The following is a 69695-nucleotide window of genomic DNA, read 5'->3' as shown; positions in this document are numbered from 1 at the left end:
TGCGCGCCTGTCCCTTCTTCACGCGGGCGCGGGGAGGTTTTAGACGACATGACTAACACCAACACCAAGCTAGCTCACGATAAACTAATGTGTCTCGAGCCGTGTGCGCCTCAAGGCGTCTGTCTTTTTTTTTCTAAAAAAAGGTATATTGGCCTGTCTTAACGGTAATGCACTATGGTAATGGTGTGATTGATTCGTCACTCGTCAGGAGTAGAGTTTCTCGCGGCGCAGCAGTTCTTCCATACCAACTTAGCTGCCCTTCCATACCAACTTAGCTGCCCTGTTATGTTTGATTTGGTAAAGGTTGCCCTGATTTGGGAATCGGGACGATCGCCCAATCCAACCTAACTTGGGTGACTAAAGGCACAACGCCACCGCGTTCCACGGCCCCATTCAACACGCACGCAAGGGATTTGAACCTGGTGAGTGGTGACCAAGAGGAAAGGCAATAGTCAACAGAAACGGAAGGTACGGCGTCCAGCCATTTTCTCTGTGGGTGTACGTCCGATGGGGGCAGCCACAGCCACAGCCACAGCCCACAGGGCATCATCAAGTGATCACCCTTCCGGCCGACACTCATCCAACCCGCCGCTGGGCATGTCATTTCCGTTTCATCTCAGAGACAGAGGACAATGAGACATTCAGAGCAACGAACTGCCGTAGCATAGCAGTAACACAATCATCCGCATAACTGTACATGCCACAACAAGCCTTCCAACCATCTTAGACTGAGTCCAACAGCGGGACTGTGCGTTCTTGATTTCTCCCCCAACAGCTCGTGCAAAAGCTGAGGCAAACTGCCTTCCGAGGAAAGAGGAGATGCAAAGATGCACTCCCTCTCTCCTTGAAGGCAAACGGCAAGGGCGCGCGCGAGCAACACATGGCGGCGGCCGGGCGTGGGGCTGGCCGGGCGGAGCAGGAGGAGGAGCAGAAATGGCCACGCATGGTGGCGGCCGGGCGTGGGGCTGGCCATGTGAGATCGGAGGCTCGCGGAGAGGAGGGAGCTCCGGCGCCGCCGCGATGGCCTCCCCCACCGCCGAATGGCTGCCGCCCGCGAATGGCCTCCTCTACCGCCAAATGGCTGTCGCCGGTGGTCTCCCCCCTACTCCTCTGCGGCGGGCGCCTCCGCCTCGGGCCACCGCGAGGAGGCCGGCCCTCACCGCCACCTCCTCGAGCCACCGCGTGGAGGCCGCCCCTCGCCGCCTCCGCCTCGGGCCACCGCGAGGAGGCCATGTGGATCCGGCGCGGAGCAGAGGTGCAGGGAAGGGGCCGCGGTGGCGGAGGAGCAGAGGAGGGAGCGGAGGAGCAAGGGAGGGGCCGCGGTGGCGTCGGGGGCGGAGCGGCGGTGGCGGCGCAGCGTGAGGCGGGTCGGGCGGAGCAGAGGAGCAGGGGGAGGGGAGATGCGTTTGCTTTTGCTCTGTCTCTGTTGGAGACATCCCAATTGCAATGAGAGACAAAGCTCTGTATACGAGAGACAAAGCTGGATTTGCCTCTCCAAATTGCAATGGCTTGTTGGAGTCAGCCTTACCCTTTTTTTTTGCGCACAACCGCAAACACCGCGGAAAAGGTTGGCAAATGCTGGCACACACTCAGCATCAGTGCTCGAAACCCGAAACCTGTCATGTAGCCGATCGAAACCGAATCCAAGGCCGTGTTTGGTTGAGACTACGAAATTTTTTTCAAAAAAAGACGAATGCATGCATGAAATACTAAACGAAGTTTATTTGCGAAACCTTTTCACGGATGGATATAACTTTTCGAGACGAATCTAATGACGGTAATTAATCTATGATTTGCTACAGTGATGCTACAGTACCATCCCTTTAAATCGTGCGGTCAAAGACCTCATTAGATTGGTCTCGCGAATTTACCAGGGGTCATGCATGTGATTTTATAATTAGGATTTATTTAATACTATAAATTAGTGATCAAAATGCAAAAAAAAAATCGCATACACGGCCCAAGGGACACTGCACTGCTGCCACAGTACTGACGGCAACTGCGTGCTCTGTTTCTTCGATGACAAGAATTATCGAGTGAAACCGTGAAACAGTGGCGAGTGGCGTGGTCATGATTCAGTGCCCCCTACCCATGCAGGACAGACATGAAAACATGATGGCGCCTGGCACGCACGGAAATAAATCTGCCTGCTCTGACAATCTCTTTACTCCGTGTCACCCTGCCACTCACCTCTCGCCAGTTCAAAGCATCGAAGGCGAAGCATTGAAGCAATACCCAATGAGGCAATGAGCAAAGAAACTTTTACCATTTACAGTTGGATGCTTATGAAATTCATGGGGTAAGTCTAAACGTGGCCACGAATTTAACCCCCGCAAATTCGCGTGTTCCCTTGTAAACTTTTTCCAAAACAATATACTCCCTACACAATGATCACAAGAACTAATGAAGTAGTAATAGCCCAAAGGTCTGAATGTCTGATGCTAATTGCCACCAGCTGTCCTCTCAAGTGGCTTAAGCACGCCCAACCTAGTTGAACAGCAAAAAAAAATCCGGTTTACGTCCTCCAACAGTCCAACTATTGCAAAAGTTCGATTTTCAACCTTCAACTACGAAACCGGATAATATAGGCCATCCAACTATCAAAACAGGGCAAATTTTGCCCCTGGGGTGGTTTTCATTTTGTGAGAATTAAAAATATTTAATTTTATACTAAAAAATTATAAGTAATTCATTTTAAGTCAAAAAATTATAAAATGGGTATAAAATTTTTTCTAAAAATGTAACATATCTATTGTCACATGACTTGTGAGCTATTCATATCTAATTTTTTTTATTCATAATATTTGGCTACTTGCCGTTATGCCTATTATTTTTAATAACTAAGATTCAAATAGAGCAATAATAGATAGGTTATATTTTTAGAAAAAATTTGGTACTAGTTTCATATTTTTCTGATTTAAAGTGAATTAGTTTTGATTTTTTTAAATATAATTAGATTTATTTAATTTTTTTAGAAAATACAAAATCACATTCAAAACCACCCCAAGGGCCAAATTTGTCCAGTTTTAACTTTTGGATGGTCTAGGTTGAAAATCAGACTTTTGGGATAGTTCGATGGTGGAAATTGGACTTTTTCTTAAAAAAAAAAAAGAAAGGAGGATAGGCTATCTCCGCTCCAGGAACTAGTTAGCAGCCTGTAGGTACAGTACCAGCCTGCCGCAATATCTAATCGAGAAAGCAACCACCAGCACTAAATTTCGAATACGGCGTCGCACCGAGTACCAATCGTGTGATGCCCAGGGGGGAGAATTCTGGTGGCCGGTTTGTCTTTGGTCCCGAAAGCGCGACTAGATCTTACAGAAAGGTCCCTGAGTAACCTACGAATTACAACAAGGAATGGAATGTACTGTGCTCTCATTTTCAATATAAGTGGCGTTCCTTCTTCACAAAAAAAGAAAGCGCGACTAGATAACACCCATGATTTGGCCGGTTTGTGTACGTGAGGGTGAGGCCAGCCACAAAGTCCAACCCCGAAGCCGTGGCGACGAAGATGAGGCCAAAAAGCTCCCTCAGCCTGATACGTCGCGGCACATGAGCGTCCCCGAGCTCACATCACGCATCATCGCCATTCCTGACGAGGGTACGACACATTCGAATACGACCATTGATTATAAGGTGAGCTCGTTTCAAATAAATTTATCATCTGAATTTGAGAATAAATTACTACCTAATAATTTAATTATTGTTAGAAACCATAGAGATGATGAAGATGACGTTGGGGAAGAGTTTGGAGGTGTGGTGGACCAAAAAGGGCAGCCAAGTCGAGTTGGAGGCCCAATCCAAGTCGAGTTCGAGTCTGCTTCGCAGTCTAAGAGCAGCCCGCACCAAAATCAACGTCCAGGCCGCATACGAAGTCCGTTTTGGATGCTCTTTATATGGATAGAAAGATAATTTCAAGGAGTTTCCAATGGCACTAGTTTGAGGCCCAAATTCGCTTGGAGTCGACGGGAATCGTCGAAACAAGTGAACGTCCAGAATCTGTCAAGTTGCTGCAACATCATCTTTTGGACTGTTGGCCCGTGTATCGTGTTGGGGTCCATGATGGACGTGGCTAGGGGGTTATGCACGCCCCAACACTCATATAATCAGCAGCTGACGCCACATTAGGGTTTAGGGTTTTGTTTAGATCTAGTTTTCCATTGAGGAACTGAGATAGATTCATTGTAACCGTGGCGACAAATCCTTTTATAGTGATCCAGGGCCCCCGTTCTTGATCTCCTCCACTGTGTCGATTAGTCCTTTGGAATCAAGTTCTTGAACCCCTACTTTGATTTTCGCTTCATACACATCTACAATTTTAGATTGCGTGTTTATCCTTTCTTGCTTGTGTTCTTCGATTCACTTGCAGGAAAAGCCTTCTTGGCGAGGTCAATTAAGTTGTGCTTGGTTGATAACCAACGGAGCAGTGGTGTAACGGTTGCAGGCTTCAAATTTGTGTTTGATTAGAAGCCGGATCGCCAACGTCACTACTTCACCAATCGAATCTACCCTACCTCTTGGAAGATCGGGCCTAGTCCTACATCAAATGGTATCAGGATTCCAGGTTGTCCGTGAGGTATTATCGTGTTTTCCCCCTTTAGATTCGTTTTTGTTCATCACCCATAGTCCACAAAAAAGCCCTAAAAAATTTGTTTCCACTGTCCTATAACCCTCTTGTGCCTCACAATTTTTTAGTTCAGTTTGCTTTGTTGAATTTTAGTCCCTTGTTGTGTCGTTGTGTTCGTCGTGTCTAGATCTTGTTCATGGTCTTTAGTGTCAACTCTGGTTTTTAGTTTGCTGGTGCATGTGATTGTTGCACACCAGATTTGATTGCTTCAGTTCTTAAAAAAAAGAAAAAGGAAAAGAGGTGCTAAAAAAAAGAAAAGAAAAAGGCGCACCAACAAGAAAAAAACAAAGAAAGAAAAGACAGCAAAGAAAAAAAATCAGAAGTGCTTGCATCCTTTTGTGGTCTTGTGTTGAGTTGTATTGTTGTTTGCTTGAACTAGGTCCAGGACGGCGACATAAACAATCTTGGGACTACTTTTCAGTCTTGCAATTCTGAATTGAATTATTGATATTCCTTGCTACCATATTGTGCCTACCCAAAACTCCACATACATACTTCTGTCAGCACAGGTTCACCTTGCAACTGTTACACCCAAGCTTGATAACTGATTGTTTCGCCTGTTGGCTTTGGTAAGAACACTTGCAAGACGGTGGTAAGCCGCTTGAGATATTGCTTTCCACTTTCACCACTACCTAGTAGTTGCTAGTTGATAGGGATAATATTTTAGTGTTGTCTTTTGCTATCTTCTAACAATGACAGCTTCTTCATATCCACCAACTTATGATGGCATTGGTGATGATGAGTACATGAAGTGGGAAATTGCCATGGATAACATATTTGCTACTCGCTTTATGTGTCCAAGGAGAAAGGTAAAAAATGTATCCAGTGTTTTACGACACTCAATTTTAGTTTGGTGGAATTCTTTAGATTCTTCAGATAAACTTCAAACTTGGAATGATATGAAACTTCTTATGCGAGAAACCTTTGTTAATGCACCTCCTGCTTTAAATTCATATGACGAGGTGCATAATTTAGAGGATCAGTCTATTGTTGTATCTCTTGCACCACCTAACCTTTTGCAGGATTCTGAACAAAAGCAAGAGAACAAGGATGACATGGAAAAAAATGAGGAGCTCACATCCTCATGTGAAAATTCAGAGCCATTACTTCACAATGCACTTATTACTACCGCTGAAATTGAGAGCAAAGGTAATGCTCATGGTGCTGCATTTATGGATGGTGAGGCTTCTTTTGTTGTGCTAAATTTTTACACCAATCATGCTATGACAGAGCAACTATTAGCGGAACCAACTCTTGATTTACCTTTGTCACAAGATGATGTGCTTCATATTGAGTGTGATAAATATGACTTACCTGATTATGAACGTGAGAGCACTGAACCAAATGTTTCTGCTGAATTTACAAATGTGATTCATGTTGCTAGTGATACAGATGAGATAAAATTATTGTCTTCTTTACATACATTGGGTTACATTGAATTTGATGTTTTGTGTAATCTAAGTAATTTAAAGGAGAAACTCTTTATGTGTGCTGATTTGCCATGGTTGTCTAGACATTCATATCATGTTATTGGCAAATATAACAACAAAGGACAATATTTGATACATCGGGTTTATATTTGTGCAAATCTGAATTCTTCTTTTATTGTTCAAGATTGTAATCAACTAAGTGGATCCGATACTATTGATATTCATAAGCCATTTATTCTTATGCTGCCTTTTGTTAGTACTAATCTTTTGCAGGATAGTATTGACAAAGCTCATGTGGATTTAAATCAAGGAGCCTACAAGATCAGTTTCGAGTACAATCGGCGCCGAGGACGGCTTTTCTTTCAAGAAGGGGAGGATGATGAGGGCACGATACCTTCAGATACAACCATTGATTATAAGGTGAGCTCATTCCAAATAAATTTGTCATCTGGATTTGAGAATAAATTACTACCTAATGATTTAATTATTGTTAGAAACCATGGAGATGATGAAGATGACGTTGGAGAGGAGTTTGGATGCGTGGTGGACCAGAAAGGGCAGCCAAGCCGAGTTGGAGACCCAATCCAAGTCTAGTTCGAGTCTGCTTCAGAGTCTAAGAGCAGCCCGCACCAAAATCAACGCCCAGGCCGCATACGGACTCCGTTTTGGATGCTCTTTATATGGATGGAAAGATAATTTCAAGGAGCTTCTAATGGCACTGGTTTGAGGCCCATATTCGTTCGGAGTCGACGGAAATCGTCGAAACAAGTGAACGTCCAAAATCTGTCAAGTTGGTGCAACACCATCTTTTGGGCTGTTGGCCCGTGTATCGTGTTGGGATCCATGATGGACGTGGCTAGGGGGTTATGCACGCCCCAACACTCATATAATCAGCAGCTGCCGCCACATTAGGGTTTAGGGTTTTGTTTAGATCTAGTTTTCCATTGAGGAACTGAGATAGATTCATTGTAACTGTGGCGACAAGTCCTTTTACAGTGATCCAGGGCCTCCGTTCTTGATCTCCTCTACTGTGTCGATTAGTCCTTTGGAATCGAGTTCTCGAACCCCTACTTTGATTTTCGCTTCATACACATCTGCAATTTCAGATTGTGTGATTATCCTTTCTTGTTTGTGTTTTTCGATTCGCTTGCAAGAAAAGTCTTCTTGGCGAGGTCAATTAAGTTGTGCTTGGTTGATAACCAACAGAACGGTGGTGTAACAGTTGCAGACTTCGAATTTGTGTCTGATTAGAAGCCGGATCGCCAACGTCACATACTTCACCAATCAAATTTATGCTGCCTCTCGGAAGATCGGGTCTAGTCCTACATCAATCTCCGTCACGGTCCATCAGCCGGCCATCACCCTGCCTTCCGTAGGACGCAAGCCGTGCCGTGTATTAGCAAGATCCGCAGCTGATCAGCAGTGGTATTACCAGAATGATTACTAGCAAGATCGACGTTCATAGGGTGGAAAAAGATCAAGTCGCTGACCTGACCTGTGGACCAGTGCGGCCCCTGGCAGGCGGGCCCGGCTCCTTTCTGAATCGGGCTCTAGTTGTTTTTTTAAGAAGGCTCGAGTTGTAAAGTGGGAGAGCAGCAGGCAACTGCTATGCCCACGCCCAGTAGATCCCATCGAAACCACTAACTCCTGTTCGGTGCCCAATAATCAACGCTGTTCTTTTTCCTGCCATTTGTTTTTGAAAGATATTCCTGCGAGATGAGCTGTCTCGCCTGTCCCTAAACACTAAAACACGTATCTTAAGCCAGCGCAGGGAATTAGAAGTGTATTGTTGTTGGAGATTTCGGTTTGGAGCCTTGCTGAAAGGTCTACTAATATAAAGCAGTACTGTATGTTTATTTGTGTCAAGGGTATTTCGATGGAAATCTTCTCATCATGATCGCGCTCGTTCCTAGCTCGTGGATCCGAAACCTCCCACGGAAGCAAACTCTCGAGGATTGGAGGCGAGGGCTGCCTGCGTCTCTTTCGGTCTTTCCTGGACGAACCACCACCAGTGGTTTTGTGATGGACAAGTAACAAACTTTCGCTTGCCACTACTCGTTGTCGACACGCGACTCTCAATCTTAGCACATCGGGCCATCATCCGGTCTATGAAAAAAAAAGTTGCGCCAAATCTCCATCTCGACACCCGACAGATGACACGGGCGGCTTCTTTCAGGCTCTTCCTGCCATGGCCATAAAAAATGAATTGATTCTGCGAACATAATATATTATTATTTATTATTACTGTCCCTCCCAGAAACCACCACCTCATTATGCCCGTCCTTTTTCCTGTGTGTCCCCATGGGATTAATTCCGGCATCAACGCCCAGGCTTAGCACGCAACCACGAACCCCAGTTTGGTGACCTGATCATGATTGCAGCCATCGTTACCGCCTTTTTTTTTCTTTGCAAGGCTTAGTTTCAAAATTTCTATCTCCAAGCTTCACTATTCGTCTATCACATCAAATTTTTTATCTCATGCATGTAGCATTAAATATAGATAAATAAAAAAACTAATCGCATAATTTTGATGTATACGACGAGACAAATCTTTTGAGCCTAGTTAGGTCATAGTAGGATAACAATTATCACAAACAAACGAAAAGTGTTATATTATACTTCAGTGTCTATATGATCTTTTTATCAACATTTTACAAATCTAAACACAGCACAATCGGAAAAAGTCTGACGCACTTGCCGAAAGTCCATTAACCTACTGGTGGCTGCGACGGGATGGCATGTGGTGGCCTGCTGTAGTGGTGCCGTGGCCTGCCTGATGCCCTGCCCTGCTCCCCTGGTGCGCTCCGCTCGTTCCTTCTTCCACAAAGCAAAGGGTAGGGAAGGGGAGGAGAAGGGGAGAAAAGGAGAAAGAAAAGAGTAGCAAAGCAAAAGCAAATGCGATACTGACCAGGACCTGGATTAGGCTAGCTAACCGCGGAGGAGGAAAAGCCTCCGATTCCTTCCGTCCTCGCGGAACGGATGGACAGCTCAGGGCTGCGGGCTCCGGCGCCTATTCACATGGCCGGGGAGATGCTGTGAGGACTGAGGAGTTTTGGATGGGTGTTCGTCCTTGTGGCCTGACACACAGCCGGCCGAGAGAGAGCAAGGGGATACAGAAAGGCCCGCCTTTGAAGCTTCGCTCCATGATCTCTGAATCCCCGTCAGGTAGGCTTGTTGCTTGGAACTTGGAAGGTTTAGCTGCTGCTGGGTCTCTGTCTTGGTTTTGCACGTTTTTTTTTGTTAGCTGATTTGTATGAAACTTTTCTTTTTTTGTTGATCCTTGTCAATCTTGGGAGCGCAGGTGGCAGATCGATGATTGTAGCTGGGCCAGTGGTTTTAAATTTGTTGGGGATTTGGTACTTGATCTTTCTTTCTTTCTTTTTTGGAAAGATTAGGTGTGTCACCTAAGCAGTGTTTTGATACGGTTGCATCAAATTCTCTGCGTCTGTATTTGGAAGTTACTTTTTTCCCTCGTTAACTGCTCAATTGAATAGCTGGATTGATTGCTTAGAAATTTATCAAGAGTAAAGACAATAGAAGCTTGGTACCTGGCGTGGCAGGTTTCTCAGGCCAGCTGTTTGTTTCCATTGCATCCATCCCCCTTGCTCTGAATCTTTCATCCTACAAAAGTTCAGCTCTTCGGTTTGGCATCTCCGGATAAATTTGTGCCCTGGCTGATGACTAATTTTCATTTAAGTGCAGTATTCATCCGGTCCAGCTGCTGGTGATATCCCCTCATGAACTGAGCAATCAATACAAGAAACAAAAGGGTCATTTCTGCTACAGAGCGAACAGATAGATCATTAGAAATGGGAAAACGAGGTCACCGGCGGTCTCCATCACAAGACGAGGGCAATGTGGGCTGTGTGTGGGGCCTTATGCGCATGCTTTATTTCCGTCGTGACCCCAAGTTCTTGTTGGATTCCAAGCAATTGGGCGGGAGGTATGCATTCCGGGAGATCAATGGTAAGTTTTCTTCACTAATCACAGTTACTATGACAGTTTTTACTATTAGACTAGGGTTATTATAACAGCATGGGCATAGCTGTTTGAGCTGCAATTCAAGTCTGTATAAAATGTTTAGTAACTTTAACTTCAGATGATACCATTCCATCAGATTCATTTCACCTTCCATGAAAATGCCACAAAATGCTACTACTATTTTTTTGTTTGCTTTTTGGTTATGTTGATTGGGTTGTTTCAGCAGATTTTATTGACACTTATAAGTACAACCTGCACAGCTAGCTGCATGGATCGATTCATGAACTACCAGTAATTGAAAAATTTCTAAAGCTAAATAAGACCAAACATTGCATCTGACTTACGATCTAGAATTAGCCAATGGCGAGTATTAAGATAGTTCAGTAAAGAAAAGAAAACAATGTACAGTATTTTTTTTTCAACTTGGGTGTTGGCAGACAATTATCTGATCATGTGCCATGTATCTGTGCAGAGATGGAGCACTCGACAAAGAGGTCCAGGGATTTTGATGGGATAGAAGATGGTGTAAGTTGCATGAACTAAACATGAAGCTGTTTAAGGAGCAAATCCACCTAGTTATATCTTTAATCATTACCATAATCTAATGAACACAGGGGTTTTAAATTTTAACAGTTTAGACTGTATTTTTTTCAACAAATCAAACACTGAAAGAAATATCTGTAATTCATCAACATTGAGGCAGCTGTGAACCACCAATGTTGAATTAGCTTGATATCTAGGCCAGTTCTTCGATTCAGTGTTATGCTTGAGGGGCTTCATTATCAGAACTAGCTCGATTAATTATATTAAGTGGCCACTATAGTTTCTAATGCGTCGCAGTGCGTAGTTTTCTTCAATGTAGTATCTAAGCATTTTTACTATTTCTTTCTCAGAACATAGAACAATGCACTTTCCAGAAACCAACAGTCAAAAACCTTATGGAGGATGAATTGGGGAAAGTAGAACTACTGAAGAAAATTCCAAATGATGAAGTTCAGAGAAGACTGCCGGACCTGGAAAATGGTCTCTCTTTTGATGAGAAACCAGAGCATATAAATAGATTAACAGATAACTCATATCACCAGACAGGTGTCTCTACAGCTTTTACTCCATCAGTGGATTCTGATGTTTTGAATCATGCTGAAGAATATGATCTTGAATCTATCCTGGCAGATTTCCTAGGTGAAATTTATAGTTGCCACAATGAGTGCCCACACGGTGATTGCAAAAATAAGAATGAACTGTGTCCTTCATTGAAGTCCCTAATCCATAAAAAGGTCAATGACTTGAATAATCTTCCTGGCAATATTGGTCGTGGGCAACCTCAAGAGAGCAATGATGGAAAACTATCTGAACAGAATAATCTTTTTAACACCATGGCAGCTCAATCCAAACAGTTCAAGGATGCATTGGAGATACTGGGTTCAAACAAGGAACTTTTTCTGAAGCTGCTTCAGAAGCCAGATCCACAAATAGTAGACAATATCCAAAAGCACCAAAACAGTAATGTGGCTTCTGGATTAGAGCCCAGTAACATTCCTGGACAGACCAATTTTGGAGAGAGAGAGCATCTGTTGGCTTCAAAAGAGCAGGCCAAAGAGAGAAAATATATGTTCTTCTGGAGGAAGGGTAAATCAAATAGAAGCCAGATGCCTGAGGCAACTATCGGACCTCAGACAGTTAGCAAAATAGTTATTCTAAAGCCAAATCCAGAAAGAGGGATTCATCAAAAAGCCATTACTAGCGCAAGACCTTTACATCAACAACCCTCTACATCTCATGTTCCTGAATGCAGCGGAAGGGATACCTCAAAGTTTTCAATTAGGGAAGTCAAGAAAAGATTCAGAATTGTGACTGGTGAGAGTAGAAGAGAGAGAAAGTTGGCACCTGCAGAGGACCTTGGAAGAGATCCACGTAGGCATAAAGACTCTGTTATTGCAATGAAGAAGGATTTTAGACATGTCTCAGGAGGGAGCTTGACCGACACATCTGCATCAAGTTTTAAGAACGGCATCATACCTTTCAACAGCAGTAAGCAAAAGCACCAAAATGGCAGCAAAAGTGAAATCAATGGCCATACTGTACCACAAGGTGAATCAATCTTCTATGAGCAGGCCAAGAAGCATTTATCAGAGATGCTAAAAGATAATGACCGATCTGTAAACTATCCAGCAGTTCAAGTCTCAAAATCCTTGGAAGGAATACTTTCTCTCCCTCTTTGCAATATGTCAACCCGCCCAAGGGAAAAGGGCTGCCTTGACCTCTCACCTGAAGAGACAGATGTTTGCCTTGCATGCAAGGTTGAAAGAGAAGAATGTACACAAGAGAGCTGCCAATCACAAGACTTGGGAAGCATTGCATGCTGTAATAGTGCGCCAGTTGATGATCAGGTGACAGTTCAGGAAGGATACAGCATGAATGAAGCAAACGAAGGTAATTCAATTGATGCTACGAATGGTGCACGTTCTTTTTCTTATAGTTGAATGTTGCATGTTTATTCTCTGCATACAAGTAACACCAGAATTTTGGACAGGAATTCAAGATGTTTCTGATGAGCTGGACAACATGTACATTGAAGGACTTGAAAATTTGAACCACGGTGAAAATATTTGCAACATGCAGTCTGTTCCAGAAGAACACAGCATAGATGATATACATCAGGTAAGCTCAAATAAATGCATGTTGTCAGTTTATTGTGATTATTATTTTAAATGTATCATGTTTCATCTAAAGGAAATATTAGAAGAAAAAGAACATGCTGAAGTGACCCCAGACTCTCCTGAGAGCATGGTTGAAAAGTTGGAACAGCAAGAGCCAGAAACACCAGAACCAAGAGCATCAACCAAATTAGTCTCAGATGGTTCTTCTGAGCAAAGCGAGGAAACGCAAGAAAAGCCCAGTCCGGTATCTGTTCTTGAGTCATTCTTTGAAGATTTTGGCAGTCCTGACTGCATAAACAAGAAAGAATGTAAGTCAAAACAGTACAACTTAGTCTAACATTATTGATTTCTATTGACGGATACAAAATAAAATGTTCTACATATCTGTATGTTTTTTCTTTGTGGCATACAGGTGAGTTGCATGAAGATCTCCAAAGGACCCTATGTTTCCCAGATGATGAATCAGATGTTAAGGTCCTCTGGGAGGACAAGAATGTCCGATTAGATTACATAAAGTTGGTGCTAGAGCTCTCAGAATTATGCGCTGAACAAAATTTAGAGGTATGGTACCTAGAGGATGAATTAATCAGCCCCTGCTTGTTTGAAGAACTAGAGAATCAAGGTGATCAAACCGATGATCTGAAGCTTCTGTTTGACTGTATCTGTGAAGCTCTAACAGAGATCCAAGAGAGATATTTTAGACTCTCTTCTTGGCTATCTTTTCTAAGAATTGACATACGGACACCTCCAATAGGAGAAAACCTCATCACAGAAGTTGATAAGTATGTCCATGGGTATATCCAATATAGTCTTCCCAGTACTCTAGACCAGATAATTAAGAAGGATTTGGAAGTTCAGACATGGATGAACGTTAGGTCAAAGACTGAAGAGATCATTATGGAAATATGGGAGTTTGTATTGGATGAGTTGATAGATGAGGCTGTTTTTGATTTGTGGATTTGAAGTTCTGATTAGATTGCTTGTCGATGATCCCTTATCATGAGTTCAGTGAGTAGGTAGATACTGAAGTTTTCGTGCTGACAATAACCCATTCTACGTGGCAGAATAACATGGGCTGCTACTAGTATTAAGTGTGTAACTGCAGCAGAAATCTACAGATGCATGAAAGCAAAAGTTTCAGTTCTGCAAATCTCGGGTTTGTGCATTTTGTGTGGATAGCGTTTGGCAAGGCCTGTCAGACTGCCACAGAACTCGGTTATGCCTCTGAAAAGCTAAGTGTATGGCAGTCTGAAAGTGCACTGCAATTTTCCTCTTGTCCATTGAGAGTTTGTGTGCATATGTGTGAGGCTTACACTTTCTGCGGGATCAGATCACGCAAATCGTATATGTTTGTTTTGTGTGTAAATGTGTAAGAGTAATCATACATGATTAATCAAATAACACATTTTCTGTATGCTTAGAGCACTGTTTTCCATTCCTCGTGGATAGACAAGCTGTATTTATAACCATTCACATCTGTAGTAAATGAGCTTCTACTTAAAGTATGCAGGGAAACAGGATCAGCTTTTCTGGGGTATCAGGATATCCGCAGTCCCAGTTCTAAGATAGTTGAAAAGGAAATTAAGCAAATAAGCGCACTGACTGAATCAAATCAAGTGCAGATGAAACATCAGAAGCATCCTTAATAAATACTCCTACTAAGCAAACATTTGGATCTAACAGTTTCAAAGGGTGCCAGAGTCCATAACAGTATAACACCGTACGGCGTATCCTTGTGTCGGCAGACACCACAACTTGGCAAAAAGCGTCGAGAACTCGAGACGTTGGGACAAGCAAGTAGGCACAGTGCGCAGAATCCAGTTCGCACCGTCCTGAGATCGCCATGTGCAGATAGCGAGTCGCTGCGCGATCCCTTATCCCCTCTAAATTCTCCCCGCACCATGCCACACTACTTGATTAAACCCTAATTTACTACACGATCGCCCAGATTGCGTTTAAACCGCCGAAGAAAATATAGCAGCGCCGAAGAAAAGGATGCGTGGTTCCCCGAAATATTTGAGCCCGGTGACCCCAAATGGAATTTTCAGCAGGGGAAATTAGTCACTACGAACCGAAAATCTGAATCCCCTCTTGGACTAATCCGAGGCCACCAGGCACCAGGTCGAAATGCCGAGCGGATTTGAAACTTCCGATGAAGTGGTCAGATGCTGCGATCAGAAGAGCAAGCGCATTGGAGACGTGGGGGGGTGGGGGGCTAGAATGGATCGACTCACCTCTCAGCCTGCGGTCGGTGCGAATAGGCGATGAGCACGAGGAGTTCCTGTTCCTCCCCGCTCAGTTCGCCGCCGACCGCCGAGGTTCAGGGGCGCGCGATATCGAAACGGAGCCAAACGGTGGCAGAGTGGCCGAGGAGGAGTGGGGGGGGGGGGGGGGGGGGGGGGGGGGGGGGGGGGAGGGGGGGAGTCGAGAAATTTTGCAAGGATGGATCCAGCCCGTATGGCCCAACTACTTCTTTTGAATAAAGTATGGCCCAACTATAAATAGGATGAGATTTGTAGAAGGGGCCGTTTTCTTGATCTGGCCCGTCCATGCGACCGCTTTTTTTTTTGTTACAGGAAAATTGAAAAACATGACACTTGAATTTCAAGATTCCACCCTATAATAGTTGTTTTGAAAACTAATTGAAAGTTCGGCACCATTTTTTTCAGTCTTTCTTATTTCTGAGTTCTGACCAAGCCAGTTCAACAAACACTGCGAGCCTCCTTTTTTGTGTTTTTTTCAAGACAACCTGTGGAGTACTTGCAGTGGCGGAGCCTTAGCTTAAACTAAGGGGGCTCATTTTCTTCTTCTTTCTTCTCTCTTCTCTCTTTCCCTTCTTCTCCCTCTATTCTCATTCTTCCTCCTCTTCACTATGCCAAAATTTTCTTGGGGGTGGGGGGAGGGGGGGGGGGCTTGTGGGGGCTCTAATGGACAACATAGGGGTAGGGGGGCTGAAGTCCCCCCTGCCCCCCACGCTGGATCCGCCCCTGAGTACTTGCATTGTTAGGTATCGCGCTGAATAAGACCAAACTGAACTGATTGGCATTCAATTTTAAAAAGATTACATGATTTCGTAGGTATATTATGTTGTTATATACACTTGTATGCTTGCATTTTCTTTTTATTGAAAGGAGACAGGTCTTTAACTCATGCAATGCAACTACAAAACGAGGCATATATACAATACGCTCAATATGATAAGGTTTCTCCAAATCAAGAAGGATTTATGATCGCGCACAGACCTAATTACCAGGAAGGTAATGAAAACGAAAGACACAAAACAAATTGATCACGACAGCATCAAGCAGAATGCATTGCTATGTGAAATGCAATGCTGCAAAAGTGGATTATTGAACGTATCCAAAACATGCAGGATCGGAGTTGTTAACGGGAGATGATTCCATCAGCTGGCATCCAGGAACTCTGCATCAGTGCTTCTGATGGATCAGCATTTGAAACCATGGCAAATTGACAGGACCATGAGTAGGATCACCACGATGACGACGGCGAGGGTGACGGTCAGCCAGATCTTCTTGTTCCGGTACCATCTCCTGGGCGCGCCTAGCTGCCTGGAACCACGACCCTGCAAGAAAGAACCAAACAATTTCCATCATCCCTGTACTTTCAGAGTTGCCTGACATTAATTGAAAACAAAGGTAATTTCTGACACAGGTATATCACTGAATAAAAAGCAAGCTGAATTGATGATGAGACGTGGATGTATCTTTATATGGATATATCTTTCGGTTTTGACAAACGGTATACTGATCACTGGAACCAACTCAAGCTAAACAGAACGCTGCCGGACAAAGACAGAAGTGAGATTTCACGCAAGGAAAGGACTAGATGATCTGCAGTAACTCAACGAGATGCATAAATTGGCAACATCATTCAGGGGATACTATCACCTGCTCAATATTGCCCATAAGGATGCTTGCAGGCTTGCAGCTTCAGAAACTGGACCTTTTCACCTTGGACAGCCTACCATCTCCTTGATTAGCGTTGATCATATATATATATATATATATATATATATATATATATATATATATATATATATATATATATATATAGTAAGGCCAGTGGAATCTGCCGGCTGGCACGCGGTTAGATCGTATTCTGCATCCACAAATAAGAAGCCGTAGAAACCTGCCGCCCTGGGCGGATCAATCAAAACATTGCAGATGACTACATGTTTCTATGTGTGGTACGGTTAAGTTAGCAGCCCAGACATTACAAACACATGAGTACAAATAGACAGAACCACGGTGTGTATGTGCAAGCAGATTACAGAGGGAAAACATAAAAGGCCAGCAGCAGGTCAAAACAAAGAGAACGCTACCCATAGGCGGAGATTAATTAAAAAAACAATAGTGTAGTTTTCTGCTCTTTTGCGTTTAACATTCAGCAAGATAACAAGTGTACTCTTGTGCTGATCTCCGCGAATATCATTGTCTAATCATGAAATTCAGTTCACCGTATTTTCAAAATGCAGAACTCTGATATGCACACGAGTTCAGTTTAACTGATGCATATTTGTTGGCTGCACAAAGCACCATATCTGAAAAATGCAAGATCTTCTCACTGATGGTTCATGGACGATATATTACAATCTTCAGTCAGTCATAGCTACCGGCGATTGTGATCCTTTTTAATATCATGCATGCTACCAAAATCTGCTTATAAGGATGGAAGAGCTAAAAAAATGGACGGGAAAAGCAAAACACGCTCCATAGAGACATCCAGTGTTGGTCAGACATACTCTGCAATCTGCATTCTTGCATGCTAGAGCTTACTTACATTTCCCCTAGGTCAGCAAAACCATCCTACTACATCTACTGTTACGTTCTTTTGCAACTTCACCAACAGTCATCTAAAACCTTTGCTGGGAAGCTTCAGTCTAGACTGAAGAACTCAGGACTTGAGGTTATCACTCAGTTTCCTAATCGACTTGTCGGCGAAAAGAACATCATCGATCCACGAAACAATGTTGAAAGCCAAGCTCTCCAACACCCTCGAGTAGCTCTCCAGGATTGCTTGACCAACATCCTGCAAAAGAACCAGTCCATTTCATCGGATCAGATCCGGAGCATAATTTCAGTGCATGCAAGCATGTGCATTATCTGCTGTAGGAGCAGATGAATAAACAGAGGATGAGAATGCCAATAGGATCTTGTGTGCTTGCCAATGTGACTATGGCAGCCTGGTTTCTATAGTTTACCTTATTGAACTGGATCTTGCTCGTGTCCAGGGTGGTCTGCGACAAGCCGGGGAATTGGTGCTTGAGGCAGAGCAGGAGGCTCTCGGCCCTGCTCGCCAGCGTCACGTTCTTGTCGTCGTCGTCGGCCGCGAGCTCCTTGACCTTGCTCCATGGTAACTTGCCGTGGCTCCCGCTAGCCTTGCGCTGCCACACGTACATGGCAGCCTCCACCCAGTCGGCCATCGCCAGCGCGTCGTGCTCCGACGAGATGTCGAGCGTGTCGAGCAGGAAGCCCGGCGAGAACTTGTCGGCGCCCAGCATGACGCGGTACACCGAGTCCCCCACGCTTGCCCTCCCACTCTGTAAACCATGATCAGCCGAAGATTTCAGCAAGAGATCGAGATAGAGCGATGAAGATTTGTTTGCTGTTCCATTGACCATTGGGATGCCTTGTTTGTACGACCTTTGGGAGGACGGCCATGAAGGACTCGGGCACCTCCATATCGCTGAGGACGCCGCTGTTGATGGCGACGGCGGCCTTGTGGATCTGGTTGGCGCAGTCGCGCTTCTTCTGCAGGTCCTTGCGCGCCTTCTCGGTGAGGCCGGTGTCCGGGACGCATGGCACCGGCAGCCACCACTTGTCCTCGTTCCGGTGAACCGACTTCCTGAACGACGATGACATCGTCGACGACGAGGAGGTGACCGAGCCGAACGACCTCGTCCCGGCGTCAGCGTACCAGAATTCCGCCTTCTGGAAGCTGTCCAGTATGTCCTGCACCACCGCGCATGCTTGAATCGTTTCTGATTGAGACCAAGCAGAATCAATGGAGTAGCAATTGGGATCTGATCTCACAATGAGCATGGCGTCGAGCTTCTCGAGCGCGGGCAGGTTGATGTAAATGTCCGATCTTGGTCTGGTCGCCATGACCTGCACGAATCGATCGACTTTGATCAGGCACGTCGAGATGCGAACAGAGACTCCAAGTTTCTTGGAACTGAATCTTGCAAGCAGAAAGCGCTTGATCCATGGATAAACATGAACCGCAATGCAGTACCTCAACATTGGTTCCATCGGGCAGGGTCTGCGTGGTGGGGTAGAACTCGACGATGTAGTCGCAGACGGAGAGGAGGCAGTCCATCTCCCTCCTCCACATCGCCTTCTTCCCCGCCGGCAGTGGCTCCAACTTGTGGCAGCTCCCGAACACCGTGGCTGAGACAACCAATCGAACGCCATGTTAGTACTGACCGATGAAGATGCCAGAGCACGACGAATTGCTCGGAACTTAATTTGGCTCCACTTCCGTGCGTGCATACCGTAGAGGTTGGTGATGGCGTTTGAGATGGCCACGGCGGTGCAGACGCCCTTGCCGCCGCCGGACATGTCCTCGCCGAGCAGGAGCTTCGAGAACCTCTCCTTCACCAGCTCCATCTCTGCGCATCGCAGCCGAGTTCGCGTTAAACCGATCAATCTGTGCCGAGAATCGGCGTGGCGCCGTGGTCGCACGTACGTACCGTCGTCGGTGGAGCGGCGGTCGAGCACGGCGGCGCGGGGCTTCATGCTGAGCCGGCTGAGCGACGCGGCGGCGGAGGCCGGGGACCGGCCGATCAGCTTGGCCATGGCGGCGGCCGGCTCGAACGGCCCGCTGTGGCCGACGCTGCTGCACTGCTCCGAGAAGGACGCCGTGGACACGTCGGACGCGGTGCGGCTGAGGTTGCCCGCCGCGTCGACGAGGCTCCGCGTCGACGGCGACGAGCAGCACCCACCGCGCTCCCCAGCGGGCCCCGCCTCCGAGCTCTCGTCGGACACCGAGACCGCCGGGCTGCTGTCCCTGTCCATGGCGGTTCTTGGCCGACCCCTCGCCTCGCGCCGCCGCCGTCACACCCCTTCCAGTTCAGTTCAGCACTGCACAAGACAAAGGCAACACGAGACGGCTTTATAAAGGCCTCGCGCAACTGCCGCAATGGGCACGACAGATCCATCGAAACGGGAGACACGCCGGCGCACAAAACCAGAGATAATTCGCAGGTTTAAATTTGAACCGCCCTGTCGTCTTCCAGCAGATTGTATTTTTCAAAACTTTTGTGCTCGATCGAAGGGTTGAAGACAGCGCTGAGGAATTTGGCGAAATGCCCCTGTTGTTTAGAGGGTGTTTTGGAATAGGGACTTAAAAAAAGTCCCAGTGACTTTTTAGTATTTAGAAGTATTAAATAAATGTTAATTATAAAACTAACTGAAGAACCCTGGAGCTAAACTGCGAGATGAATCTAATGAGGTATCTTAATCCATGATTAGCGAATGGTTACTGCAGCATCACTGTAGCAAATTATGAATTAATTAGGCTCATTAGATTCGTCTCGCGAAAAAACACTCAGCTGTCAAAAAAACATTTATAAACAAATTTTATTTAATACTATAAAATAATAATATTTCTTTTAATGTGATAGGGACTTCTGAAAAAAGTTGGGATCCAAACAGGGCCTTAGACCTGAGCTCTGCTGCTTTTGAGACGATCGCGACTCGTGAGGCGACTTCAGAGTTCAGACTAAATCATGGCTGTATCATGGCATGCAGATAAAGATGCAGAGCGATTGGAGGAAAAAAGGACGAGACGGGGAAAACAAAAGGAGGCCTAAAAGATTCAGATGCCTCTGCTTTTGAACCTTCTTTAGACGCAGGGCCAGTTTTCTTTGGGAATTCTGCAGTGGCGCGTGTCATCCTTTCTGACTTTCTCATCATCTCCCAGGTGAAGAATTGCGAAAGCATGGAAAGAAACAAGCACGCCTTTCGTACCGCGAATGCCCGGCTGGAATGCTGCTGCGAGGATGGAAACGAAAGGAAGTGGGGATGAAAGATGGCAAGCAAAAGACTGGCCCTTTCTCACCTTTCCTGACGCCGATTTGATTCCTACGCCAGTGGCGACCTCCTCCTTGCCTCCTTGGCATGCATCGGAGGCTAGCTAGCCAGATCTCTTCAGGGTTGGTTCTGTCTCTCTGCTCCTGCGTCGATCTCCTCTGTTCTCTGAGAGAGACGACGTCCTCTCAGTCTCAGGGAGATGCAGCTTTGTCCTCGAGAAAAAAGCTGCTGCTGATGATGAGGCGATGAGTGGTGTGGGAGGTAAAAGGATGTGTTGTTTCGAATCCGGTTTGGTTTTGTTGTGTTATCCTGGTGGTTTTATTTTTATTTTACTTGTAGCCGGCGTGGAATGGAAGTGTATGTCTAGAAAAATTGCGGCAAGATTGCAGTTGCTTCAGGAACATGCGTGGGGGAGCCAGAGCATACGGGGTAGTATGTTACGGAGAGTCAACCCTGGATGGAGTACGCATTGATCTTTGATCCGAGCAGTTGATTTTGTTTGGGAAAATAATCCATGTCTAATGGGCCCATGACCCACTTGTCAGCCGCACATTACTTGATGCGATTTTCCATTGTACGCATCACATCACTAGTACAGAAGTTTGGTGAAAAATGAGAGATTTGGTAACCGAAAGGAAAAAGGAAGTGAGAGTTTGTTAAAGAAACCGGAGATCCCACTGATTGGGGGACAGGACTGGTGAGCTGACGAGCAATCATGCAGGGCGCGATGAGCTGTGCTAAAAGAGAGGATTAGTTACAAAAATGACGGTGCGACGCAACGCCTGCGCGAATGAACCGTGCGAGGGCAGGATGGTCTGGGTCCTGTCCCACTGTGCCAGTCCCAGCACAGACGGGCTACCCACCGCAGCCTGCGCGGCAGGTCACCGGATGGCCTTGCAATGCAAGTTGCGACCTGAGGCAGGGAGGCCCAGCCGGCCGGGTAGGGTAGGGAGGTGCGGGCCGGCCGGCCGGTCGGCCGTCGCTAGATCATGGGACGCGCGGGTTCATGGGACGCGCGCGCGTGCCTTGCGTTGCAAGCAGCTTTGCGTGCAGGGTGTCCAAGAAGACTGCTAGCTTTGCCTTCGGCTGGAGCTGTGAATCCGTGGTCCGTGCAGTGCAGCCTCGCCGAGCGCACTGACACTAGCCCTTGAAGACATGGGCAATTGAATCCCAACCAATTCAGAGGATAATAAAACGGGAGGTGTTTCTAATCCAAACTTGAACAGAGTTCGGCCACAATATACGATGGGCTTGGTTGGGTTGGCTGGCTCGAGTTTTTTTTCTTTTTCTTTTTAAAAAAACTGGCTGGTGCTTTTGAGGCGACGGAGGCCGCACGGGCGGGCTGGTGCGGGAGGAAGCGCCCGGATCCCCCGCACGTACGCATCGGGATCCCAGCGGCGTGGCCGCGCCTCCGCTCGTGCCACCCTGCCGCTGTGCCGCAAACGCCCATCTGCCGCACCAACGTCAGGGCCTGCCGACCAGGGCGGCGTCGCGCCAGTGGCTAGGGACAAGCCGTGAGCCCCCGGTGGCCGTCACGACGCCTACCGCGCGCGCGCGCTGGGGGTGGGGGGCGGGGGGTTTTTGTGCAGGGCACGTATTCGCCACCATTAGGCTTAGTTTGGAAGTAAATGGCTAATATCCCAGGGAACTAACCCGTCAGGGGGATTATTGTGGTTAGTTGCTTCCCTGGGTGCCGCACCCCACCTCCCCCGTTGTTGTTTAGCAGCATTCCACACGCTCCAACTCCTCGGCCTCCTCTGTTGTTGTTTTGCAGCGTTCAGACACCATTTGCTATATAATATTCTCTAGCATATGCTATCTACTCATATAATTGCAGCACAGACACATTTGCAGCTCACTTTTTTCTAAACAATTCCATGTGTAGGAACATTAGAGAGATTCAAAAAATTAAGAAAAATTCAAGGGATAACAGAGCAACAAGAAAATCATATGGCCTTCAGAATAGTAGGATACACTGCCCAACCAAGATGAATGGATATATGGTCATGTCTATGCACATACGCAGATAGATAATACAAAATAAAATGAGACATGAGCTATTTATTTAACAATTTTCGAACTGGAACAAAATTAAGACAGTAGGAAGAACTCAAGCACTAATATCTGTGATTACAAAGTAACGAGCAACACAATAATAAACTTTCACCAATCTGCATTTGCTCCACTATTGGCACAAAATAACTTCTACCTTCTATGCACCATTTCCAGCAAACCCTCTGCAAAGTAACACAAAGAAAGTTTACTTTAATTACAAAAGCACTGGTGAAGAACTAATGACACCTTCAAACCACCAATATGCATACCAATATTACTTCTCTAAACACAAAATCTAATGGTTATGTATTCAACTAATTAAAACGGCACCAAACATTAAAAGTATGAACCGCTGCTGTTATATCATTCATGCTAAACATGGAGACAAGAACCAATAGAAGCTGCTCTAAACTGCGACTGTATTGTTATCAAAAGAAGAATAAAAATGAGACTGAATTGAATATGTATAAAGAAGCTTTATCACTACAACCGAACTGAATGTGTATAAAGAACCTTTACCATGGAGATAAATGAACAAGTACATATAAATACTAACATGCTCTAAGCTAGCTAGTAACAGATTTCATTTATCATACAACTACCATGGTTTTTACGGCGGTAAGGCGAGGCAAGGCGACTCACCCCCTTCCAGATGCCTAGGCGAGTATGGCGCGCGGCGAGGCGACGCCATACACATACCTTAACCTAGATGGAGTGATAGAAACATATACCTTGTTGCTGCAAGTTTTGGCTATAAAGAAAGCACAAAGCAGAGCAGAGCAGTGCTATGGCTATATAGGAAGGAGAACAGAGCAGTGAAGGAAGAGCAAAGAAGGGGGCAGAACTGGACAAGACATACCTCCGAGGCTCTGAGCTGACGTGAAGGAAAGGAAGGGATGAGGGCACTCGGGCAAGGAGGCGGAGCAGAGGAAGCAAGCAAGCAGCCACGAAATCGATGGAGGGCAGGGCTTCATAGGTCAGAGGCGCCGATCTGCAGGTCTCCAATCGGCGGATGAGCAGAGCGCAAGCTCCAATTGGTGGACCGACAGACTCGAATCGGCGGACGGGCGGAGCGCAGGTGGAGGCCGTGGAGGCGTGGTCGCATGGAGCAGCAGCAGCAAACTCAAATCGGCTGGCCTGCAACACGCCCTCTTCTCTTCCCCCTCCCCTCTCTTTCCTCTTGCGCGCTGCAGGCCTGCAGCGATGGGGCACGCCTGCGCGGGAGTATAGGCGTGATTTCCCGCGCCCTACCTCTCCCTTCCCGCGCGCGCAGATCCCTCACCCTTCCCGCGCGCAAGATGCCTGCTTTTTCCCCTGCGCGCGCTAAGGGGCCTGCTGCGCGCTTGCTTTTTTCCCCGCGCGGACCCGCCTTGGACTTGGGAGGTCGCTTTGGCGTCCACCCGACGCCTTGGCGACGCCTTTCCGCGCAAGGTGACGCCATACGCAGGAACGGCGTGGCGGGCAGGACGCCTCCATTGGGAAGTCACCTGGACGCCTTGGCGTCGCCTAGGCGACGCCGTGAAAACCATGACAATTACGCCAAGCACCCAATCACGGGATCAGAATCACACTCTATATCATACCTTTCACGAAAGAAAAGGATCAGTGATCAATGGATCAAATAAAATAGATACCTAAAAATGACATGTATTGATTGAACAGGCATGCAAATACCATGGTCACCCTTTTGATCTTGTCAACCAAATAAGGCAAAATTTGTTTGGCTTCTCAAAGGATTATGATATGTCAATCATGAACAAGATTGGTCCAAATTGCTACACATGGATCACATCACATCCTACCGTGCATCAGAGTAATATGCACCAGCCCTGAAACTATTTTATTTCTAATCAGTATCTATATAGACTAATATTTAATTAAAAGATTGCACTGGCTAGCTAACTATCACCAGTAGCAGTCCCTATTTTTTCGTGAAATGAGATGAAAAAAGAAGCAAGATTACGAAATGCAGCTTAAGCCAAACCACCACCGATTAGTAATTTAGTGCCTGATTCAATGGATTGAGACAATGCAAACAAACAAAGGTGAACAAGCACTAGCATACTACATGATATCGTCCTTACATGTTCTACTCTGATGAACAAGCACCACCAGCAACATCCATCTTAACAAACAAACAAAGAGAATCATACGAGTAGAGAGCCCACCTTGCGGATCTTGACGACCCGCCGCTGAAGTAATAGAGCCGGATAAGATCCTTAATCAGAGAGACCACCTGCGTCAGATCATCCTCCATCAGTGGCTGCAGCTCCTCTTTCCCATTATCTAAAAAAAGGTATAAGATGAGGAGGAGAAACCTTGAAGGTCAGGGAGATGCGGCGTAGATGGGGACTCACCTGATGCGGCGCGCGGAAGTGGAGGACGAGGAGAGTACGTCGGAGGTGACGTGCGAAGGCAACGCGCCACGGCGGCGGAGGAGGAGGAGAGCGCAGCGGAGGCGACATGTGGCGGCGGTGGCGGCGGAGGAGGAGGAGAGCGCAACGACAAGCAGGGGCGAGACGCAGGGGGAGTCGTGTCGAGACGGGGAACACTGCCCGGTGTCTGGAGGTCGGGCTTGTTTCCGCGTGGAAAATCGATGAAACCGGGCCGGAGGTCCTCGCCAAGATGGCTTCCAAAGGTGTCCGTGGAGTGGGCCGTGGAAATTTTACGCGTGGCCTGCCTCCACGGGGAAAAGGCCGGGAACCCGACGGGGAAATGAGTTTTCAAACGAGCCCTTAATGCGCATCGAAGGGGATGTCTTGGCGATCGAGGAATCGGACGAGTTCAGTCACATCACATGTGCGTGGTGTGATCCTCTCTCTCCTCTTCTTCAAGCGAAACGTGCGCGGTGCTTCACAGGGTTTACGATTATCTTTTACACGAGAGCGTGCTGGTGGAAGCTCCCGTCTGGTATAATTTCGTAAAAGAAAACAAAATATGATATGCATATACATATATACACCGGTACCTTAAATCCTTTATACTAGTTGAAACCATGTTTCGTTATGGCGTAGGTCGTGTTTGAATCAAATACTGGATCATGAGCTTATACTTAGAAAAAACTATACGGTGTTACACGATTGTGCAAAGAATAAAATATTATTGACACAACTTTTCTCACACACACACTGAGCGCGCACATGTGTGGATATCTTGTTAAGGAATATAACCAGAAAATACGTGGTATCCCTCGCAAAAGAAAAAAAAATACGGGATATGATTCTTAAGGAAACATGCGTGGTGCTTCACAGGAGTTACAATAACTTCCACGAGCGTGTTAGAACTACCCTATGTTTATTCTAGCACTCCCTCCGTATCAAATTATTAATCGTTTTTGTTTTCCAGATTCATAAACTTGGTTGCATGCTCATCATTGGACCGTGGAGGTTGGTTTCAGTAGAATATATGTAGCTCCATTTCTCGTCTGCAGCAGATTAGAAGCTCGCTCTTTTTTTCCCCTCTGTGGATATTAAAAGAGTTGACATTTTTTTCTCTCGAAAGTTAAAACAGTTGACATTGTGCATGTCCATTGTCGTTTCTTCAGCAGTCCGCTCTTTTGCAGGTGTTCATGCTTCCAGTGGGCCTCTCTTTCGCTCTTCTCTAGATAGCTGCAATGGAATAATCCTATTAGTGTCTCCCCCCCATTTTAATTTGAGAGAGTTGAGACAGACATACTAGTGTAGTCGAATCAGTTTAATCTCTTTGATTTGATTAGATCCTTCTTGGGCTTTTTGGATTGGGTGCCAAGTGCTTTCGTTTTCCTTTGTTTCTCTTCTTTTTCTCTTTTTTTTTTGAGAGGATCTTTTTCTCTCTTAGAGAGAGGATTTGAATGACTAGCTGCAAGCACAGGTATCTAACACCGTAGGCCGGCCCCTTGAGCATTTTTATGGGCTGGTGCACTAAGCCGGCCTTCATCTTTGTTTGATGGGCGTTCGTACTTTTACTCTGGACAATATGGGCCCTGAAGGATGTTCAGCCCCCACGAGGATCCGTTAATCTCTGCGCATGAATGAATATGCCGTCAGATTTCTATTTGAAGGCCCGCAAGGGCATCGGAGATTTAGGGTTTTAGCATGTCGTAAAACCTTGCACTCATATTGGTAAGCCACGTTTTCGTCGACAACGAGATGCCAGTGGTAACTTCAGGAATCTTTAGATCTGCCGGTGCTCAGTCTTTCAGAGATGCTCATAAGGGTTCATAGGGATGAGTATGCGTGCATGTTGTGAGCGTCTACGTTGTATTATGTAATTCTAAAAAAAAAATCTATTTTGAAATATACTCTGATGGGCGGAGTAAATACAATGGATATTACTTCATAGGCATTTCACCAGTGGAGCAGTCTGTTATAAAGGATGACAAGCAACACGTCCAATCAATATCGAGAGTCCTCCTTGGCATACATAAGCTTCTGATTCTCCGCTAGGCGTGGTAACAGACTGTCGTGGTGTGCAAACACATAGCCAGGTGACGTAGTGCACCCGCCTAAACCCAGAGGGTGAGTACTCGGGGGTAGCTAGGATTAGCCCAATCTAGATGTAAGAACACGATGAACACAGCAGGTTTAGAGTGGTTCGGGCCGCCGGAGCGTAATACCCTACGTCCACTGTGTGTTGTATTGCTTGTGCTCTCCTGGGCCTTTCAGAGTGTCGAGAGAGTCTCCAGCCAGTCCTGAGAGACTAGAGAGACTTGCGTGTGCAGCGAGCGCCTCCCTTTTATATCTCAAGGGAGGCGCGTACATGGCCGTTGAGTCACCGACAGGTGGGCCCAATGATGTTGTATTTAATACGAATGGCCTAGCGCTATTATGGTGCTACGCTTGGGAAAGATCTTATTCCGGGATTTTATTGCTTTGCCCGTGGGAATCTTCCGTCCGGCATAGCCATGCTCTGTCTTGTCGAAACGGCGCCAGTGCGTAGCTTGCGGCGTAGCCTGCCGCGTAGCTGAACAGGCTGTGTAGCTTGCGGCGTAGGCGGTATGATGAAAGGGTGCCGTGCCGTCGTATCCATTTAATGCGGCAGACGGGCTTTGCGCAGATGCGGCGCATGCGGCTGCACTGTGTACCTCGGTAATATGCGTCTACAGTGAGGCCTGACAAAAGCTGCCCTGCGTGCCGCGGCGGCAGAGCACGTCTCAACCACCCGCATTGAATGCGGTGGGTAGGCGAGTCTTCCAGCGGAAGACTCGCGCCCGCCCCTGCGCCTGCGGGACACGTGGCACCCATGGACCCCGCCCCGGCGGTATATGGGTTCTACGCGCGTGGGAGACCCGGACGGACGCGGAGAGGTCCCGGACCCCTATGGGGGGGGGGGGTCCGAGCCCTCGGCTGTTGGCGCGGAGCTTCCCCTCCTCAGGGACACGTGGCGTCACCGGACCCGTCCCAGAGTGGGGAGCGGGTCCGGGGCCGTTGGCCCGGTGAGGTAAGAGCCTGACCCCTGGGGCCCGGCTGCTCCGCCCCTTATTGCGTAGTTATGGATGACCACGCGAGTCCTGCCTTGCTGCAGTAGGAGTGTGTATCCCTACTACAGGGTACCGACAGTGGCCCCCGGGCCCTCCTCGGGAGAGGTGACGAACCCGCAGGTGGGGCCACTACTGTGATATGGTTCTGCATAACTTGAAGCCTCTAGCGTTAGACTCTCCGCGCTGCAGGAGTCTTGTCTAGCTTTGACCATCCATCAGGTTCCCTACTGGCTTATCACGACGCAACGGCTCACTGACTCAAGGCCCCCACACACAGTGGTGCGCCTAGTCACGCGTACGTCGTTCGACACAACTGCCGCCGAGGTAAAAGGAATTCTTTTCCGCCAGCGTGGTTCCTGAAAGGTCTGACCCTGTCAGCGCTCGTACAGGCGTGTCGGCTCGGCTTCCGCCTCGCTCCGCGCGCACGCGACGGTTCGAATCCCGCCTTTTCACACATTTGTTTGTTACCCGCCTCTCCTGACAGGTGGGCCTGGGCCCCCTTGTCATGGACTGGGCGGCTAACACCAGGCATGAGCGTCACTTGGCTTCCAGCGACAGTTCCGGGGCGCGCCAGATGGATCAGGATTCATAAAGGGCCGAACCGCATACCGCGGTTACTTTTCCGCATTCGCCTTCTTCCTTCCAAACCTTTGCGCCTCTTTGCCTTCGAGCCTCCTCACCCCTTGCTCTTCTGCGCAGATTATTCCTCGCCTCCATAGCAAGATGGTGTCCCTCGTTCATCCCCGTCGTTTCCAAACCGAGGCGGAACTGAACATGGTGCGCCGCCAGCTTGGGTGGAGTCCACAGGAGACTGCCTGGGGAATTCGAGCAGGCTCGGTTCCCCTCGGCGATCTGCGCACCGGGGAATTTGTGCTGTTTATTTCGCACATTTCCACCGGCTTGGGGCTGCCGATCTCTTCGTTCTTCCTGCTGCTGCTGGAGGATTTCGGCCTCCAGCTCCAGCATCTCACGCCTCACTGCATCCTCCTGACGTCGATCTTCGTCCACCTATGTGAGATGTTCATGGGGGTGCGGCCCTGCGTCATTCTCTTCCGCCACTTCTTCATCCTGGTGAAGTCCAGGAAGGGCAAGGATGAAGTGGGGGCGTACTACTTCCAGACGAGGAGCGATCTGCGGACGCCCTACATCCCCGGGCTTACTGGCGGGAAGTGGGAGGATTGGCGCAAGGAGTGGGTGATCGCCACCACCGAAGCCAACGAGCGCCTCGTCATGCCGACCGAGGGACCCGCCTCCGACCGCCAGTTCTGGAGGGCCAAGCCGTCCCTGCCTTCGGAGTTTGACCCCGTGCTGAGCAAGATCAGGACGCTGGCGGAGAGCGGCCTCACCTCGCTGCACGTGCTCGGGGATTTCCTGAAGCGCCGGATCGCCCCTCTGAAGCAGCGGCCGCGTCCTGCCTGGAGCTTCACCGGACTCCAAGACTGCAGCAGGACCCACCGTGGAGAGGGCAGCGATCTAACCCAGGAAGGCCTGGAGGTCGTGGTGCGGGCGGTGACGGGGGAGATCTACGTCCCGGAGCACCTGATCCTTCCTCAGGGCGTCGTTCCCCTCTGCGAGGACTTGAGCCTGAGGGCTGCGGTGCTGGCCACTCTGCCGACCCTCGACGATGGTGGGTTAGCAGCGCGCCAAACTGGGGGTGACCCGGACCGTGGGATCCGGATCCCAAGTGCGTCCGAGGAACAGGCCGTGCCGAGCGCCGCAGGGCCTGGCCCTTCTGCCAAGGGCAAGCAGGCCGTGGCTGGTAGCTTCTTCGCGAGCGGTCCCAACTAGGGCCGAAGCAGCTCCGGCGCATCACCGGAGGAGGTGAGCCGGTGCAGGCTGCACCGTAGTGACGGGACCGCAGTTATGGAGCCTGCCACAAAGCATCAGAGGGCCGCTGAGGACGCGGGCCAGGGTAGCTCCTGGGCCCACGGCTCACGCGGGACCCCTGGAGTAGCCGCGCCGCCACCACCACCGCCGGGAGGTGCCTCTCCCTGGCAGCAGTAGTAGCAGCCTCCTCCACCACCGCCACCACCAGGGCAGCAGCAGCAGCCATGAGGTGCTCCTCCGCCGCCGCCACGGCAGCCACCACCACCGCCGGGAGGTGCCTCTCCCCGGCAGCAGCAACAGCAGCCTCCACAACCACCGCCACCACCAAGGCAGCAGCAGCAGCCACGAGGTGCGCCTCCGCCGCAGCCACGACAGCAGCGGTCGCCCAGCCTCCGTGGACACTGGAGACCCGGTGCTTCGGGGTAAGTGTTCTTCCGTTCACTCCCCTTATTCCTGGTGCTTCGCTTTTTGCTGAAGAGCTTCTCCTCTTCGTTTGCCAGGGCCTCTCGCCCAGGCAGCTCTTCCGCCGCTGCTGGCTTGTCAGCGGGGGTCCAGGCGACTGGTGCTTCGGCGGCAATGGCGAAAGCGACGGCGGATGTGGGAACCTCGGGTGCGGCGTCCTCCACTAACCCGATGGCACCCAACGCGGCGGCGGCAGATGCGCCAGTGCCACGTGCGGCAATGCCCGACGCGGTGGCCCCTGAGGCCCCGACTACGGTGGCAAACGCGCCGACACCGGGCTTGGAGACGGTGAGCACAGCGGCAGCGGACGCAGCTGCGGTGAGCACCTCGGTACCCGTGGGTCCGTCTTCTGTGCCAGATGTCCCCACCCCCAGCTCCCAACCTGCAGTAGAGGAAGAGCTGGAGGTGGTCTCTGGTATGGGGCTCTTGCAGGGTCCCCTAGAGGAGGATGCGGTTCCCCTCCCCCGGGTGCTGGTCCGGGTCTGGCGGACGATAGAAGAGGCGACTTCTACCGCCGAGGCAGCCTTCTGGAGGGAGTGGGCAGCTCTAGAGAGCGAGCATCAACACCTCGGTGACTGGCACATCTGCCTGGAGGAGCGCACGAAGGCCGAGGCCTCCCATGCTGTCGCCGCCCGGTCCGAGCTTGAGGCCAACCTTGAGTCCTACAGGAAAGGGCTCCGGAAGGTGTTCGACCGGGAGCTCGCGGCGGCGGGACGGGAGAAAGCCCTGGCGCTGCGGGAGGAGGCTATTGCCAAGGAGGAGGCCAGCCTTGTAGCCCAGCGATCCGAGCTCGAGTCTCGCAGCCAGGGACTCGAGGTCCGCAAGCTGGAGCTCGACAAACTCTCCAAGTCCCTGCATAAATGGCGTCAGGAGCTGCAGGAGATCGCCAGCCAGCAGGCTGTTGCCGAGATGGAGCTCGAGGGGGAGAGGAAGTCCCTTGCACGGCGAGAATCCCTCACCACCAGCATGGAGCAGGCCCTTGCACGCCAGCACGAGTGTCTTAAGACCCTTAAGAAGTCAGCGGCGCGGAAGGAGGCCTCGCTCCAGGAGAAGACCCGCCAGCTGGAGGCGGCTCAGGCGGCACTGGATGCCCAGGTGCAGGAGGCGGTCCAGGAGGCAGCCTGGAAGCTGCAGGAGGACCAGCGCATGGGGGCCCAGCGAATCATTGACTGGGCGAGCGAAGCAAGCTCAGCTCTGGTGCCACTTGGAATGAGTCCAATCCAAGTGGCGGAGCCGCCAGCTTCAATTGCTGACGCCCTCCCAGTGCTGAACTCTGCTTCAGATAGACTCCGGCGCCTGGAGCCGATCCTCGCTGGCCACCTTGAAGCTGAGGGCCGTGAACTGTGCCGGATGGTGGTGGAGTACATTTTGACCTGCCTCCGGAGCCACGACCCTGCCATCTCGCTAGCCCCCGTCGTCGATGGTCCAGTGGCGGAGACGGAGGCCTCCGCTTGGGAAAGCGTGCGGGAGGTCGTCAACTTTGTAGCAGCTTATTTCAAGCGGGAGCCTGCAGATTTCTGAGCTGGACCATCACAGCAGTAGAACTTTTGTTTTTTGGATTATGTAAAAATATTGCACTTGTTGAAATTTTAATAGAAGAAAATTTCAATTTAGCTGTTTGTCAGTTGCTCTGGTTTGCGGTATGCAGCACCCCGGCGCCCTGGCCCCCTGGTAGATAGGTTCAGTTGTTAGAACCTATCTGCCATCCGAGCCGAGAAGATGCTCCGGACCCCCGTATGAGGTTGAGCAAGTGTCCTTGGGCATAGGTGTAGCGTAGATTGCAAGTCAAACGAGCGACTTATTCCCTGTATAGCAGAAAAAACTACAGAGAGAAAAATCAAACTCGCTGGGATGGTAGTAATGATACTGTAACTTAGCTGTTTGACGCATGCAGAATCGATCCTTGGTGTCTGGCTTAAAGCGAACGCTCCGAGCCCCCTGGGAGACAGGCTCAGTTGTTTTGAGTCTGTCTACCACTGAGACTGGACCTCGATCTGCATGAAGCCTTAAAGCGGATGCCTGGCCCCCCTGGTAGGTAGGCTCAATGGTTTGAGGCTAGCTACCACCAGTCAAGGCTTAACCTACATACCACTCAAAGTCAAAGCTTAGTAGCAGGCCCGCGGGACCTATTTTGAACCGGCCCCCAAGCTAGCATGAGGTCCGGAGCTCCGGATACACAGGTCCAGGCAGCACGATACTTTTTACAGAGTGGTGGAGTGTGTAGGCTTAGGGTACGGAACCAGGCTATGCCGCTACATAGGGCTCTGGACCACTCCAGGAAACAAGCACGACTTTACCAGACCTGGCCCCGACGTTCCGAACCCCTCCCTGGCAGTGGGTGAGGCCATCCTGTCGTACTCGATCCTTTGAGATATGGGTCTGGACCTGCCGTGTAGGACTTAGAAAGCCAACCCTTGAGCTAGAACGAGGTCCGGACCCCTAATTAACTAGCTCCGGGTACTAGAGCACTCGTTACAGGGTGGTGGAACGTGTAGGCTTTGGGTACGGAACCGGCTAATCGGCTACACAGGACTCCGGACCACCACAGGAAGCAAGCACCCCATCTCCAGAGTAGGTCCCTAGGGGTCCAGACCCCTCTCCCAGCAGCAAGGGGGTCCGGACCTGTACGGCAGTCCGGCAACTCAATACAGGTGTTAGCTGTAGCGACAAGAGTGGAAGTCCGCGCGGGGGTTAGAAAGGTAAAAGCTCGGGAATCGAAATGCGAAATAAGATTTTGACACAAAGACAGAACTGGGAGCAAATCTTTCTTTTGCAACTTGATATACATGGTTTGCGCGATGGATGCCAGAGGCCGGGTTTATGAGGGCGGACCTCTACTGCTCTGGGCCGCGCGTTAATGCTAGCCAATGGTGCGATGGATGCCAGAGGCCGGGTTTACGAGGACGGACCCCCACCGCTCTGGACCGCACGCTAATTCTATCTTATTACAAAGGAAAAATTCATTTCCTGCTCTGTCTAAGTGTAAAACTTACGCAGATGCTCTATGTTCCATGGGTTGGGTAGCGGCACCCCTTCTTCCATGGCAAGGCGAACGCATTCGGGCCGGCATACTTCTGTAACCTTGAAGGGACCCTCCTAGCTGGGGGAGAGTTTGTTGAGCCCTGCTCGGCTTAGGATCCGCCTCAGGACGAGGTCCCCAGCCCGGAGCTCCCTACTGTGCACGAACCGTTGATGATAACGCCTGAGCGCCTAGTTGTAGCGTGCATTTCGGATTGCTGCTCGCCACCTTCGTTCATCAACGAAGTCCACATCGTCACGCCGCAGTTGTTCCTACATGGATTCGTCAAAAGCCTGGACCCGTGGTGAGCCCAGGTGAATTTCCGGGGGAAGGCATGCTTCAGCCCCGTAGACCAGGAAGAATGGGGTCTCCCCGGTGGCTTGGCTGGGTGTGGTCCGGTTGCCCCATAGTACGCACGGAAGCTCATCAACCCATTTTGCACCATGCTTCTTCAAGCAGTTATAGGTGCGGGTCTTGAGTCCCCTACGGACCTCTGCATTTGCTCTCTTGACCTGTCCATTGCTGCGGGGATGTGCCACGGACGCAAAGCATAGCTAGATGCCGATGTCCTCGCAGTACTCTTGGAAGAGTCTGCTTTTGAAATGGGTCCCATTGTCCGCGATGATGCAATTTGGGACGCCAAATCTGCACACAATGGACTTGAGGAATGCGATTGTTGATTTTTTGGTGATGTTCACCACAGGGGTAACCTCCGGCCATTTTGTGAATTTATCAATGGCGACGTAGAGGAACCGGTACCTGCCGACGGCCCGGCCCCAGGATATTCATGCCCCATACGGCAAATGGCCATGAGGGCGGGATCATTTGCAGAGCTTGAGCCGGTGTGTGTATTTGCTTTGCATGGAACTGGCATGCTTTGCAGGACCTTACCAGCTCAGCTGCATCCTAGAGTGCTGTCGGCCAGTAGAAGCCATGCCGAAAGGCCTTACCAACAAGCGTGCGAGATGAGGAATGACTTCCACACTTGCCTCCATGGATCTCCGCGAGCAATTCGCGGCCCTCTTCCTGGGAAATGCACCGCATGAGGATACCATTAGCGCCACGGCGGTAGAGATCCCCTTCTACCACCGCGTAGCGTTTAGCCAATCGTACTATGTGCTCCGCGGACACATCGTCATCAGGAAGTATATTGTCTTTCAGGTAGCCCCGGATCTCGGAGATCCATGCATCGGGACTTCCATGAGCAGGTGGGAGTGGCTCTATGAGGTCTCCAGGATCCTCAACAGCGCACACAACCCTGGGCGGGCACCACGGATGGAATGCCGCCAAGACCGCTAGCTTCGAGGTGCTAGTTTGATCCCCTTCACCCAGTTCGGCAGGCTGGGCGGTAGGTCTCAGCAACCGTCTTTCGAAGACGCCCTCGAGCACGGGTGCCCAGGTAGATGCTCTCGTGGAGAGATCATCTGCTGCTGAGTTGAATTCGCGGGGAACATGTTGCAGTTCCAAGGCGTCGAAGTCCTTCTCGAGCTTCCTCACGTGAATGAGGTATGCCGCGAGTTGGGGATTGTTGCAGCTGCAATCCCACCGGACCTGCTTGATGATCAGCTTAGAATCTCCCTTCACCAGGAGCTGCCGGACCCCCAGGTACAGGGCTTGTGTCAGGCCAAAGATCAAAGCTTCATACTCCGCCTTGTTGTTGGTGGCCTTGAACTCAAGGTGCACCATGTACTTCAGCTGATCTCCGTTTGGGTCGATGAGGACCACACCAGCTCCAGCCCACTGCTTGCGGACGGACCCATCGAAGAAGAGTGTCCAGTGGGGCTCGGTGAAGACTGGTGTCCTGACTTCCGGCTCCGGGGGTCCGGCGTTGAGGTCCGGACCCCCAGAATTGCTTGAGGAAGGAGTCCATTCTGCTATGAAATCAGCCAGGATTTGACTTTTGACTGCATGGCAGGGCTGGAAGTCTAGCTGGAAATCAGCCAACTCTGCTGCCCACTTGGTGATGTTGCCCATGGCGTTGGAGTTGTGCAGGATCGCTCTCAGCGGGTAAGAGGTCACTACGACAACTCTGTGTGCCTGAAAATAGTGGCGCAGTTTCCTGGACGCAATAAGTATGGCATTGATAAGCTTATACGTCTCAAGATACCTGGCCTTTGCCTCGTGGAGGACTTCGCTGACGTAGTAGACTGGCTTCTGGATGGTCCGGCTCGCGCTTGTCCACCACGTCAGGTCCTTGGGCCCCCAGCGGTTCTGGGTTCCCAATGGGTCGAGGCTCCTTCGGACCCCCTTGTCCAGGGTCCGGACCTTCAGATAGAGGAGTGGTTGCCGGACCCCCATGTCCGTGGTCCAGCTCACCATCCTTGGCTGGGGAGACCCTGGTGTCCCCCTAGCGAGCTTGCTCTGTCCTCTCGGACACTAGCACCATGCTGACCACCTCTGCAGATGCAACAAGATACAAAAATAACGTCTCACCTGGCTCTGGAGCCACCAATACTGGCAGTGAGGTGAGTTGCTGCTTCAGTTCCTGGAAGGCTTGTTCAGCCTCTTCAGTCCATGTGAATGGACCGGACCTCCTCAATAGCTTGAAGAAGGGGAGGGCCCTCTCAGCCAGCCTCAAAATGAAGCGGCTAAGAGCGGCCAGAGATCCAGCAAGCTTCTGGACGTCCTTGATGCGGCCAGGAGGCCTCATCACCTCGATCGCCTTGATCTTGGCTGGGTTTGCCGCGATGCCTCGATGTGAGACCAGGAAACCCAGCACCTTCCCTGCTGAGACGCCGAAAACACACTTCTCGGGATTCAGCTTCGTGCATGTGGCGTGCAGTCAGTTGAAGACGAGGGACATGTCCTCAACTAGTGTTGACCCTACCTTAGTCTTGACAACAATGTCATCGACATACACCTCAACTATATCTCTTATTAGATTACAGAAAGTTTGTTCATAGCTCGCACAAACGTGGGTAAGGCATTCCGCAGACCATATGGCATGACAATATAGCAATGAAGTCCATCCACTGTTATAAAAGCAGTATGTTTCCTATCATCTCTAGACATCTGAATCTGGTGGAAACCAGAGTATGCATCTAGGAAAGACAAAAGGTCACACCCGGAGGTGGAGTCCACAATCTGATCGATACGTGGAAGAGGATAGGGGTCTCTAGGACACGCCTTGTTGAGGCTGGTGTAGTCGATGCACATCCGAAGCTTCCCGTTGGCCTTTGGGATGATGACCGGGTTGGCCAACCACTCGGGGTGGTGGACCTCCTCGATGAAGCCAGCGTTTTGCAGCTTGTGGACTTCTTCACGGATGAAGTTCTGCCGCTCCACGGACTGCTTCCGAGGTTTCTGGCGTATCGGCGTGGCGTCGGGGTAGATCCTCAGATGGTGCTCGATCACTTCCCTGGGGATCCCGGGCATCTGTGATGGTTCCCAGGCGAACACGTCCACATTTGCCCGGAGGAAAGTGATGAGCACGTCTTCCTATTTCTCCTCCAGGTTTCTCGCGATGCGGGTGGTCCTGGAGGAGTCTGCTCCGATCTGCACGGTCTTCACGGGAACATTATCCGGGTCAGACGCTTGAACCTTATGTGCCCTGGCAGGCACCTTGGCTCGCGAGGTGGATGGGTCCTCCTCAGAACATGCAGCCTCTGCCGCCAGTGCATGCAATTTCTCAACTGCAGCGACGACAGCGGTGCAGTCACCCCGCACGGTGAGGACACCGGCAGGGGAAGGCATCTTCAGGACCAAATACCCATAATGGCAAATGGCCATGAAGCGGTAGAGAGCCGGCCTACCAATGATGGCATTGAATGGGAGGTTCACCTGCGCAACATCGAACTGGACGCTCTCTATGCGGAATTTCTCCCCGGTCCCGAACGTGACCGGCAGAGTGATGCTCCCCAGAGGGAACTCTGGATGTGGGCCCACTCCGGAGAATGGGCAAGAGGGAGTCAGCTTGGACTTCGGGATCTGCAGATGCTTGAACGCTGCATAGCTGATGACGTTGAGGCCAGCCCCACCGTCAATCAGCACGTGATAGAGTCTGATGTTAGCTATGACAGGTGCGGTGACTAGAGGTAGTACACCAGTCCCGGCCATGTTCTCCGGGCAGTCAGATGGCCCGAAAGAGATGGTGGTGTTCCTCCACCTGTGGTGCGGCGCCGCCTTCGGGACCCCCGTCTTCGCCGAAAGGACCTCTCAGCGAAGGGTCTTCACGTCCCGCCGGGAGACAAGCTCCCAGCTTCCGCCGTACATTACGTACTGCTTCTTGCGGCGCTCCTCGTTGTCAGAGTCGGAGTTGTCGTGGCTGTAAACGCCCTTCAGCTCCCGAGCGGGGGATTGGTACCCCAGCTCCTCCCCGGCAGCGGCCTCACTGTCGAAGGTTTTCTCCTTGCCAGACTACTGGCGAGGAGGGGTGAGCCGTCCTTGGAGGCTTGCTCACGCCGCCCACTGACCCGCTTTGCGAGTTTCTGGATCTCGCGGCAGTCAGCGGCGTTGTGGCGAGTGGTGGGATGAACTGGGCATGAACCTCCGTTGCCACGTTGCAGGCACGGACGCTTGCCATGCGCATTCTAGCCCCCAGCCGCTGCCGCAGCAGCTGGTGCCGCTGCTGCAGCGACTGGACCGCCGGCTTGTGGCTCCCCGCGACCCCGGTTCTTGTTCTTCTTTTTCTTGCCACCGCCCTGGACGGTAACTACGGAGCAACCAGCCTTGGCATCTCCATCTTGGGGGGCTGAGTGCCATGTGCGGCCCTGGCACACTTGTCAGCTAGGGAGAAAAGCGTGGTAAAGCTTTCCACCTCGTGCGTCGCCAGTTTCTTGAGCATCTTCTCATCACGTACCCCCTAACAGAAAGCAGTAATGATAGATGCGTCAGAGATACGAGGAATGGTACCCCGTACCTTGGTGAAGCGCGAGATGAATGCCCGGAGCGTCTCTCCAGGTTTCTGCCTCACGTCGTGGAGGTGAGCCTCCACACCATGCTGCTGGTACGCACTGGCGAAGTTCGCAGTGAACCTCGCACAGAGCTCCTCCCAGGACTGAATCGTCCCAGGAGTGAGGTTCATGAGCCAAGTTCGGGCTGGCCCAGTCAAGGCTACATGAAAGTACCTCGCCATGACAGCGTCGTTACCACCCGCTGCTGTGATGGCGGTAACGTACACCTGCAGGAATTCCGACGGATTGGTGGTACCGTCGTACTTCTCCGGCAGGTGCGGGCGGAACTTGGATGGCCATGCCACCGTGCGGAGGTGATCCGCCAGCACAGTGCAACCCACCCCAGCCACCGGGGTGCCCGCCTGTATCCGGGCATTTCCCGGAGGCTTGGGTGCCGCTGCATCCAAGTCGGCGTTGAGGTTGCGGCGCTCGATGTTGAGGCGACGGTCTCGCGCCCTTTCCAGAGAGCTGCGGGCGTCCTCACCCGCGCGCCTGCGGTTGAGCTCCGCCCGCAGGTCTTCTATTCGCGCACCCCTCGCCGTGGGGGAGAGCACGGACGCCGATGCACCGCCCTGGCGCCGGTGGTAGGGTACCATCGCATTACCAGGCGGAGGTCGTTGCCCAGTCCTTGCAGAACTGGGAGAGGCCTGAGCCAGATGGAGGAGACGGTCAACGTCGTCCCGCCACTGCCTCAGGGCGTCTGGCGAGGCTGCAGCAGCCGGAGGGTTGCGAAGCAACTCCCTAGCTGCTGCCAGCGCTCCGCCGCACGCAGCTTGTGAGGGGGCTCTTTACGGGCGCCCTGACTCTTGCTGACGTGCGGCGCGCGCCGCTGCCGACGGTGGCCGCTCCACGGGCACGGTTGCCCCTGGCGCAGGAAGGCGAGAGGCGTGTGGCGCGGAAGATGCCACACCCCCCGTCATCTCCACGTCGTCGTCGTGGTGGGAGTGCTCAACCACCCGAACCATGGAGATGGGCAAGAGATGAGCTAAAACTAGCTAAAGCTTCCCCTACCTGGCGCGCCAAATGTCGTGGTGTGCAAACCCACAGCCGGGTGGCGTAGTGCACCCGCCTAAACCCAGAGGGTGAGTACTCAGGGGTAGCTAGGATTAGCCCAATCTAGATGCAAGAACACGATGAACACAATAGGTTTAGAGTGGTTCGGGCCGCCGGAGCGTAATACCCTACGTCCACTGTGTGTTGTATTGCTTGTGCTCTCCTTGGCCTTTCAGAGTGTCGAAAGAGTCTCCAGCCAGTCCTGAGAGACTAGAGAGACTTGCGTGTGCAGCGAGCGCCTCCCTTTTATATCTTAAGGGAGGCGCATACATGGCTGTTGAGTCCCCGACAGTTGGGCCCAACGATGTTGTATTTAATACGAATGGCCTAGCGCTATTATGGTGCTACGCCTGGGAAAGATCTTATTCCGGGATTTCCTTGCTTTGCCCGTGGGAATCTTCCGTTCGGCATAGCCATGCCCTGTCTTGTCGAAATGGCGCCAGGGCGTAGCTTGCGGCGTAGCCTGCCGCATAGCTGAACAGGCCGTGTAGCTTGCGGCATAGGTGGTATGATGAAAGGGTGCCGTGCCGTCGTATCCATTTAATGCCGCAAACGGGCTTTGCATGGATGCGGCGCATGCGGCTGCACTGTGTACGTCGGTAATATGCGTCTACAGTGAGGCCTGACAACAGCTGCCCCGCATGCCGCGGCGGCAGAGCACGTCTCAACCACCCGCATTGAATGCGGTGGGTGGGCGAGTCTTCTAGCGGAAGACTCGCGCTCGCGCCTGCGCCTGCGGGACACATGGCACCCCGGACGGACGCGGGGAGGTCCCGGACCCCTATGGGGGGTTCGAGCCCTCGGCTGTTGGCGCAGAGCTTCCCATCCTCAGGGACACGTGGCGTCACCGGACCCGTCCCAGAGTGGGGAGCGGTTCTGGGGCCGTTGGCCCGGTGAGGTAAGAGCCTGACCCCTGGGGCCCTGCTGCTCCACCCCTTAGTGCGTAGTTATGGATGACCACGCGTGTCCTGCCTTGCTGCAGTAGGAATGGGTATCCCTGCTACAGGTGTAACACCCGGTTTATAAAAGGACATAAACCGAGCAATCATATACGTGCCAGGATCAAGTCACACGTATATACAACAGAATGAACAGTATATCACAGCACATATCACGAATAAGACATAATAAATCGAAATACGAATGCTATTTATTACAATAATGACAAAATGTCTGATACAGTGGAAGCGAAGTACAAAATACGATAAAGACTCTCCGAAGCTGAGCAGGGCGCCACAGGGACGTCGACTGGGAGACGAACGCCTAGAAGTCCTCGTAGTCCTGGTAGCGCTGAGCAAACTCCCTCGTGTCGGCAGGAACTGAGCAGCAGTAACGTAGCCAAGAGGAAAAAGTAGAGAAGAGGCAAGGGTGAGTACACAACTTGTACTCAACAAGTATAACACAAACTATGAGGCTCTAGGCTAGCTGACTCAACTGCATTAGCTTTTAAGTGTTGGCAAAATTTTATTAAAGCTATTTACTACGAGTTGGTGAATTACCATTAACCCAGTTACATAGTAATTAATCAAGATTAAGCATGTTACTACTGAGAACCAAACCGAAACCAAGCCAAGGTAACCCCGAGAGGCACCTCCCTCGTCGGAAGGAGACAACCCCACTAATCAAAAGGAGGATCTGGGCCGCTCATAACCGTGAGCATGGCTAGTATACCAGTTTTACACTCTGCAGAGGTTGCACATCTTTACCCACAAGTCGTGAGCTACGCCAGTTGTTCATCACACTTCCTTAGGTGAGATGACTAGCGACTCACTACGAGGCCGTTACAAAGAATCTCGTTGGTAAGGCGTAACCACGAGAGTTAGGTCAGCGACGATGGGGCCCACCTCCAGGGGTACCAGCACCGGAGCGCAATCCTAGCACAGACCAAGCCGGAGGAGCAGGGACCATTGAAGCTTACTACTCTTGCCCCGCAGGTAAGTTACTCCAAACCAAAAAGACCTAATTAGTAAGCCAAGTCTATCCCATTCTAGCCTTGTGGTAGCGCTGTTGTCCCAGGTTGTCGCTCTATGAACCGGTCCTTATGGAGAGTGGCCAACCAGGCAGTAAGCACCGTGCTGGCCCCCTAAACCATATTTCTATAAAAACCATCTTTTAACGAGACGTGAGCCACTCATCCACACAGAGGGCCACTCTCAGAATTAAGTTCAAGTAAACTATTAATCAATTTAATTAAAAAGGACCAGAATGTGTTATAGCACAGCAACCTAGCACAACTAACCAAAATGCAACCCAAAGGTATATATAAAGGATATAAAGTGGCTAGGAAAATCCTTATAGGCATACAGTATTAAAATGCAGTATGAAATTATAATTAAAGGTGATAGGTTGTTCATGTTATACTTGCCTTCCTCGTACTGCTCCTGCTGCTCAAACTGATCTGAAGACGGATGCTGCTCCGGGTACTGGTACTGGGGCTCCTCAGACGGATCAACGTCTACTCACGAACACATGGCCAAAACAATGCACAATAATAAGCATACAAGCAAACACTAACAAAAGCTAAGAAACAGTACATCAATACATAAAAACAGCACACTAAACTAGTCTAAAACTATTCTACGCGTTACAACGATAGCGTGGACATAAAGAACACTTAAAACGGAGCTAAAACGCATAATCTACGCTAAAAACAAGTTCTAGGGGCCTATTTGCAAGAAAAACTAAGTTTCCAGGGGTTTTCTGCAAAAACCAGGGACTAAAACATAATTAACAGGTAGCTCTAGGGTCTAACTCGCAAAACTGCAGGGTCTAATAGGGAAAAACTCAGGGGCCTACGTGAATAAAACAGGACTAAACTGGAAATAGTTTTGAACTAGCCAGGAGCGCGGATTGATAACAAGAAAGATGGGGGGTTCTTTAACAAAACTCCAGGCCGAAACGGTATCCTCGCATATGGACCGTCAGATCTAGATCCAACGATCTGGACCTATCCCGATCTGGAACTAATCTCACGTGTCAGTTTCGGATCGGGCGGTTCAGGGCATTTGGGCGCGCGGGCGGCGGCGCTGCTCGCCGGAGCAGAGCTCCGCGGCGGAGCTTCACCGGAGGAAGCAAACCCGACGTTCCCGTGGCTGATTCAGGTCGCGGTTTGGCTTTGGAGCATGCCCGTGGCACGCGTAATCCACCCATGTGGGTTGTGCGGGTCTGCGAAGGGTGCAGTGGTGCGCACAGCGAAGGGGTCGGCTCGGCGGCGGCGAGGTCCATCGGAGTTCGCGTAGGCGCGCGTTACCGGCTCGATTTGGGGTGCTACGGAAGCAGGGCACACACGCAGAGCATGGCGCAGCTACTGGAGGCTCTAGCACGGCTATGGCACAACGGAACATGGCTCGCCACGGTGAGCTGGCCTGGCGGTACTCCGGCGAGTGGCGCCTCGCGCGGACAGGGGAGCACCGGGGTCTAAGTCGGGCTAGAACTCATGCGCAGGCAAGATAGGGGCACGGGAAAGCTCACCGAGGGTTGTAGTTGGCCGAAGATGCTGCGCGGAGAGGCCAGCGGTGAAGTCCGGGCGGGGCGCAGAGGCGGCGCTTGACCGGAGCTCGGTGATGAGGTCGACGACGAGGTCGGAGTGGGGAGCAGTGGGCTCTGGGACGTCGCGGGTCCCACAGCGAAGGTCCTGCACGGCTTGGCCGGGCCTCCGGTGCGGCGGTGAGGCATGTCCGCGGCGGCGCGGGCTTTGCTCCGTGCGGAGCAAACGTGGAGGCGGCGCTAGGGTTTGAGGGGGCGTAGCGCGGCGGCTTAGGGTTCAGGGGAGCCACGGCGGTAATTATAGGGCGGCTGCGGTCAACTTGGGTGAGCGTGCCAGGCGGATCGAGCCGCGAAGATCACGGCGGAGCCGTTCAGCGCGGGCGTCGCGGCGGGGAAGACGGGCCTGATTGGTGGGTCCAGGCTGTCAGCGGCAGAGGGAGCGGTTCACGGGGGGGGGGGGGGGGAGAACGGGTGATGCATGGGCCCGCCCGGTCAGGGAAAGAAAGAGCGCGCGCGGTGCTGCTGGAGGCGCGGCTGACAAGCGGGCCCGCCGTGTCAGTCGGGGGCGCGCGCCGCGGGCTGGTGGACTCGGACGTGGGGCGGGGCGCAGTGAGACGGGGCGAGCACTCGCGGCGCTGAGCGCGCGGAGCTGGGCTGCGGGCGGCGGGCCGTGCGGGGCAGGCCGCGCAGGGAGGAACTGGGCCTCGCGCGGGGTGTGAGGCCTGGGCTTAGTGCGGGAGTGCAGGCCTGCTGGGCTGGGCGCGGGGAGAAGAAACGGGCCGGCCGGGGCTAAACTGCTGGGCCGCGGGAAGGAAAAGAAAAGGGGCTGGGCTGGGTTGAGTTTGGTTTTGTCTTTCTATTTCTTTTCCTTTCTAATTCTAATTCTAATTCAAACTCAAGGCAAATGAATTCAAATTTGAATTTGAATTCACACAAGCACTCAACAAATAAAACAATGCTCCAGCATGATGCAGCAACAAAATTTAAACCTATGATAAATTTTAATTACTTGAGGAACAAAAATTAGATTAAATGCAAGACTAAACCAATTAAATCCTTAGAAAATTAAATAAACCAATCAAATTTTATTATTAAATATTGAAATTTAACTTAGGGTGTTACAACAGGGTACCGACATAGACTATGACTCTTGATAGACCGGATCGGGTGATCTAGTCTAAGAGGGGGAAGGGGTGAATTAGGCAACTTACAAACATTAACCTATGGCTCCAACTAAATTGCACAATATAAAACTAAAACATGCTATCTAAATATGCAACTAAAGTTCTTCTAGTGTGAAACTCCTATCCCAAAAGAGTTTAGCAACCTATAGTCTTTCCTATCAAGAAACTACTCTATGAAAGTAAAGGCACACAAGAATTGTTAGTATGGAATGCGGAAACGTAAGGAGCGGGATAAGAGGAAGCAAACTCTTGACGCGGGTGTTTATCCCGTGGTTCGGTTAGCCATAAAGGCACACCTACATCCACGTTGTTGAAGCACTCACTAAGAGTATCGCTTCTCGGCAATCAAGTCTCTCCCGTGAACTCAATCACGGTCACCTTGATCTCGATTTCTACTAAGGAGCTTCTCCACAAAGGATGGGGGTCTCCACGTCTCCCGCACAAGATCGTCCACACCGCTGCACACCAAATTGGAGGGTCGTTGACGTTGCCGGCGAGCCTCAAAGCTCCAAGGGGCCGGCGCACCAAGATATCTTTCTGGTTCACTAAAGAACCGCAACACAAGGGCACAAGGCCTTGCTTTTCTCACTTACTCAAGAGCTAATCTAGCACTTACACTCTCAAAGCTAGTGCTAAACCTAAAGATATGATCAATATGCACTTGGGTTGGTTTGGAGGGTTTCTTGGGTGTGTTTGAGACTTGTAGCAACTCCAGCAACAATGAAATGCCCGGGGGATGGCATATATATATATATATATATATATATATATATATATATATATATATAACCCACCAAGTCCATAGAGCCGTTAGTAGCCGTTGGGGCTTTTCTGCACAGTGCACCGGATAGACCGGTGAGGCGACACCGGTGCAACCGGTCACGCACAGCTCTTCACTATCCGTTGGCCCTCTGACAGCTGACGTGGCTGTCACCGGTTAGACTGGTCCATTGCACCGGTGGTCACCGGTTCAACCGGTCCTGAAGGAATCTCCAGCTCCTGACGTGGCGCACCACCAGTTCATCTGGTGCTGAAGAAACTTCTTCTCGGCTACTTGACATGCTCTCTGAAGGATAGCACGGTGAATGCACCGATGCCTTCAACTTGGCACCACCGGTTCATCCGGTGCCACTTGGTTCTTCCTTCACTTGGCTGGGCATTGCATGACCCATTACACTGGTGATAGGGCACCGGTGTATCCGAAGCCCACCGGTTAGACCGGTGAAGTGTCACCGGTTCATCCGGTGCCATTGTTTCTGCAAAACTCGTCCAATTCAGCATTTCTTTAAGTTCTTTTTTCGTGTTTAGCTTTGCTTGGCCTTTTTGCTTCATCCCTGGAATCTAAAAATGTTCACTTGACAAACTCATTTATCCCATTGATTGTGGTGTCACTCAATCACCAAAATCACAAAATGATGGCCTAATGAGGCCATATTCCTTACAACTCTAATGCTCTCTACACAATCCAACTTGAATCTTAATATTTTTAGCTCAAAATTGTACCAAATTATAACATGAACTTTTTAGGATCCGACTCTTAGATTATTTAGGCTAAAAATTAAAACCTTTTACCACCCCTATTCTCCACTTGGGGCTTCAAAATGACACGACAAGTTGCTTGATGATTGGCCCATAGCCACTCGGATGCCAGTGCCCCTGGTTTCCTCCTATTAGGCACCAACAACATTAATTTATAGGCAACAAATGTGGCTTGCAAGAATGCAGATCTTGTTATGACAAAGTTACCACAAGGCACATCAATATGTTTTTTTGACATCGCAATTCCCTAGCTAACACGGGATTTTAACCTTGTACTTTGATCCTTAGTGGCTATACGAGGTACCATCACCTCCGCTAACCAAATATTGTTTTAGTTTCAAAAAATGAGAAATCAATACATAAAAAAGGGTATTGTCGGTGTTTACCACCAAGCCTGCTCAGGGATACCCTTAGCAGTAAGGTTTGTAGGTAGGGACCGACTGCTCTAGAACTCGATAGTACAAGGAACACAAAGATTTAGACAGGATTAGGCCGTGAGTTGCGTAATATCCTACGTCCTATGTGGTTGTTTGTATTGCCTTAGGTGTTGATTGCCTTTTGAGGAGGTCCCTGCCCGCCCTTATATATTCGGGGGGGGGGGACAGGGTTACATGGAAAGTCCTAGCCGAGTACAGTTGGAGTCCTACTACAATACGATCGGGTAGTTTTTTTTGAATTGCAGCTAGTTCTACACCTATTCGGATAGTTATAAGAGAGGTAAGGTACATCCATGAGATATCCCTTACTCTAGAACATTCTATGCCAATAAATAGTCTCGCTGTCCCGGGTCTGACTATCCCCCGAGCTCTTCGTAGCTGAGTCCTGCAGGCGTCGAGTACTTGGCCGGGCGTCTTCGAGTACTTCAAGTAGTCAGAACATCCTTCTGGTTGCTTCTGGGCCTTCCTTCAGATACGTCGAGTAATCCTCCAAGTACTTCCGGTTGCTTCGAGGCTGTGAGGTGCTCAAGCCCCCGCAACAACAAGGAACCAGAGTAGAGAGTGCCGACCATTGTGGAAGTTCACCACTTGCTTTGGTAAAATCTTGATCATATATGGTGCGCGAAGTACTCGCGCTTCATATGGAGTAGCCCCCGAGCCTTAGATTGAATTGCAGAATCAAGCTAAGGGTCACTTCAGTCTTTTTCCTTCATTATTTTCCAAAAAAAAATTGAAAAATAAATATCAGATGCACATATCCCGCAGCCCCCGAGGCTTATATCAAAATCCCGTAACTTGCGGGTAGCCCCCGAGCAAAGATTTTGAATTAAGGATCTAAGACGTGGCATCAGATTTTATTCTTAAGAATATCTGCAGGTTTAATCAGATCCGATATCCGAAAAGACCCCTTTTTCGAATAGAATCCCAGAAAAATGATACGATTGGATATGCCACACTGATTGCACCCGAAATATCCTCAGAAATAAAACCCATGATGTATATCTTTATACTGTTTGCTCACATAGGACTTTACTGTGTGGAGAATCTTTATTATTGCACCCGTGAGTGCTGCCACTGTAGCAGCACAGGTTGTCCTCCAGTAAGATCCCTTGTGGCTATAAAAGGTGGGTGAGAGGCCTTTGCCAGAAGCACCAGCACTCTGACGCTATGGCTTGTATTTAGTGTTCTTGCTCTCACCCTCCTGAAATTTGTGTAGTCCTTTCCAGCAAAAGATGCTAGAAGAGAACTTGCGAGTGACAAGAGAAGTCCCTGCTACCTCATCCTGCAACCCCAATGCTCTCATCGGATCCATGCTGGACATCATGTCCTTGCATGTTCCAATGAGGCAGGTTCTCTGTCGATGGGTTGCATCTTGTTGCATCACACCCTTGGGGTTCCCAGGTTGTGGGTGCCCAAGAATTGACATCTCTGGTGAGGAGACTTAATCTTGTCACAATGTATTCAGGGAGAAGGAGAAATTCCTTTGCAAGATGCTACAAGAGATCTTGCGAGGCGATTACTGTAATCTGCCTCCAAACTCTTGAAACTTTTCTCCCAGAATATGAGTATCATTATTTCCTTGATGGGAATAACAAGTTTGTACTTTGTCATGGCCTCGGGCTGATCTAGCTGCAGCAGGCCTCGACTAGAAGCTCCAAGAGATCCAGGAGGTGTGCATGCCAGTCCGAGTTGCTGTAAAGTTATTTAGGAAAATAGTACTCGAGTTGTAATATCGAGTAGTTGTACTGCGTCGAGTACTTTTCCTTTATTCTAGAATGTAATCCCGGTAGAAGGAAGTGAAGTCGAGTAGTTGTCAAGAGATGTGAAGGATGCTGCTCAAGACGTGGCGGGCCTTGTGGAGATCCCAGAGGGGAAAGAAGACGAACCGCTTGTTGGTGGAGAGTGCTTCTGGAACAGACGAACACTACAACAGTGAAGGAACGCGCCGGTCGAAGTGAACAACTCCAAGCCAGAAACGAGGCTTCACACAGTAAATTGGATGCTCTCTCTGTATTCAATGTGTCCCATCAATGTACAGGGGTCGGGTATTTATAGGTGATGGTTCACCTACCACCCTCCGTTATTACACCGTAATGCCCCCTAACAACTATATTCCCGGAATAATCCCGGGGTACAACCATATTTTTACATCATTTGGTAAATTACATCCGAGCCTCTTCTGCCCACTGGGCCCATTACAGCCGATTGGGCCCACTACAAGATTCCATGCACGGCTTTCGAAGCGCTTACTCTCCGACGCCTTCCCTTCCGGTCTTCGACTTCGCAATCGGCGCCCTGGTCTTCACCATAGGCGCATCGGCCTTCGCCACTCTTCGCTTCTCTTCGTCTTCGCCTCTGGCGAACCGCTCTTCGCCATAGGCACCTCGGTCTTCGCCACTCTTTGCGTCTCTTCGTATTCGCCTGTGGCGAACCGGTCTTCGCCGTAGGCGCCTCGGTCTTCGACCGAAGCCTGAAACCCTTTGATTGCTCAGCTTGCCGAGCCAGGAGGAGACCTTATCGTTGCATTCAAATTGTGCGCGGGCCTTCAGTCGATGGCCGAAGGTGGTGCCCCCAACAGTAGCCCCTCGGAGTCGTTGCCCATCCTTGGAGGGGCGATGACTTCGACTTCTTTTCCCGAAGCGCCACGCTTCGGGCCTCCACCGAACGCTTCGTGGTCCGTCGAGGCCTGAGTCTTTTCAGTTCACCTGCTAAGCAACGGACCAGACATTGAGGCGTATTAAATGCATTAAAGAGGTTATCAGAATTAACTTGACTTTTTCTTTGACGCATCGCACGAGGTTTCCGGTGCGAAAATCCGACATTGCCCTTCCTCGCGCGATCCCTCTGCAAGAATTCTGGAGGGGTAAAACAGATTTTTCACGTCCCCCCTCCAATAAGTGGGGGTGATCGGGCGGGGGACAGTACGCTTTCTTTGCTTTCCAGCACCGAACTCCCTTGCTTCACTCTGCTTTTGTGCCTCTTCGTCTCAGTTTTAGCTCCTCTCCCATCGTTTGCGCCATGGCGAACTTGCTTGGTCCTGCGATGGCTCCGAAGAAGAGCAAGTTCCCGCCTACCACCTTCTTCGGTCTGACGAAGATGACTCTGGTGATGCTTAGAGAAAAGGAGAACCAAGGGGTTTTGACTCCTGGCCTTGGACGTGTTCCACAGGAGACGGACACCTACGCGAAGCCAAGAGAAGACGAAGTAGTCGTCTTCAAGGACTTCTTTCCTGCTGGGCTTCGCTTCCCCCTCGATCCCACTGTTGTTGACATCTTCGCCCGGTACGGCATCTTCCTACACCACATGACCCCGAACTCTTTCGCCCGCGTCAACCTTTTCATGTGGTTGTCGAAGACCTGCCACCTCGCCCCGACCTCGGAGAACTTCGCTCGGGTGATGCGGGTGCACTACCAGCCGAAGAGCATCTCCGTTCGTGGCTCTGACGGTGTCTCAACGGAGATGGAGCCCCAGTACAGGTGCTACACCTTCGCCTTTCAACATACTGCTCCCAGCCCCGTTGGGGCATCGAAGAATAAGTGGCCGGGGGACTGGTCTTCGTTCTGGTATTACCACAAGGTGCCCCTCGACCCGGAGACGAAGCGCCACCCTTTGGTTGTTCAGAAGCTTGGAAATTTGGGTGACACCCGAAGGTTGACGTGGCTCGCATCCCTGCGAACGAAGCCTTCATGACCGTCCTTCGTGAGGTGTCGAAAGTGCTCAGCATGCGTGACATAACAGAAGAGTTCGTCGCATGCAGGTGCTTCCCTCTCAGAGAGGGCTGGACCATTTCCACCTGGGCTCCTTTGGAGAGGGAAGTTTATGGGCTTCCGATGCCCAAATTAGCGAAGCCTTCAGACTTCGAAATGAACATAAGTTTTTTTTTTTTGCGAGGATAATAAGAACTTTTGTCTTCGTTTTCATAAATAGATGTAGCGAAGGTGGAGACCCGCGCTGTTGAGATGCTTGGACCCCTGTCCGGCAATGAATATGACTTGCTTCTGTCCAAACTTGCCAGAGCGCGAGGCAATCGGGTGTTTTCCTTCTTCGGCATCGAAGCACCTCAGCGTGCTGCCGAAGCTCTTCTCGCTGTTTAGAAAGCAAGGGGAAAAGCTGGAGGCACCGGTGGCATCACTGCCACACTTGAGAAGAAAAAACGGAAAAAGGGGGGCTCTGGCCCTGGCAGAGGGAAACGCTCTAAGCTTCTAGATTTCCTGACTTCCTCGCCCCTTCGCAACGCTGGGGAGTCCAAAGACAACGGGGGAGACGGAAATCCCGTCACCGCTTCTTCGCCTCCCATTGCCGCTCGTCCTATCGCGGCCGTCGCTCCACCGCCGAAGCCCTCACTGGCTTTAGAGTACAACGCCATGGAGCCAGACAGCGATGACGAACTCGTCCAGGAGATCCAATCTGTCCTGGCGACCATGGAGCCCCATGCTAAAAACTCAGCCGCAGCCCCTTCGTCTCCGAGTTCATCATCGACGTCTTCGGATTCGTCGTCGTCGTCAAGCGGCGAGGACGTGGAAGGGTCCGGTATTGGTCCCCAGGGACATGCCACTGCCCCCGAGGCGGCCCAGACCGTCGCTGTCAGCGAGGGCGGCCGGGTTCCTGTCGCCGGGTTCCTGTCGCCGTGTCTTCCAACCAAAGGCCCGCGACGTTCACCTCGACAGAGAGCAGCAGCTACCACGTAAGCACCTCCGACCCTGTTGAGGTGGCTGCCGCTCTCGGGATGCCGGAGGCCAAGCTGATCGGGGGCAACGTCGTCGGCAGTCTTCGGTTTCTGAGCAGCGACTGGGAGAGGAAATTCCTCGCCGAAGTTGGCTCCTCCTTCGGCTTTCCCCTTATGGAGAAGCACCTGATGTCCACCGGAGTGAGCCAAATTCTTCAAGATGTCGAAGACCTCTCCTTAAAGGCCTTCGTCGCTTCGCACTGCGCCTCCCGTCAACTCAGGATTGAAAACAAACGAACTTCACAGTTGGCAAGAATGGAGGAGCATGTGGTAGCCCTGGAAAAGGAAAAAACTGCTCTCGAGGAGGCACTCGTTGCTGCACATGCTGAGGCGAAGAACCATGCCGAGGCAGCCGAGGCTGCTCGCCGGGACGCACTTGCTGCGGAGAAGGCCAAGGAAAATGCTGAAAAAGCTAAAGCTGAAGCCGAAGAGGCCCGGAGGGTTGCTGATGCTCAACGTGCCCATGGGAAAGATGTTGTTCAGTGATGGCGCACCGCTATCAGCTCTTTCGCAGATTTGGTGCAAACTGACATTAACGGATTGCTCGCGAAGTTCCCTATTGACCCTCCGGAGATATCACAAGAGGAGAACGTCGAAGTGGCGGAGCTCTTCCACTGGATCCGTGCCTCCTTGGCGATGTCCAGATCTGGCACGGACTTCAAATGCGAGCTGTCCGCTACGGTTGCGGCACGTACTCTTAGTGCTGCCGTCTGCCGTTTGCTTCCAGCGGAGGCAGTGCCTCTTCGACGGGGATCGTGAAGGCTCAGGTGCGACTTCTTCGGGACTTGAGTTTTGAATGGCCTTCGCTGGACTCCTTGTGCCCCGAATATCACCAAAAACTTCGCGAAGTACTTCCATGAAAAGGGGTCTCTACTTGTTGATGTTGAGCTGGAGAGCATGAAAGATCAGGTACCACTTCGCGTTTCTCAAAGGTTCACTTTTTGTAACCATCTTCGCTTATCGACATGCTTGATTTCTCTTAGATTCAAGAGAAGGTAGAAATCTTTGCTCGAAGCTTCCTTGGCGAGGTTGAAGCCGGCAACTTGCGCCGCGGCGCTCCCGGTGGCGGCGACGACGGAGCCCCTGGCCATGGCGAGGGCGAAGATGGTGGGGGGCAAGCAGATGATGCGCCGAAGATCGGCGAGGTGTGATGACTGAAGGCCTAGTGATTTTTGTAGTATTGTAGTATTGAAAACAGAAGTATTACTGTATCTAACGCCTTCGATGTCTGCGCAGGACTCTGCGTTGGCCCCTGCGCGGATCATCGAAGGTATAATTCCTTGGCGCTTGAACCGTGGGAATTTTTATGTTTCTGGTTTAACCTGGGAGAAGTTCCGTGCCCGTCGCCCTTGGCTTTCATTTGATGAGTTTTGGTCTGACTGAGAATGCGTATATGATTATCAGAACGCCGATACAAAATGTTTCTTCGCAGAATTCCAGCTCAACTCCGAAGAACACGCAAAAGTTCTATCTGAGCGCCAGCTTCGCCGTGAAATAAAACGTCTTTTGGACACCGATAGGCCTTATAAAGCGCCCATGGGCCTTCTAGAGCCGAAGCCGGAGCCTGTTGAAGATATGGTTGCTCCGCATGAATTCATGTATCATCGCCAAGGGATTTGTGACAAAGGCTCTTCTAAACGATGGGGTGCCCTCGATTGCAGGGGTTGAATTTGAAGCATTTCCTCGCTGGATAGCCGAAGAAATAATAGATGTTGCGGTCCGCGAAGTCATATCTGACTTGGACCGTCTTATCTTCGACGAAGAAATTTTAGTTGTAACATCATGATTTAGTTTTCATGGAATCTTCGACTTAGTGCGAATGGAAGAAATTTGTACCTTTCTTCGCTTTGTGCGAAGTGTACACGTGTGTTTTCTTCGCTATTATTGCGAAGTGTAATTTTTCTTGTAACATGAACTGTTCTTTTTATATACAAATGAATGTATTTATGCTTTCAAGTTTTATCCTTCGACTGTGCAAACTTGTATTTTGCGAAGCGCCACCCCCCCTTTTGCACGGGCGAGAGGATGAAAGTCATCGACGCCGCAGTCAAGTGTATGTACGTTTTGCGAAGCGCCACCCCCCCTTTGCTTGACTTGCGGGGGGTGATGAATTTTTACTCGAGATTTCGACTTTGGTTCTTTGCTCATCGACTTTCCTGCCCTGGTATCTTCGCTCATAAGATTTTTTGTCTTCGAACTTCTACCTTGGGCTCTTCGCTCGCAAGGACTTTTATGTCTTCGAATTTCTGCCTTAAGCTCTTCGCTCGCAAGGACTTTTCTAAGCTTTTCGCTCGTAAGGACTTTTATGTCTTCGAATTTCTGCCTTGAGCTTTTCGCTCGCAAGGACTTTTCTACCTTAGGCTTTTCGCTCATAAGGACTTTTATGTCTCCGAATTTCTGCCTTAAGCTCTTCGCTCGCAAGGACTTTTCTGCCTTAGGCTTTTCGCTCATAAGGACTTTTATGTCTTCGAATTTCTGCCTTGAGCTCTTCGCTCGCAAGGACTTTTCTGCCTTAGGCTTTTCGCTCATAAGGACTTTTATGTAGTTGGAAGTAAAGCTAAGGGGAGCGAAGCCCCTATCCGGGATTGCGTCCCGTGCTTACTTCTTTCAAGCTTCATAGCTTGTTTTATGCGCCGATGACTCCCCTCTTCGCTTGGCGAAGAGGGATAGACGCTTCGGTGCCTTCACCATATTCCTTTTCCTGAGAGGTTTTTCTTTTCGGGGGACCTTGCTTATATTTCACAAGGGGTTACACAGGGTTCCGCCTCATTAAAAACCTCACACCTCCGACGTCCAGAGTGAACGTGCGAAGGCTTCCCCCGTGAGGAAAAGAGTACGGTCCCTTCGATACATTGTGCGAATTTCTCGCAAACAAAAAATAAAATAAAAAAATTGTGGAAATAAATACTAAACTGTCGAGCCCCTTCGGTTATTTTTCTTCGCGGGCTCTTACATTGTTATTACACATAGTACTTTTGCAGCATATCTTTGTTCCATGAGTATGGGTCTTCGACACCTTCCTGTGTGCGAAGTCTGCAGGCTTCTGGTCTCACCATGGAGGCGACAATGAATGGTCCATCCCACTTGCTATGCATCTTCCCTTTCTGTTTGGCCTTCGGGATTCTGCGAAGCACAAGATGCCCTTCTTGAATCTCCGTGGGCTTCACCTTCTTGTTCTTCCATCTTCGAGTTTCTTCTTGGTATTTGACGAGGTAGATTGCTGCTTGCATCTTTGCTGCCTCGATTATGTCGATTGAAGGCTTTATGTCTTCCTCTATATTGTCCGTCCCTTCGGACATCCTCCAAGATTTGAGCTTCATTTCTTCGGGCGTGACAGCTTCTTCGCCATACAAGAGCTTGAATGGAGTAAACTTCGTTGTCCTTGACTCAGTCGTATTGTGTGACCAAATTAACCTTGATAACTCATCTATCCACTTCCCCTTCGGCAACTCGGTGATATTCTTCTTTATGCCTGCGAAGATGATGCCGTTGGCCCTTTCCACCACGCCATTCGATTGCGGGTGATAGACCGAAGCGAAACATAGCTTCGTCCCAAGCTGTGTGGTGAAGTCTCTGAATGTGGTGCAATCAAATTGCTTGCCGTTGTCTACGGTGACTTCTTTTGGTACGCCGAAGCGGCACACAATGTTTTGCCAGAGGAACTTCTGCAAGGCTCCGGCTGTGATATCTCTGAGAGCCTTGGCTTCAACCCACTTCGAGAAATTTTCTACTGCGACTGCAGCATAATTGTAGTTTCCTGGCGCTGTGGGCAAAGGCCCTACAATGTCGATGCCCCATCGAGCGAGGGGCCACACCGGAGGCAATAACTGCACTTCGTCTGGTGGAAATTTGCTGTATGGTGCATGCCTTTGGCAATTTGAACATTTTCGGACCACTTCGTGCGCGTCTGCAACCGCCGAAGGCCAATAGAAGCCTTCGCGAAAGGCTTTGCCTACCAATGCCCTTGTTGCAATGTGCGAAGAGCACATGCCTGCGTGAATCTCTTCGAGCAACTGTCAGCCTTCTTCACAAGAGATGCACTCCAGGAGGGGCGCGCAGACACCCCCTCGATATAGGTTTCCGTTGATGATTTTGTAGTTGCGAGCACGAAGAGCCATTCTCTTTTCTTCCTTGTCATCTTCAGGGATGAAATGCCCTCGCAGATATGCCATTATGGTTGCCCTCCAAGCTTCGCTGGTTATGGCGTTGATGAATTTTACAGGCTCTTCGGCACAGTTGACAGAGCTCTGCTTCAATGTTTCAAAGAACACATCTGGTGGCAGCGGATCATATTGAGCTGCGGCCTTCGCCAGTATATCGGCTTGCTTGTTTTGCGATATTGGGAAGCTCTGTATGCTGAATCCGAGGAAAAACCTCTCCATGCTTCAGACGGCTACCAGATACTTTGACAGCTCCGGCTTCAGTGCTCTATTGGTTTTATTGATATGTCCGGTGATTAGCTCCGAGTTGGATCTGATGGACAGCCTTCGCGCTCCCAGTGCTCTTGCCTTGCGAAGACCTAGGAGCACGCCTTCGTATTCTGCAACATTGTTTGTGCACCCTTTGAAGTCTAGCCTCATTGCATATTTCAATTGTGTGCCCGATGGGGCAGTGAGGATTGCCGAAGCCCCTGCCCCATGTCTCTGGTATGCCCCATCACATTCAAGCTGCCATATTGATTCTAACTTCAGTGTCTCTTGCGAAAGCACCACTGGAGTCCAGTCTGCAATGAACTCTGCCAAGTCCTGGGACTTGATTGCTGTTCTGGGGACGAAGTCAATTGTATGCTCCGCTAGTTTTGTCGCCCATTTGCCTATTCTGCCGGAGGCCTCCTTGTTTTCAAACATATCCCGAAGAGGGAACGAAGTTGGAACTTTTATCTTGTGACTCTAGAAATAGTAGCGAAGCTTGCGCGAAGCCATGACTACTGTGTAAGCCATTTTTTCCATTTCGGAGTAAAGTAGTTTCGAGCCACTCAGGGCTTCGGAGACGAAATAGATGGGGACTTGCTTAAGTTAGCCTTCGATTAATCTCTCTTCGACGAGGGCTGCACTAACCGCTGCACTCGAAGTGGCGATGTACAGCAAGAGCTCTGCCTTCTCAGAAGGGCTGGACATGACTGCCAGGTTTTCTATAAATGTTTTCAAGGCTTCAAATGCCTTCGCTTGCTCTTCGCCCCATTGCATGTTGCCAGCTCCTTTCAGTGCTTTGAAGAATGGGAGAGACTTTTCTGCAGACCTGGAGATGAATCTGTTCAGCGAAGCCAATCGACCTGTCAATTTTTGAACTCCTTTCTTTGTGGTTGGCGGCTTCATTCGCCTGATTGCCTCGATCTTCTAAGGGTTCGCCTCTATACCCCTTTCTGTGATCATACAACCCAACAGCTTGCCTCTTCGAACACCGAAGACACATTTTTCAGGGTTTAGCTTTAGCCCGTGCTGGCGAAGGTTTGCAAATGTTTCACGAAGATCTTGTATGTGATCTTCTTTTTTCTTGCTTCGAACGACCACATCATCCACATATGCGGAGATGTTTCTGTCTAGCTGATCCCCGAGCACCTTCTTGATCATTCTGTTAAATGTACAGCCTGTGTTGCGGAGGCCTTCTGGCATCCTGATGTAATAGTATGTCCCGAAGGGAGTGGTGAAACTACTTTTCCCTTCGTCCCCCTTATTCATGAAAATCTGGTGATAGCCGGAGAAACAATCCAGCATGCTCAGCATTTCTGAGCCGGTCGCCGCATCGACCAATGTGTTGATGCGAGGCAAATGGTATTCATCCTTCGGACAAGCCTTATTGAGGTTGGTGAAGTCGATGCACATTCTCCATTTCCCATTCTTCTTCGGTACCATTACCACATTTGCCAACCACTCTGGGTATTGCACCTCGCGAATGACACATGCGTCTAGCAATTTCTGCACCTCACCCTGTGCTGCTTTCTTCCTCTCTTCGGACATTGACCTCTGCCCCTGCTTTATCGGTTTTGCCTTCGGGTTGACTGTAAGCGTATGCTCAATGACTTCTCGACTGACTCCTCGCAGGTCGGACGAAGACCATGCGAAGACGTCTTCATTGTTCCTCAGAAACTGTATGAGTCTGACCTCTTCGTGCTCCTCGAGCTCCTTGCCGATGATCACCAGACGATCAGGCACATCTTCACATAATGGTACCTTCTTTGTATGTTCTGCTGGTGAGACCCCTTCGTTTTTATGGTCTCTTCGCACGTCTTCGGCAACAAATATTCTTGTGTCTTCTGTAGCCTCAATGGTATGCACAATTTTATTGGTGCTATACGCGTTATCTTCGCACATGTGCGCTTCTTCTTGATTGCCGTAGACGGTCACGACTCCCCCTGCCGAAGGTATCTTCATGCAAAGATACGGCTGATGGATTACATCTGCAAACTTCACCAGGGTGTTGCGGCCGAAGATGGCATTGTATGGATAGTTGATGTCCACTACATCATGTGACACCCTAGGTGTCTCAATAGTAGAATTGTATTTATTTTATGCATCATGTGCTTAATTTGCTTGAAAAAGGATCTTATTGTAAAAATAAAAGGGTAGTTGTGTAAATATGATTTATTGCAGGGTCCTTTCTATAGTTTAATTTGAATAGGGAGAGCTATTATTGCTTTTGTGGAGGGTTTATGTGTAAAATTCAGTGTAATCATTACATGGCAGAAAATTTTTCTTTTTAGTTTGAAATTAAACTGAATTTGCAATGGAAAAGACAAAAGTCCATTAAATTCAAAATCCTTCTTATGTTTTCAAAATAACTCTTTAACCTTTGGTCAAATCAATTTTTGCACAACATCAAAGTTGTAGATCTTGAAACGTTGAACAACTTTCATGTTGGCCACTTTTTCATTTGAGCCCTAGTTTAGAAGTTATTTTAGTTTTACAGTGGGATCCCTGAACTTTTTGGAATTTGCAAAAAGACCCAGCAATCTTCTTCCACCTCTCTCCCTCTCTGCTTCACCGCCGCCGGCACTGAGTGGCGCTGCCCGCCGCCGTGGGAGGCCACAGGCCACCTCCTGCTTCGCCCACCGCCCCACGCGGCACCCCAACGACCTCTTGGACCCACTCCCCCTCGCGCTGGACCTCTCCTCTCCTCGCCTCGCCACCCCGACGAGCTCTGCGGCCGCCACCTCGTCGTCGCCGTGGACAGCTCGCTGCAGAGCCTCAGCTCCCCAACTCGCGTGCGCCTCAGTACCAGGAGCAATCCCGTTTCACTTTCCCCTCCTTGCCTCGCCCACTCCCTGCCCAGAACCCCCAGAACATCGCCGCCGCCCGCCCGAACGCCGGCTAGTTCGAAGCTCACCTTCGCCCCGCACCTCCGCAACCGCTCCGCCCGCGCTAATTTATTTGTGCTGGTAGAAATATTTAAGTTCTGAGTGTGAAACTTTTTCCTTGCTTACATGTCACTACAATCTTGCTGTTACCCAAGTTTGGGAAATTTTAGAGCTGTCTAACTATATCTTTGATTTAATGCTTGTTAAGTAGGCTTTAATTGTGATAAATAGTTTCATACCTAGAAAATTCTGAGAATTTTGTGTAACTCTACTTTGGTCGTGTATTCATGTATTTAAAATTTAGGATCCAGAAACACTATAGAACTTCCTGTACTAATTAGCTTTATCATATGTGGTTTAATTTTGTCAAAATTATTACTTCAGTTTTTTGTCTAAATAAATTCTGAAAAATTTATGGAACTTTCTTAAGCATATGAAGCATGTTCTGAAAAATTTTGAGCTTCGTAAGTGTTGTTGTTTGTTCTGTAGAATTTTATCTTGTTCTAGGTGCTGTCAAAATAAATGATTTATTCTGATAATTTGGCTGCATAAAATGGTATGAAACTTATAGGGTAGATTGCTCTTTGTACTTCCTGTTTGAGGTAATTTTTCTGAATTTAAATGTTGTTTGTGGGTGGAGTTACTATTTCTTAGCAAATCATGATTTCTTAGCACCAGTCATGTCGGGAATTTTCTCTATTCACAATAAACCCGCAGTCATATTATTTGATTATGGTGCAACTCATAGCTTTATAAGTGCCAAATTTGGAGCAAGGTTAGGATTGAATTTTTGTCATACCCAGAGGTCTTGCATGATAGCAACCCCTGGTGGGAAGATAGCTTCCAATCAAATCATTAGACATGTGCCAATTAAGTTGGGTAGCAATTTGATAAAGACAGATTTGATCTTGTTGAATTTAGAAGGCATGGATGTTATTTTGGGCATGGATTGGATGGCTAGACATAAAGTATTGTTAGATATCTCTTCCCGAGCTATTGAGATAGATTCACCTTATCAAGGAGCCACCATACTCTATCTGCCACAACGAGAGTGCTTCAACTCTTGTGCCTATGCCACAAAAGAAATTAAAATTGAAGATATTCCTGTTGTGTGTGAGTATGCGGATGTATTTCCAGATGATTTGCCTGGAATGCCCCCTGATAGAGATATCGAATTCGTTATCGAGCTTCAACCCGGTACCGCCTCTATTTCTAAGAGGTCGTACCGTATGCCTCCAAATGAGTTAGCAGAATTGAAAATCCAACTTCAAGACCTTCTTGACAAGGGTTTTATACGTCCAAGTGCTTCACCATGGGGATGTCCAGCCCTGTTTGTGAAGAAGAGGGACAACAGTTTGAGGTTATGTGTTGACTATCGACCACTCAATGCGGTCACTATTAAAAACAAGTATCCTCTTCCCCGCATTGATATCCTATTTGATCAGTTAGCTGGAGCCAAGATTTTCTCTAAGATTGATCTTCGTTCTGGCTACCATAAAATCAAGATCAAGCCCTGTGACATTCCAAAAACAGCTTTCTCAACCAGATATGGACTCTATGAGTATCTGGTTATGTCTTTTGGTCTTACCAATGCCCCGGCATATTTTATGTACCTGATGAATTCAGTCTTCATGCCGGAGCTTGATAAATTCGTTGTGGTGTTCATCGATGACATTTTGATCTACTCCAAGAATGAAGAAGATCATGCTCAGCATTTACGCATCGTTCTTCAGTGATTACGAGATCATCACTTTTATGCCAAATTCTCCAAATGTGAATTTTGTCTAGATAGTGTGAAATTTTTAGGTCATACTATCTCCAGTGAAGGTATATTAGTTGATCCAACTAAAGTGCAAGAAGTGATGGATTGGGAACCTCCTACCTCAGTTCATCAGATTCATAGTTTTCTCAGTTTAGCTGGATACTATCGTCGATTCATTCCTGATTTCTCCAAAATAGCCAAACCTATGACGGAGTTATTAAAGAAAGGAGTGAAATTTGTTTGGGATGATAAATGTGAAGAAGCCTTTCAAACTCTTAAAGCACGACTGACTACTGCTCCAGTGCTGGCTACATCGGACAGTACCAAACCTTTTGATGTCTATTATGATGCTTCTGGTACGGGACTTGCTTGTGTACTTATGCAAGACAACCGGGTGGTCGCGTATGCATCAAGAGCTCTCCGGAATCATGAGAAGAACTATCCAACACATGATCTGTAGTTAGCAATTGTCATTCATGCTCTTAAACTCTGGAGACATCATCTTATGGGAACTCATTGTAACATTTATACTGACCATAAGAGCCTCAAGTATATCTTCACCCAAGCTGATCTCAACATGAGACAGAGACGCTGGCTAGAATTGATAAAGGACTATGATCTAGAAGTGCTTTACCATCCAGAAAAAGCTAATGTGGTTGCGGATGCACTCAGCCGCAAGTCACAATGCCATTGTCTATTTGTAGAGCCATTCAACAATACTCTATGCCAGGAAATGATGAAACTAAATCTAGAAATGGTACCTCAAGGAAGTCTGAACCATATAGCTATCGAGCCTACACTTCATGATAGCATCATCATGGCACAATTACATGATGAAGGTATCAAAATCATCAAGGAAAAGCTATCCCAAGGAGAAGCAAAGTACAAGTGTTTCTGAGTGGATCATAAAGGAGTTCTATGGTTTGAATTTCGTCTTGTTGTACCCAAGAATCACCAGCTTAGAAAACAAATCATTGATGAAGCACATCTATCGAAGTTTTCTATTCATCCCGGTAGTACCAAGATGTACCAGGATCTTAAACAGAATTTCTGGTGGACTCAAATGAAAAGAGAGATTGCCAAATATGTTTCTGAGTGTGATGTCTGTCAAAGAGTTAAAGCTAGCCACTTGAAAGTAGCTAGTACTCTCCAACCTTTACCCATTCCATCCTGGAAATGGGAGGACATCAGTATGGATTTTATCGTTGGTTTACCCAACACTTCACAGAAATATAATTCTATTTGGGTAATCGTTGATAGACTCACCAAGACCGCTCATTTTATTCCTGTGAATACCACTTATTCTGCCAAGAGGTATGCAGAGATTTATCTCGACCAGATTGTCCGTCTGCATGGAATTCCAAAGACGATCATTTCTGATCGTGGGGCGCAGTTCTTTACACGTTTCTGGGAGCAATTGCAAGAATCCCTTGGAACTAAATTGATTCGTAGTTCAGCCTATCATCCACAAACAGATGGGCAAACTGAACGAATCAATCAAATCCTTGAAGATATGTTGAGGGCATGTGCTATTCAATATGGCAAGAACTGAGTAAGTGCCTAGCACTGGCAGAGTTTTCATATAATAACAGTTACCAATCTAGCATGCAAATAGCACCATTTGAAGCGTTATACAGTCGAAGGTGTCGAACTCCTTTGATTTGGTCACAAGTCGGAGAACGCAAAATTTTTGGGCCAGATCTAATCATTGAAGCAGAAGAGCAAGTCAAAGTTATCTAGACTAATCTTAAAGTAGCCCAATCAAGACAGAAAAGTTATACCGACAAAAGAAGAGACCCTTTGCAGTTCAAGGTAGGGGATTTCGTATATCTGCTAGTATCTCCTACTAGAGGGGTTCAACGTTTCGGCATAAAAGGGAAATTGGCACCCCGATATATCGGACCATTTGAAATCATTGAAACTTGTGGTCCGGTTGCTTACCGACTCCGTTTTCCTTCTCAATTAGCGGCCATTCATGATGTTTTCCATATCTCTCAACTCAAGAAGTGCATCAAAGTGCCCACTGAGATCATTAAACCACAAGATATCGAAATTGAACCCAATCTATCTTATGCTGAGTATCCAATCATAGTTCTTGACAATAAAGAAAGAAGTACTAGAAGGGAGAAAGATAGAATGTACAAAATTCAGTGGAATCATCATACTGAGGAAGAAGCCACTTGGAAGACTGAAATTTATCTCCAAAGAAATTTTCCCGACTTTGTTAGAACCAATCCAGGTACTAAATCTTTCCATCCTTATTCTTCTTATAATCTCGGGGCGAGATTCCTTTTAGGGGGGAGGGCTGACACCCTAGGTGTCTGTATAGTAGAATTGTATTTATTTTATGCATCATGTGCTTAATTTGCTTGAAAAAGGATCTTATTGTAAAAATAAAAGGGTAGTTGTGTAAATATGATTTATTGCAGGGTCCTTTCTATAGTTTAATTTGAATAGGGAGAGCTATTATTGCTTTTGTGGAGGCTTTATGTGTAAAATTCAGTGTAATCATTACATGGCAAAAAAAATTGCTTTTTAGTTTGAAATTAAACTAAATTTGCAATGGAAAAGACAAAAGTCCATTAAATTCAAAATCCTTCTTATGTTTTCAAAATAACTCTTTAACCTTTGGTCAAATCAATTTTTGCACAACATCAAAGTTGTAGATCTTGAAAAGTTGAACAACTTTCATGTTGGGCACTTTTTCAGTTGAGACCTAGTTTAGAAGTTATTTTAGTTTTACAGTGGGATCCCTGAACTTTTTGGAATTTGCAAAAAGACCCAGCAGTCTTCTTCCACCTCTCTCCCCTCTGCTTCGCCGCCGCCGGCGCTGAACGGCGCTGCCCGCCGCCGTGGGAGGCCACAAGCCACCTCCTACTTCGCCCACCGCCCCACGCGGCACCCCTGTGACCTCTTGGACCCACTCCCCCTCACGCTGGACCTCTCCTCCCCTCGCCACGCCACCCCGACGAGCTCCGCGGCCGCCACCTTGCTGTCGCCGTGGACAGCTCGCTGCAGAGCCTCAACTCCCCAACTCGCGCGCGCCTCAGTACCAGGAGCAATCCTGTTTCACTTTCGCCTCCTTGCCTCGCCAGTTCCCTGCCCAGAACCCCCAGAACATCACCGCCGCCCGCCCGAACGCCGGCGAGCTCGAAGCTCACCGTCGTCCCGCACCTCCGCAACCGCTCCGCCCGCGCTGACCCCGCCTTTAGTACTGCCCGAGTCTCACGCAGCTCCCAGACTCCTCCGCACCCCCAATCCACCGCCGCAACACGGTCGCCGTCGAGCTCCGCCATTCTTCTCCGCCGTCGTCGCCCTGCTCGCGGTGGACCACCTCCCTCCAACCATCCCAGACCCGTCCAAGCACACCATTAGGTGCACCTTGACTTCCTCTTGCTCCCCAATCTCTTTCCCCTCGCCATCGGTGACGAGCCTTGCCGGGATTCGGCCGGTCAAACCCTCCCCCTCGCTCTGACTCCGGCCAATGGCATGTTTGCTAGAATTTGAAAACTTCTAAGGACCTCTCTGCAAGTTCTCAGATCTTTTCCTTTTGTTTTTAGGCTGAACATTGAAAATACTTAGAAATTCGTAGAAAAATCCAAATCCAAATATTTTGGAATCCTTGTTACAAGAACTACAAGTTTTGTTATATGCACATCTTCAGTTTTGGTCTGTATTTTAATCCAAGAAAAAGAATTTAATAATTAGGCTTTAATTGTTCTAGGAGTTCTACTCAATAATTTCAAGTGAGCTTTGGCTAGCTTGTGTCTTGCTGTGTTACTAGTACCTGGTAAAAATTTGAAACCTTTTTGACATTATTAACTAGGTCAAAGTTTCAAGATTCCTAAATCTACTAGTTTGGCTAATTTATTTGTGTTGGTATAAATATTTAAGTTCTCAGTGTGAAACTTTTTCCTTCCTTACATTACACTACAACCTTTCTATTACCCAAGTTTGGAAAATTTCAGAGCTGTCTAACTATATCTTTGATTTAATGCTTTTTAAGTAGGCTTTAATTGTGATAAATAGTTTCCTTACTTAGAAAATTCTGATAATTGTTGTGTAACTCTACTTTGGTCGTGTATTCATGTCGGCAAAATTTAGGATCCAGAAACACTATATAACTTCCTGTACTAATTAGCTTTATCATATGTGGTTTAATTTTTTCAAAATTATTACTTCCGTTTTATGTCTAAATAAATTCTGAAAAAATTATGGAACGTTTTAAAGCATATGAACCATGTTCTGAAAAATTTGGACCTTCATAAGTGTTGTTGTTTATTCTGTAGAATTTAATCTTTTTCTAGGTGCTGTCTGAATAAATGATTTATTCTGATTATTTGGCTGCATAAAATGGTATGAAACTTATATGGTAGATTGCTCTTTGTACTTCATGTTTGAGGTAATTTTTATGAATTTAAATGTTGTTTGTGGGTGGAGTTACTCATTTCTTAGCAAATCATGATTTACATGCTTTATAAACTAACTAACACTTACTTTCTATGTATAATCAAATTGTTTTATGAGGTTGATCATGTTGTTTTGTGTAGTAATAGTTATTAGATAACTACTCTATAAACGCTTGCCCAGATGATAAGAATGTTTTCTTAGTGTTAGACTACAACTTTATCGTGAAATATGTATGTGGTAATGTCATCTCTTGCATCACATATAGATACGACTGTTCTAGCGGACGGGACGTACGAGCTGATCCCGGAGTCTGAAGGAGTTGATCAAGAAGCCCAAGTGAATGCCGCCATACTGACTGAAGACACGGACCAAAGTTCGGAAGAGCCCAAGGCTGTTTTAGCTAGCGACTACCGAGAAGGCAAACCCCGGACATAACCCAGTATTTCAAATCATTACAATTTATCGTTATTACTTACTTGTGCATTTATAGTTCTTAGGATTTGAATTGAAACCCTAGAAGCATGATCCTAGGAACCTATGTACTGAACACTAGACCTGAGTTCGAATAATTGCTAAGCTTATAGGATCGGTAAAAGTCGAGTGATTGCCTATCACTCGCGAGCTCTATAGGAATTGCTTGTTTACTTTCTGCTATCAATATAAGGACGATGGATGGGGTCGTGATCGATATCATGACCTTGGGTGAGACCCCGTCTGAGTTGATGAATTCTGCTAAGGTCGCGGTGTGTGGTAGCGGTGGTTAAGTTTTTGAACGTACTAGCCACATGCCGTAAATATGGTATGCGGTAAGCCTAGTAGCCGATCGGACCGGGGAGTGGATATACCTTTCACTCTCTCTTAGAGATAGGTTTTATTTATGTTTATGTTGCGCAACACCACGGGTGCAGGGAGGAAGTTGGTGCCCTGTAGTCGGGGAGAGTGACCCTATCCACAAGCCGGAATGAAAGGTCAACGGTTGTTTGGGAACGACCCGACGGTGTTCCAAATGTGTGTGTTAGGTCTGCCTGGCCAGGTCAACAAATTCGATTCGAATCATCCGCTTCTCATGGTTTGGGACTGCTTGATCCCTTTGCCACACAGAGTAATAAGAGTAACATCATTTGATCAATCTTGATGTTTGACTAAAGTTCTACCATGGTTGAGTAGAGTTAGTTGCTTACATAGAATGGATAATCAACTAGAATATTGAAAGCTAAAATATGAAATTAAGGACCTACTCTTTATTGCTTTTCAGCAAAAGAAAAACCAGAGCCTACAAAACCCTGCATAGTCTAGCTAGGTGGACTAAGTATATCCGTTGACGGTTAAGTCTTGCTGAGTATTAGAATACTCAACCTTGCTATTGAAACCTTTTTCAGGTATGGGTTTTGAGGACCAGATCGCTAGCCTGACTTGGCCCTGCTCTTTGCCTCCTGGCTGGTCCGTAGAATGAGATCCGTCTTCGGCCGGCAATGACCCCGATGAGTGATACCTTGCTTGGGCTAGCATGGTGTCCTTTTGCGACGTATAATGATTTACTAATGATTTACTAAGTTTTGTATAATGATTTACTAAGTTTGCGATGAGTGATACCTTGCTCTTCCGCTGCTTTTAAACTCTTAACTTAAACTTATGTCTTGTATAATGATTTACTAAGTTTGGATCTATAATAATGTTTTAAACTTATTGTAATAACTGTTATGCCTGTGTTGTAAAATTATGGTTGTAATATCTCTGGACTCGCCATCGTGCAGGGTATGCTTGTTCGATCCGAGAACCGGTGGTTGTATCGGGACGTTACCCGACAGACCAAGAATTATTCCGTTTGAAGTGCGTTTGAGCCGGTGTTGCCTTTAGGGTGATGGCCAGCGCATTTGAGCTGGGATAATTCAGGTGGTTCTGCCCACACATCAAAGGTTATTGCTTCGGTTCTTTGCGTGACCCCTTCGCCGAATGTGACATTGAGCTCTATCTTGCAGAGGGCCTCGATTATCTTGCCTCCGAAGCCAATGAGAGGGTATTGCGATTTTTTCAGAGCTTGCTCTGTGAACCCCATCTTGATGAAGCACTGCCATACCAGAATGTCTACGGAGCTGCCATTGTCGACCAATATCCTTCCGATGTCGTTCCCAGTGAAGTGTACTGAATTCTTGCCAATGTTGGCTCTGATGACAAGGGGATCATTGTGAGGGTAGTGTTGTAGCTGAAGATCAGCCTCTGTGAAGGTTATTGGGACATGCGACCACGGAGTTCGGAAACATTTGCCTTCGCTCACATGAGAGATAGTTCTGAAGTATTCTTTGCGTTGCCTCTTCGTCTCATGAACTTGTTCATTGGATCCTCCGGAGATGGCGTTGATGATGTTAACCATGCTGCCGGATGGTCCGTCGCCTGCTCTTTCCGGTATCTGTCCTGGCTCGATCTTCGGTGGTGGGGGTAGAGGCGTGGAGCTCCTTGACCATGTGTTGGCATACTGCGGAGCGGGTAGCATCGGCATCGACTGGTGCGATGGTGGTGGCATGGATTGTTGCGAAGGCAATGACATTGGAGGTGTGTATGATGGGTTGTAGTTGTAAACTGGGTATGATACTGGCCAATTTGGTGTTGGGGTCCAGGTGGTTTGTGGAAGAGGAATTGGATGCGGTGGTTGCGAAGTGTAATTTACTGGTTTTGCTGATTGTGCATTTTTGCGTTCGAGCTCTGCCTTTGTTTCAATTACGATTGGGCATTCATTGGTCCAATGACCTTGGTCCTTCCCATGGAAATAGCAAAATTGTGTTTTTCCCTTCGGCCCCCCTTTTCTCTTCGGCCTTTTCGGTAGCGGTCTTCGAGATTGTATCTGTCTTCGTAGTTGGACCTGTCATCATGGCTGGGCCTGTCTTCGCGGCTAGATCTATCTTCGCGGTGGTCTCTGCCGCCCTTGTTCTTGTGGTGCCTGGATTCACGTGACTCCTCCTCGGAGTCACTATTGACAGTTTTTTGCTTCGACTGGTCGGAATGCCATGTCTTCTGGTGCGACCTCTCGCTATTCCTTGACTTCCTCTTCTCATTCATTTCTTCGAGCTTCTGCCTCTTCGAACGGTCTGATATGCAATATTCTTGCATTATCTCGAACAATTTGGTAACTGTCTTCGGCCTTCGTCGGGTTAAGTACTCCCCGCATGGGCCGAGGCTGATCCCATTGACTACTGAGTCGATAATGCTCTGGTCAGTGACGTCTGGCCCTCTTGCGCGAAGCTTTATCATGCTCTGAAGGTACTCCTGTAAAGTCATGCTTCCTTGCTTCAAGTTATGGAAGTCGCAGGATGTGACTTCGTCGGGCCTGACTGCTCGAAAACTTGAGCGCAACTGGGAACGAAGCTGGTTCCATGATAAAATGCTTCCTGGGGGTATGTTTGCATACCATCGCTGAGCCAGTCCTCGCAGCGCGAGGACAAGTGCCTTCGCCTTGCATGTTGTGCCTCCTCCGGCTGCCTCTATGGTGGCTTCGTATTTCAGGAGAAACTCTTCGGGGTCGGACTCACCATCAAACTGAGGCAGTACTGCTGGGTTGATGTGATGAGGCCATTATATCTCTTCCAACTCTTCGGACAATGGCGTTCTTCGCGGGTGGCCCCTTCGATAATACCCTTCCACCTCTAGCTCAGACTGGTCAGAGATCTCTTCGACTGGTATAGTCCTTGTTCGGACCCTTGCCTTTCTTGGTGGGTTCGTTGCGACCGTGCCCTTCGACAGTGGCTGCGGCGGTTGCGGTGCCTGCATTTTTTCGAGCATCAGTCGTTGTGCTCTGATCTTCTCTTGTAACGCCTTGCAGCGAAGTTCTTCTTCTTGCAGCTTGTTGTACTGCTCTTGCCTTTCTGCTTCAGTCAACATTATTTCCTTCCCCTTCGCCCTCGTGATGATTTGAGGCTCCGCAGATTCTTCCTGAAGAGCTTGTATCTTGGCTCTTCACGCCTCTTCGAAGCGAGCATCAACCCTTCGCATTGCAGCGATGTCTTCGGCAGAGATGCCAAGGTCCAGCAGATCGACTTCGTGTTGACCTTCTGCGATGTCTTCGACTGTGATGTCTTCGTTGCCGGTTGCGGGCTCTTGTCCGGGGGCGGCTTCGTCTTGTGGAGTTGTCATCGCGGTTGTCGTGTCTGTCGAAGTGGTAGTAGCGTCTCCCTTCTTCTTCGCCGCCATGTGGTGTGGCGTGGTGTGTCGAACCGACGGGTAGGTGCCAAACTGTTGGTGGAGAGTGCTTCTGGAACAGACGAACACTACAACAGTGAAGGAACGCACTGGTCGAAGTGAACAACTCCAAGCCAGAAACGAGTCTTCGCACAGTAAATTGGATTCTCTCTCTGTATTCAATGTGTCACATCAATGTACAGGGGTCGGGTATTTATAGGTGACGGTTCACCTACCATCCTCCGTTATTACACCGTAATGCCCCCTAACAACTATATTCCCGGAATATTCCCGGTGTATAACCGTATTTTTACATCATTTGGTAAATTACATCCGAGCCTCTTCGCTTCTCTTCATCTTTGTCTGTGGCGAACCGGTCTTCGCCGTAGGCGCCTCGGTCTTCGCCACTCTTCGCTTCTCTTCGTCTTCACCGTAGGCGCCTCGGTCTTTGACCGAAGCCTGAAACCCTTTGACTGCTCAGCTTGCCGAGCCGGGAGGAGACCTTGTCGTTGCATTCAAATTGCGCACGGGCCTTCGGTCGATGGCCGAAGGTGGTGCCCCCAACACCGCTCACGTTGGCGAGGAGGCTTCATAAAATACCTGAAAGTTTTGAAAGGTACGTCTCCACAAGCACCCGACAGTACGTGGGACATGTACTCGGGTTGGTAAAGTCCTACTGGCCACGTACTCCACTTGATTCACTTGGGCAAGGTGCAAAGGCTAATTCTACTAATGATCAATTCAATCAGTATCTGATGGAAACCTCCGCCGTTGCAGACAAGATAGTGGAGACCTTGAATAAGTCCGGATCTCCTTGAATTGCTCGTGAAATTGTTTGGCATTTGGTGCCACAAGTACTTTGTCTTGTACAAATATTTAAATATGTGTATCGTTGAGTACTTGTTTTTGTGAAAAGGATTGTGTGGTCCTTTAAATTATATGATCTTGCGATCTATCGAGTAGTGATACTCAAAAGATATGAGTTTTGGCGGCATCGCGCCTACTCGATTTTAGAAGTGGATACAAATAGTTGCATCCATAGGTGCCTTAAGAGGCAAAGTATTCTCGAGGCAAGTCGAGTGACATGGTTCTTATTCAGAACTCTGGTGCTGACCGGTTAGGATTGAATCCCGTAAGATTAACCAAGTAGGAAAAGCACTTTGCTAAGT

General features: G+C 49.1%; 3 protein-coding genes across 7 annotated transcripts; 1 reads left to right on the top strand and 2 right to left on the bottom strand.

Moving 5' to 3' along the window:
* The first annotated feature begins 8797 nt into the window (after nucleotides 1–8797).
* On the top strand, nucleotides 8798–14118 carry LOC120693342. 3 transcript variants are annotated; one of them, XM_039976762.1, is made up of 8 exons: nucleotides 8806–9222; nucleotides 9359–9413; nucleotides 9760–10023; nucleotides 10511–10563; nucleotides 10932–12471; nucleotides 12572–12699; nucleotides 12772–13006; nucleotides 13111–13661. In XM_039976762.1, exons 3-8 carry the CDS (start codon nucleotides 9867–9869, stop codon nucleotides 13659–13661), a joined length of 2664 nt encoding a protein of 887 aa, XP_039832696.1. In that variant the 5' UTR covers nucleotides 8806–9222; nucleotides 9359–9413; nucleotides 9760–9866. The 3 variants fall into 3 exon arrangements, with proteins under 3 accessions (XP_039832697.1, XP_039832695.1, XP_039832696.1); XM_039976763.1 differs by lacking the exon at nucleotides 9359–9413 and having other exon boundaries at nucleotides 8798–9222; nucleotides 13111–14118; XM_039976761.1 differs by lacking the exon at nucleotides 9359–9413 and having other exon boundaries at nucleotides 8803–9222; nucleotides 12572–13006; nucleotides 13111–14118.
* Nucleotides 14119–17262: 3144 nt separating this feature from the next.
* LOC120692663 (rop guanine nucleotide exchange factor 3-like) lies at nucleotides 17263–21037 on the bottom strand. 3 transcript variants are annotated; one of them, XR_005682698.1, is made up of 8 exons: nucleotides 20781–21037; nucleotides 19411–19801; nucleotides 19213–19329; nucleotides 18954–19108; nucleotides 18752–18826; nucleotides 18337–18670; nucleotides 17920–18258; nucleotides 17263–17747 (listed from the first exon to the last, which is right to left on the bottom strand). XR_005682698.1 is itself a non-coding variant. In XM_039976036.1 (8 exons), the coding sequence occupies exons 2-8, from the start codon at nucleotides 19733–19735 to the stop codon at nucleotides 17613–17615; spliced, it is 1455 nt and encodes a 484-aa protein (XP_039831970.1). In that variant the 5' UTR covers nucleotides 19736–19801; nucleotides 20781–20889; the 3' UTR covers nucleotides 17405–17612. The 3 variants fall into 3 exon arrangements, 2 of the variants coding, with proteins under 2 accessions (XP_039831969.1, XP_039831970.1); XM_039976036.1 differs by having other exon boundaries at nucleotides 17405–17747; nucleotides 18362–18670; nucleotides 20781–20889; XM_039976035.1 differs by having other exon boundaries at nucleotides 18362–18826; nucleotides 20781–21032.
* Nucleotides 21038–22726: 1689 nt separating this feature from the next.
* Nucleotides 22727–48473, bottom strand: LOC120689122 (formin-like protein 18). The gene is made up of 4 exons (XM_039971457.1): nucleotides 48415–48473; nucleotides 25165–25541; nucleotides 24976–25093; nucleotides 22727–22989 (listed from the first exon to the last, which is right to left on the bottom strand). The coding sequence occupies exons 1-4, from the start codon at nucleotides 48471–48473 to the stop codon at nucleotides 22965–22967; spliced, it is 579 nt and encodes a 192-aa protein (XP_039827391.1). The 3' UTR covers nucleotides 22727–22964.
* Between the last annotated feature and the right edge of the window lie 21222 nt (nucleotides 48474–69695).

Source organism: Panicum virgatum, chromosome 9N (assembly GCF_016808335.1).
Source record: "Panicum virgatum strain AP13 chromosome 9N, P.virgatum_v5, whole genome shotgun sequence".
NCBI classification, from domain to species: Eukaryota; Viridiplantae; Streptophyta; class Magnoliopsida; order Poales; family Poaceae; genus Panicum; species Panicum virgatum.
Note: the sequence above shows the minus strand (reverse complement) of the source record. Positions and strands in the feature narration are given on the sequence as shown.

Bases quoted from the DNA above. Each gene is read 5' to 3' on its own strand.
- LOC120692663 (XM_039976035.1), bottom strand. From the start codon at position 19,735: ATGGACAGGGACAGCAGCCCGGCGGTCTCGGTGTCCGACGAGAGCTCG. The intron at 19,109-19,212 runs GTATGCACGCAC...TGGTTGTCTCAG, and splicing joins CGCCATCACCAACCTCTACG to CCACGGTGTTCGGGAGCTGC. The intron at 17,748-17,919 runs GTAAACTATAGA...GTTCTTTTGCAG, and splicing joins GCAAGATCCAGTTCAATAAG to GATGTTGGTCAAGCAATCCT.
- LOC120693342 (XM_039976761.1), top strand. From the start codon at position 9,867: ATGGGAAAACGAGGTCACCGGCGGTCTCCATCACAAGACGAGGGCAAT. The intron at 10,564-10,931 runs GTAAGTTGCATG...TTTCTTTCTCAG, and splicing joins TTGATGGGATAGAAGATGGT to AACATAGAACAATGCACTTT. The intron at 12,472-12,571 runs GTAATTCAATTG...AATTTTGGACAG, and splicing joins CATGAATGAAGCAAACGAAG to GAATTCAAGATGTTTCTGAT.
- LOC120689122 (XM_039971457.1), bottom strand. From the start codon at position 48,473: ATGGTGAAGACCAGGGCGCCGATTGCGAAGTCGAAGACCGGAAGGGAA. The intron at 25,542-48,414 runs GTAAGCGCTTCG...ATGCGCATTAAG, and splicing joins GGAAGGGAAGGCGTCGGAGA to GGCTCGTTTGAAAACTCATT. The intron at 22,990-24,975 runs GTGGGCTCTCTA...GTTACTTTGCAG, and splicing joins GGGTCGTCAAGATCCGCAAG to AGGGTTTGCTGGAAATGGTG.